Source organism: Muntiacus reevesi, chromosome 4, assembly GCF_963930625.1.
Source record: "Muntiacus reevesi chromosome 4, mMunRee1.1, whole genome shotgun sequence".
NCBI classification, from domain to species: Eukaryota; Metazoa; Chordata; class Mammalia; order Artiodactyla; family Cervidae; genus Muntiacus; species Muntiacus reevesi.
In genome coordinates, this window is record NC_089252.1 from 121,774,975 (window position 1) to 121,847,063 (window position 72,089).

Below are 72,089 nucleotides of genomic sequence, written 5' to 3' on the forward strand. Positions count from 1 at the left end.
TTTTCTTTTTACCGTCAGTTCAGTTCAGTCACTCAATTGGGTCTGACTCTTTGTGACTCCATGGACTGCAGCATGTCAAGAGGCTCTTTAGTTCTTCTTCACTTTCTCCATAAGGGAGGTGTCATCTGTATATCTGAGGTTATTGATATTTCTCCCAGCAGTCTTGATTCCAGCTTGTGCTTCCTCCAGCCCAGCATTTCTCATGATGTACTCTGCATATAAGTTAAATAAGCAGGGTGACAATATACAGCCTTGACGTACTCCTTTTCCTATTTGGAATCTGTCTGTTGGTCCATGTCTAGTTCTAACTGTTGCTTCCTGACCTGCATACAGGTTTCTCAAGGTCAGGTGGCCTGGTATTCCCATTTCTTTAAGAATTTTCCACAGTTTGTTGTGATCCACACAGTCAAAGGCTTTGGCATAGTCCATAAAGCAGAAATAGATGTTTTTCTGGAACTCTCTTGCTTTTTCGATGACCTTCTTACCATACCAAATGCTAAAAAGGGCTCTGCCTATATAACCCCAGTGGCTCAGTTCTGAAGAATCTTCCAGCACTGGTGGAGACACAGGAGATGTGGGTTCAATCCCTGGGTCAGGAAGATCTCCTCCAGGAAGGCAAGACAACTCTCTCCAGTAATCTTGCCTGCAGAATCCCATGGACAGTGGAGCCTGGCGGCCTACAGTCCATAGCATCGCAGATAGTCAGACATGACTGAAGCGACTGAGCACTCATAACATCTTACTCACTTTTTCCATGAGTTCTTAGTTTTGAAATGTTCATTGAATTGACATAACATACGATACAACTAATAGTACCCCCCCCGCAGACTTCAAGTGGACTGTTTTGTCATTCAGGCACAAAGACACCCACACACTCATAAATGGCAGCCCTGTTCTAACACAGGACAAAAGCAGACGCTGGTGTGTAAGGAAAAAGCATTTGATACATTACATCATAGTGGGTTTGCTCCATAAACTCTTGCTAGTTTATGGAGACAAATATGGTATATAGTGTACCCAACATTAATGGAACAGTTACATACACAAATATGAAAGAATATTTAGCTGTTCATCTTCACTATCTTGTAGCAAGCTGTCAAGTCTCATGAATAGAGATTTTATTGACTTATAATCAATATAAATGTACAACATTTATATTGTATGACATTATAATATAAATGTATAACATTTTCATCTAAAAGATGAAAAAGTCCTTATATTTCACTATTAGCTATATTCATCTCATATATTTATGTCTTAAATCTAAATATAAAACACTTTTTTTTAAAGAGATCCTAAAACAAACTAATTGGTACGTGCTTAAATGTAAAATGAAGCCAAAATAAATGATAAACTTAACTTTATATTAAAGAAGTTTAAATTTCCCACTAGATAGCTTAAAAAACTTTGTAAGTTGTTTTCTATACACATTTTAGAATACTTAAAAAATATTATATGCACTTATACCAATTTAATTTTCCAGGTAAACTCCGGGAGCTGGTGATAGACAGGGAGGCCTGGCATACTGCGATTCATGGGGTCACAAAGAGTCGGACATGACTGAAATGAACTGAACTGAATTTTCCAGGAATTCCTCAAGAAAGCAAAATAATTTTATAGATATAGTTTTATTACTATAAATCATTTGCTAAATTTATGATGTTGAAAGTAAACAAAATTGTCATCTCAATAAAAGTACTGAACTCTATTAGACTCAGATTTATGTACTGAGAAACAACACTCCCCTTTCCATGACTTGCACTTTCAATCTGACTTTTTATAAAAAGCCAGGTTTTAATAGAAAACTCAAAGAGAGAACACATTGCCTTGTGTTTCGTAAGTAATTCAAATTTTCACACTTTACATTTTTGCATCTTGTGAACTTTCAGATTCCAAATATAAGCCCCTTCATAATGTTTTATAACATCCCTAAAACTACTGACAATGTAAAAGCATTAATCATTTACATGTTGTGAAATTTGTTACCTTCTTTTAGCCTTTTTGCATCAGGAAATTTTGTGGCCCACTGTTTCTAATTTTCTAAGTAATCAATATATGTTTTTAGTTTTAAACACTGCCGCCCTGTTCTCATTTTTAACTTATTCTTATGACCAAAACAAAGCAGAGTTTTCCACATCTCTTTAACTGCCTTGAAAATGTGCTTGAAAATGCAATGCATATGTCTTTTTCCTCCCTAAGATGTTTCTTCAGAATAACATAGCATAGAATGAAGTTGACTTTTCCTATAGAGCTACACTGTCCAATAGGGTAAGCTACATTTACTAAATTTATTTTAAATTTATTAAAATTAAATGAAAGTTAAAATTTAGTTCCTCAGGGCTCTTAGGAATACTTTAAGGGCTCAATACCAATATATGGCTCATGGTTACCATATTATGCAGGAAGATTTTAACTACATTAAAATGACAAAAAAAGAGAACCATGTAAATATATATTTATATTATTAAATATATGTAAAATATTAAATGTATATTTCTTTTCTTCCTAAGGGAATTATTATTGTGTGTGCCATATGAAATTTTGAGACTGTGCCCCCAAGAGAAAAATGAGGAAAAACCTAGAAAGCTTGAAATTATCATAATCAACAAAAGCCACCAATAGGGAGATTAAAGAATCAAAAGGTTCTTCAAAAACTGCAGACTTCTGAGCATCAGAGCACAAAGATGCTTCAGTCTGTGTCATCCACAGAAGCTAAGTGTATTCCAAAAATGGAATGACTGAAGAGAAACATAGGAGATTTTACATTTTAGAACATTTGTTGTTGTTTAGTCACTAAGTCCTGTCTGAAACTTTGTGACCCCATGGACTGCAACTTGCCGGGCTTCCCTGTCCTTTGCTATCTTCTGGAGTTCACTCCAATTCATGTCCATTGAGTTGGTGATGCTATCCAACCATCTCACCCTCTGCTTCCCTCTTTTCTTTTTGTCTTTTATCTTTTCCAGTATCAGAGTCTTTTCCAGTCAATCAGCTCTTTCACATCAGGTGGCCAAATACTAGAGCTTCAGTTTCAGCATCAGTCTTTCCAATGAATATTCAGTGTTGATTTCCTTTAGAATTGACTGATTTGATCTTGCTGTCCAAGGGACTCTCAAGAGTCTTCTCCAGCATCACAGTTTGAAAGCATCAGTTCTTTGGCACTCAGCCTTTTTATGGTCCAACTTTCACATCCATATATGACTATTGGAAAAACCATAACTTTGACTATACGGACCTTTGTTGGCAAAGTAATGTTTCTGCTTTTTAATATGCTGTCTAGGTTTGTCATAGCTTTCTCTCCAAGGATTAAGCATCTTTTAATTCCATGACTGCAGTCACTGTCCACAATGCTTTTGGAACCCAAGAAAATAAAATCTGTCACTGCTTCTAATTTTTCTGCTGCTTTTTCCCATGAAGTGATGGGACTGGATGCCATGATCTTAGTTTTCTGAATGCTGAGTTTTAAACCAGCTTTTTCACTCCTCTTTCACCCTCATCAAGAGACTCTTTATATCCTCTTCACTATCTGCCATTAGAGTGGTATCATCTTCATATCTGAGGTCATCAATATTTCTCCTGGCAATCTTGATTCCAGCTTGTGATTCAAGAAGCCCAGCATTTCACATGATGTACTCTACATATAAGTTAAATAAACAGGCTGACAATATGCAGCCTTGTTGTATTCCTTTTCCAGTTCTGAACCACATTATATTTATATCCTGCCTGTCAACTTCTCCATCACCCAGAAACACCCAAAAGACTTTCCTTTGCCTCCTTACCCAGAAAGTTAAGAAATCTGGAATTAAAGGCACAAAAGCAGAGTTTCCTACTACAAATAGGGCACAAAACAGAATAATATTTTAACCATTTTTTTTTTTTTTTGCTATGGAAAAAGAAAACTGTACCATTAATTTCTTAATGGGTTATTCTGTACATATTAAATTATTTTAAAAAAATTACTCTGACACCTTATATAATAATTTTTGTTTTAACTCTACACTGAAACCACACAGGTGTTTGCTTGGTGAAGGACAGGGAAAATGAATGTGAAATTGTTTACTGTTCAGTGAAATATATATTAATAGACATTCCCATGGCTACCACAAAATAAAGTGTGTTGTTCATAAAAGCCTAGAATCAGTGAGTTTTTATTCACAGCTAATATGATGACTATCAAAGCTTAGAGTTTATCCACACAGTCACACAAAATTGATCCTCAATTTTATGTTTATATTAGCACATCACTTTGTGGCTGTATATTCATAAGATAGAAACTTTTATACACCTTTGAGGAATTTTTTGTTTGTTTGTTTTTGACTGCATTACACAGCTTGCAGGATTTTAATTCCCAGGCCTCTGGCAGTGGAAGCACAGAATCCTAACCACTGGTTCCCTAGGGAATTCCCTAGAGGATTGGTTTTGTTCTTTTGTAATTTCCATAGTTTTTCTTCACAGCTCCCACCCTCTTTCACTCTTGTATTATAGGAAAGTTCTAATTTTGTGAGTAGACTAGCTGAGATCCATTACAGTACATAAAATGGCCCTTATTCTTTTTCTTTTTTTTAATTTTGAGAACTACAGACAAGGCTATCTACATTATAGAACAATTATGAAGCTGCCAGAGCTCCACCCCTCCCCTCTCCTATGCAGGACTTCACATATTTGTTAATGGTGTGTGCTCAGTCATGAGCAACTCTTTGCGACCCCATGGACTGTAGCCCACCAGGCTCCTCGGTCCATGGGGTTCTCCAGGCAAGAGTACTGGAGTGGGTTGCCATGCTCTTTTCTGGGGGATCTTCCCAACTCCAGTACTGAACTCTAGTCTCCTAGGTCTCCTGAATTGGCAGGCAGATTCTTTACCACTGAGCCACTGGGCCCTGTTAAAAGTTAAAGGTAGCCAAACTAGCATCTCACCATTCCTCACACTAGCCAAGCCATATAAGCAGAAAAGGAGAGCTTTGGAGAGAGAAACTGAGTTTGTTAGTGCTGAGTGTGGCTCACTGGAATAACTGAGGGGAGCTCAGTCTCAGAGAGCTTGGGGTATTTACCAAAGGGGGACTTGACATTGATCATTTCTGATTGACTATTTCAAAAGCTGCAGAGACCCTTAGACTCACCCCAGAACAGCCACTGGAGGGTGTTCGGTTCTTGAAAAATCAACGTTTGTCCTCAGTACTTCAGGAATATATACAGATATACATGTATATAAATGCATATACATGTATATAAATGCACTCAGACTTTGGTGCCTCTTTTATTTCTCATGAATGTTGAAGACTGGTGGTTTATGAGATAGGCCATAATAAGTATGGTAAGGAGAGAGGAAAATGGAAAAGCAGGCCTAGGGGCATAAATTCCACTAGGTTAAACAGATGCCATATTAAGTGGCTCTATCAAGTCAGGATATAGATTGTCAACATGTATATCATGAGGACAGTGGTTTCAAAGAGAGGTCCCCCACAGACCCCATGAGAAAATCAACATTCTGATGCCAGTTGAAATAGAATGCTGATGGGCAAATATTAGCATCTTCCTTTTGCCTACACCTAAAGGATCTCATCTGAGTGGCCATGCCTCCCTTGAAATTGTTTTACAATACAGTGTAATTTCTAAGGCAGGATAAAATAGCAAGAAAACCATGACATTCCAAACATTCTCAGAAATCTAACTTTAAAGTTTGTTGTTGTTTAGTTATTTCCGACTCTTTGTGATCCCATGAACTGCATCATGCCAGGGTTCCCTGTCCTTCACTATTTCCCAGAGCTTGCTCAAACTCACATCCATTGAGCCAATGATGCCATCCAACTATCTAATCCTCTATGGCCCCCTCTTTTTCCCACTTTCAATCTTTCCCAGCATCATGGTCTTTTCCAGTGAGTCGTCTCTTGGCATCAAGCGGGCAAAATTCTGGAGCTTGAGGTTCAGCATCAGTCCTTCTAATGAATATTCAGGGTTGACTTCCTTTAGGGTTGATCTCCTTGCAGTCCAAGAGACTCTCAAAAGTCTTCTCCAACACCACAGTTTGAAAGCATCAATTCTTTGGTGCTCTACCTTCTTTATGGTCCAGTTCTTATATGCATGCATGACCACTGGAAAACCATAGCTTTGACTATATGGACCTTTGCCAGCCAAATGATGTGTCTGCTTTTGAATATGCTGTCCAAGTTTGTCATAGCTTTTTTTTCCAAGGAGCAAACATCTTTTAATTTCATGGCAGCAGTCACTGTCTGCAGTGAGTTTGGAGCCGAAAAGCCTTTATAATATTTCTGTAGTTTTGCCTTTTAGTGAGGTTTTCATTAAATACCTATTTAAAAAATAAATTATTTCCTTTAGTTAGTACTTAGGATCTGTGCATGTTTTAAGCATCTTGAAAAATAGAAAGATTTTAAGTTATTCAATACCTATATAATTTTGTATATATATATACTAAATACCATATATTCATATGCACTACATAAACTCCTTGAATTAAACACAATTTATAGTGGGTATTTAAGAGTGTTACTCAGGGATAATACTCATACAACACAGGAAGAAATAAACTATAGAGCCAGAGAATATGAGCTTCTTGAAAGTTAAAATGTTTCAGGGAACATAAATGTCAGTCCAACTTAAAATATCTTTACAGGTTTGTAGAGTCTGTATAACAATGAAGATTTTGTCTGACATTTCGGAGTGTTTCCAGGTTCAGCAGTCACGCATTTTGACAAGGCTTCCTGGTGTAACTAATAACACAACGGCCATGGTGGGTCTCTGGCATCTGTAGGGAATCATTCCTACATTCAGATTTGCTGCAAGGTCTGTTGAGTTCTGAAGTATTATTTAGGAGTGATAATGTATATCTACTATTACTGGAAATTTTATTTTTAGTGTTTATTGAGCTAAACTATAGGAGTGAAGGGAAGAGACTTCCTAGCAGAAAACTTTAGATTGATTACTACTGTTGAATAAATTGTTTAAATTAAATATTCTTGGGGAACAATAAGTATACTAAAGTTATTTGTTAAACTAGATGAGTTTAAAAATGGTTTTCCTAGATAGAGCTTTTTGCTGTCTTTAAGAAAAACATGCAAACATGGTGATTAATTATTTATGCCTAAATGGGGGGAGATATTGCTTTCTGATACACAGCATGAGGAAATATTTGCTGACAAAATTAAAATAAATTAGATGTACATAGAATTTTTATCAAAGGAACTTAAAAACTTTCTCTCTTAACATGTCTCCAAAATAATATGGGTGTTTTGGAAGTATTGCTTTGAGAATCCTCTAAATTAGAATAAAAGTTGAAATCTATATCTTTGGGTTATTTTCTATGGAAGCTGGCTAAGTTATCACTTTTTGATTGGGTGCTGAGCTTTTATACCACTATACTTCCGTAGCTTGAGTCTTTCATTTTTTTGGTTAATTACACCATTTATGTTCTTTTTTTTCCTATTTTATTTCACTTTATTGATTGGGAAACACCATTTTTAAGTGTACATGGTACACATGAACATATAATCCTCATTTTATAAGTGAGAATTTCAAATTTTAGGACTGACTTAGCCCCAGAATACACTGTAAAACTGAATCACCACCTCTTCTTAATCTCTTCTGCTTCTGTTAGGTCCTTACTGTTTCTGTCCTTTATCAGGTCCATCCTTGCAGGAAATGTTCCCTTGATATCTCCAGTTTTCTTGAAGAGATCTCTAGTCTTTTCCATTCTATTGTTTTCTTCTATTTCTTTGCATTGTTCATTTAAAAAGGCCTTTTTATCTCTCCTTGCTATTCTCTGGAACTCTGCATTCAGTTGGATGTATCTTTCCCTTTCTCCCTTGCTTTTCACTTCTCTTCTTTCCTCTGATACTTGTAATCCCTCCTCTGACAAACACTTTGCCTTCTTGTACACTTTACACACTTGAAATCTAATATCACATGAATCTCATTTGTGTCTAAGTCCTGCACGCCTTACTTTGTAAATTCAAAGTCACTACACTCTCCTTAGCAGAGAGGGATATATCCCTACCTCAGGAATTTCTATGAGGATCTAATGTGGTAAGATATGTAAACAGTTTAGAATTATTATGTGTTCTACTATAATATTCTCACATTTTAATATAAATGCTGCTACTTTTCAATCTTTATCCTCTGATTTTTTTTTCTTTTCCTTAAGCAACTCCAATGACATTGTTCTACATCCAAACCACAGAAACTCTCCTTGCCCAGGCCACCTATGACCACCATGGGATTAAACCCAATATTTCTCAATTCTTAACAGATTGCAGCCCTACTGAACATGGATGATCTCCTATATGGGAGTCAAGAAGCAACCGTTAGAACTGGACATGGAACAACAGTCTGGTTTAACATTAGAACAGAGTATAACAAGGCTGCATGTTGTCACCCTGTTTATTAACTGATATGCAGAATACATCATGTGAAAGTTGAGGCTGATGAATTACAAGCTGGAAACAATATTGCTGGGAGAAATATCCACAATCTTAGATGTTCAGAATATGAAGAGGAACTAAAGAGCCTATTGATGAGGGTGAAAGAGAAGAATGATAAATCTGACTTAAAATGCAACATTCAAAAAACTAAGATCATGGCATCCAGCTCCATAATTTCATGGCAAGTAGAAGGGGAAAAACTAGAAGCAGTGACTGGTTTTATTTTCTTGGGCTCCAAAATCACTGAGGATGATGAATGCATCCATGGAATTAAAAGACGCTTGCTGTTTGAAAGGAACTATGACAAACTGAGACAGCATATTAAAAAGTAGAGACATCACTTTGCCAACAAAGCTTCGTATAGTCAAAGCTTTGGTTTTTCCAGTTGTCAATTACAGATTTGAGAGCTGGACCATAAAAAAGGCTGAGGGCCAAAGAATTGAAGCTTTTGAATTGTGATGCTGGAAGAGACTCTTGAGAAGTCCCTTGGACTGCAAGGAAATCAAACCAGTCACTCCTAAAAGAAATCAACCCTAAATATTCATTGGAAGAACAGATGCTGAAGCGAAAGCTCTAATACTTTGGTTACCTGATGGGAAGATCTGACTCATTGGAAAAGATCTTGATGCTGGGAAAGATTGAAGGCAGAAGAAGGGGACGACAGAGGATGAGAAGGTTAGATAAGCATCACTGACTCAATGGACATGAATTTGAGGAAACTCTAGGAGATAATGGAGGTCAGAGGCTACTACATGGCATGCTACAGTCCATAGGTTTGCAAAGAGTCCAACACAACTTAGCAACTGAACAACCAAAACAGCAACCTGATTCTACCTCAGTCTGGAAGAAAAGAGACAGATATCTGAGTTCAATTTCAAAGAGCAAAAAGACAAATATATTAACTATAGATAGTGATGATATGGAAAGACCAATGCAAGCAGCTCATTATAAGCATCATCTTGCTTGCTATTGTTACTTTCTTTTCTGCTTCCTTTTCATTAGCTTTGTTCAGTTTCCTATAGATTTGTGACTATGCGCTTATAATAATTTATACAGCCTGTGCCGCCATTCCATGACATGTAAGAAAAGAGCAAAATGTCAAAGAGGAAGTATTTGATTACACCAAGAAAGAAAAGACCTGTAGAAAATACGCTAAACAAAAAGATACTTTTTAAAAAAATTATGATGACTTAAAAACAGATAATTTTAACTCCTTAACTATTGAATTATTTTACTTGTGTGTTTAGGAATGTAATATTAACATTGGTTGCAAGGCAAGCATGAGCCTGAAATAAGTAAAAGATCTCTAAAATCATACTTATTCTCAGATTTCATATTCACATGCAGCATACATTGCACTGTAAATATGTCAAAAACCTTTGTGTCTATTAATTTACTGAGTGTGATTGCAAGCGTGCTCAGTCCTGTCCAACTCTTTGTGACCCCATGGACTGTAGTGCTACAGACTCCTTTCTCCCTGGAATGTTTCAGGTAAGAATACTAGAAGGCATTGCCATTTCCTACTCCAAATAATTTACTAACCAAAACTTTTTGAAGTACAAAAATGTTTAAAGCTAATCTATGTGTTAAAGCTAGTGGAGGTGATGGAATTTCAGCTGAGTGATTTCAAATCCTAAAAGATGATTCTGTGAAAGTGCTTAACTCAATATGCCAGCAGATTTGAAAAACTCAGCAGTGACCACACAACTGGAAAAGGGCAGTTTTCATTCCAATCCCAAAGAAAGGCAATGCCAAAGAATGCTTAAACTACCGCACAGTTGCACTCATCCCACGTGTTAGTAGGAGAAGGCAATGGCAGCCCACTCCAGTTCTCTTGCCTGGAAAATCCCATGGATGAAGAAGCCTGGTGGGCTGCAGTCCAAGGGGTTGCAAAGAGTCGTATACGACTGAGAGGCTTCACTTTCACTCTTCACTTTCATGCATTGGAGAAGGTAATGGCAGTTCACTCCAGTGTTCTTGCCTGGAGAATCCCAGGGACAGAGGAGCCTGGTGGGCTGCCGTCTATGGGGTTGCACAGAGTCGGACACAACTGAAGCGACTTAGCAGCAGCAGCAGCAGCACCACATGCTAGTAAACTAATGCTCAAAAATCTCCAACCCAGGCTTCAGCAATACATGAACCATGAACTTCCAGATGTTCAAGCCAGGTTTAGAAAAGGCAGAGGAATTAGAGGTCAAATTGCCAATATCCACTGGATCATCAAAAAAGCAAGAGAGTTCCAGAAAAACATCTGTTTCTGCTTTATTGACTATGCCAAAGCCTTTGACTGTATGGATCACAACAAACTGTGGAAAATTCTTCAAGAGATGGAAACGCCAGACCACCTGGCCTGCCTCCTGAGAAATCTGTATGCAGGTCAGGAAGCAACAGTTAGAACTGGACATGGAACAACAGACTGGTTCCAATAGGAAAAGGAGTACGTCAAGGCTGTATATTGTCATCCTGCTTATTTAGTTTATGTGCAGAGTAATTCTTGAGAAATGCTGGGCTGGAGGAAGCACAGGTTGGAATCAAGATTGCTGGGAGAAATATCAATAATCTCAGATATGCAGATGACACCACCCTTATGGCAGGAAGCGAAGAAGAACCAAAAAGCCTCTTGATGAAAGTGAAAGAGGAGAGTGAAAGTGGCTTAAAACTCAACATTCAGAAAACTAAGATCATGGCATCCAGTCCCATCACTTCATGGCAAATAGATGGGGAGACAGTGAAAACAGTGACAGACTTTATGTTTTGGGGTTCCAAAATCACTGAAGATGGTGACTGCAGCCATGAAATTAAAAGACGCTTGCTCCTTGAAAGAAAAGTTATGACCAACCTAGACAGCTTATTAAAAAGCAGAGACATTACTTTGCTAACAAAAGTCCATCTAGTCGAGGGTATGTTTTTTCCAGTAGTCATGTATGGATGTGAGAGTTGAACTATAAAGAAAGCTGAGTGCCGAAGAATTGATGCTTTTGAACTGTGGTATTGGAGAAGACTCTTGAGAAGTCCCTTGGACTGCAAGGAAAGTCAACCAGTCCATCCTAAAGGAAATCAGTCCTGAATATTCATTGGGAAGATTGATGTTGAAGCTGAAACTCTGATATATTGGCCACCTGATGCAAAGAGCTGACTCATTGGAAAAGATCTGATGCTGGGAAAGTTTGAAGGCAGGAGGAGAAGGGGACAACAGAGGATGAGATGGTTGGATGGCATCACCAACTTAATGGACATGAGTTTGAGTAAACTCCGGGAGTTGATGGACAAGGAGGCCTGGTGTGCTGCAATCCATGGGGTCGAAAAGAGTCAGACATGACTGAGCGACTCAACTGAACTGAAGTGATGTGTTAAATCTATTGTATATTGACCAAACTGAAGCTACGTTGGTAAATTTTCATATCTTGTAGGTAAAAGAACATTTTAGGAATTCCCCTTAATTAAATAATTACTTAATTAAAGTAATTAATTTTTAATTACTTAATTAAATAATTAATAATTACTCTACAGTTAATTAGCATTGACTTGCACCCATGCCTTAAATCATATTTTAAAGTAATCACTGTTTATGGAGAAAATTAAATATAAAGTTTTCAGTTTGCTTCCTTTGTTGTTGATTTCCCTACTTTGTATCTTTCCTTATGGGATATTGTAGAATCATCAGATCCAGTGCTGAAGCAATCTTACTTTAAAATGAACAATTTGTTTCAATATCAGTTACAACCTTATTCTTAAAGATAAGCTAAGTGAGAGTTCATTTTTTTCCATTTAAACAATTTTAAATTATTGGCTTGTACTTGTAAAGAATGATTACCCATTAGTGACAGTGAGATGATATATAAATTTAAAGGCCCATCCAGTTTGGTCTGATGTAGGGGTCCTGCTGAGCCACCCAAAGCTCCACCTGATACACCTGGTTCTCTCAGGTACGAGATGCAAATACCTTTCTTATTCCAGTCAGTGTACCTGTCTTGCTGGTCATTGTGAACCACCTAATCATTTTTCTCCTGTGTTTCCTTGTTCAAATCCCAATTACCATATAAGGCTGAATTCTATAGTCACTCCTTCCTCAGGTATCCCTGATCTTTTGCTATGAAAAGAATTTTCAATACCATATTACAAATTGAACTTATATATTTGTACATCATTTCTCAGGGGACATTTATTTGTGTATTTTATTTTAATTGCTTCTGTGCATGCCTTACTTGTCTTAACTTTCTGTTTTACTGACTTCATTTCTCACCATCATTTCTCTAACACCATGGCTTCCAAATCTGGATTTTGGCTCATATGGGAAAGTGTCTGCACGAAATGCAGGAGACCCAGGTTCGATCCCCAGGTTGGGAAGAGACCCTGGAGAAGGAAATGGCAACCCACTCCAGTACTCTTGCCAAGAAAACTCCATAGATGGAGGAGCCTGGTAGGCTACAGTCCATGGGGTCGCAAAGAGTTGGACAAGACTGGGTGATTTCACTTCACCTCCTGATCACTTAGATTACACCTGATTGCATTTTCAGTGAGGGATCATGGATTTCTATTCTTCCCCAAACACTTCAATAACTGAAAACATCTTTTCTGTTGATATCACCTATAACAAGAGCACCATAGAAAAGCTAATGATATCTAGTCCTTAACATATATTTTAGTGAAAATTCATAATTAATTAATCATTGTATCCATTACATAACAACCAACATAATGACTGTCTTTTACTTTGCACATTCTCAGCTTTTAAAAATGACCATTTCATAAATGAATGAAATGATTTATATTTTTCATTCTAAGATATATTTCTGAGCTCTGAACTTCTAGGTATGAATGCCTATTTAACAGCTTTTCATGTAACAACTGTCACAAGAAATTTTCCACCAATACTACTCCTTCATAGTCATTCCATCTTGGGTAAAGACACCATCTCCATGCAGTTTCTCTAGGTATACACATGGAAGTCATTTTTTGACACTCCCCTACATCTTTCATAGGTCAAAAATATATTTTAAATAGAATGATTTATCACTTCCATAGTCAAAGATAACATTTGTCTTTTATTGTTTTTACTATAACAACCTCTTAATGAATCGCCTTAATTATCCCCTTCTAATTCTTTTCATGACTTAAAATATTCTTAAATTATCTTTCAAAAATAGTATCATATTACATAACTCACCTGAATAAACTCTGTGATTTTTCACTGCATTTTAAATGAATGTTTTAACAGTTGTCTTGATATATGAATATTATTATCCACTGATGGTGGTGGTTTAATCATATCCAACTCTTGCAAACCAATGAACCATAGCCTACTAGGCTCCTCTGTCCATGGGATTTCCCAGGCAAGAATATGGGAGAGATTGCTATTTCTTTCTCCAGGGAATGTTCCTGAACCAGGGATCAAACCCTCATCTTCTATTTTTCAGATGGTCTCCTACATTGCAGACAGATTCTTTACCACTGAGCCACCAGGCATGCCTAATCAATAAATGCAAAAATCAGCAACCTTATATCTAAATTTCTGTTGTATAACTTATAAATACAGACAAAATTTACATAAATTCTTAATAATCTCTGGCTCTTTCATTGAACCCAATCTGACAAACTACTCAATGAATAACTTTATAATTTGTCCAAATAATTTCTACTTAACTATAACTCATAAACATGTCTTAAATTTAGAATTAACAATATCACTTGGACATCTTGATGATATTATTTAGAAACACTTTATATAAAAAAGCTTTTGTATCATATCACTTAGTTAATACCTTTAAAGTTCTGGACAAAGTATTGATGTGAAGTAAGAGAATGTCTGTGGCCAAAAGGGGACATATTTTCATCACCGGGACTTTCTTCATGGAGACAGCTCAAAGGAGAAGACGTTCCATTGCTGAGACTAAATCACAGAACACTTGCCAAGAAGGGCTATCTTGATATCTGCTCCCGTTTCAAAGATATCAACAACCATTGTTAGGTAGATAAAGAATGGCAAAGCTCTAAGATCTGGTAGCAAGCCCACCAGAGTCTACAATCAGAGAATAAAGACAACACGTCCTTAAATGATGTCCTAATATTTACATAAACAAAATAAATCAAAGCATTGACACCAAAACTAAATGCACCCTTTTTCCTCTTCCCTTAGTACGCCCTGACCTTTGTAAGGCAAATGCTAGAAGGAGATGTTTTGTGGAGGCAGAGTTTCCTTTAGGCCCTAAAATATACACATTAACCGAAACAAAGGAGACCACAGCCTAACTACCTTTTCAGATATTGCAGTAGTGAGGAAATGTCAATGTCAAAAGTAGCTTGAATCCTTTCTGATTATGTTGTAACAAATAAAACTAACACACACATATAAACTTTAGCATATCAAGAAAATATATGTACAAACAGTACATAAGACTCTTTGTGGATTGCAAACATTCCTTCATTACCCATTATTCTCCTCTTACTTTCTATATTTCAAGGACTTTGGCCTCTTAAACTACACCATAGTGGTTACAGTATGTGGGACTTTGACTCTTCTTCCTGTTCTGAAAATTGAAATATTCTCATTAAGTCAGTGCTTTCAAACTTCTATTTGAAAATGTATATCTAAACAACCATTATTATTATTAAAGCAAATAGATTCAGTCTGCTAATTTAAGTATAAATTGTAATTATTTTCAACAAATAATGGAATACATCAAACACAAAGAAATCTTTCCTGCACTTATGTTTTATTCCTTAGAAAAAGCTGAACAAGTTAATATTTTTGTTGCAAAGATAATAGGGAGTTTGGTAAAAGGGCTATTTTCAAATGTTAATAAAATATTAATCTACAAATGAGTGCATGCTTATATAAAAGAAATCAGAACATTTTGAAAATAATATAGTTTGTTACTATAAAATGAAGCTGCAATATAAATTCAGACATCCATTTTTAAGATTGCTAGCCTTTAAAAATAATTAGATTTAGTAATTTGATATAGTATTCTTTTTTGTACATAAATTTGTTTAAAGCCACTATAGAGTACTGAAGAATGAGCTTATTCTACTATGGCACCATTGATAAAGGAACTTCATCCTAAACATATATTCACTTCATTTACAAACAAAGAAGTGAAGGAAGAAAAGGGAGTGAATCATATGAAGCGCTATGGGAAAGATGTTAGATATTGGAAAAACAATGATCTATTTTGGACAAGTGAAATTTGTAATGCTTTTTATGTTTAAAATTTTATGACTATACACAAAGCAGAATAAAAGTTGGTTTGTATTTATTGTATCATTCAATTATCATAGCAACCTCATAAATTTAGGATTAGCATTATTATTCTCACTCTTGTGAAAGGAAGCTGAGGCACATATGGGATAAGTGAGTTTTCAAGGTCAGCTATCTGGTATACAGAAAAAGGAAATTGAAGACAGGTCTGTAGGCCTCAAAACACATGTGTTCTCCTGTGCAGTATAAACTTTGTAAACTATATTAGTTCAAATAATAAAATCCAGTAGACAATAATACATTTTTAGGTATGTGTAAAAACTGATGAAAATCTTATCTAACTAGGATTTCCTAGAAAGTTTATCAAATCCAAATAGGAACAGTTTTGCACTCTATGCTAAATTTTTAAAAAACTGCTTAAGAGTTGAAATTTTCAAACTAGAGGATTACATCATATACAGTTTCCTCTTAGGCAATAGCCTGGAGTTAAATAAATCTAGGGGGCTTCCTAGACAGCTCAGTGGTAAAGAATCTGCCTGCCAATGCAGGAGACACAGGTTCGATCCCTGGGTCAAGAAGATCCCCTGGAGGAGGAAATGGCAACCCACTCTGCTATTCTTGCCTGGAGAACCCCATGGACAGAGGAGCCTGGTGGGCTACAGTCCATGGGGTCACAAAGGGTCAGACACAACTGAGTGACGGAGCACAATAAATGTAACCGTAGTTAATACAATATGATTTTATAAGCAGTGGAATAAACTTGTGCAAAATACTCCACATTTTTACATCCCCAAAGACAAACTGTTTGACAGAAGCAGTGAAGCCAAAGGGTGTGGATGTCAGGAATAATTGCAGACTGATTTCTCAGCTAATGTTTAGTAATTAAAAAAAAAAAAATGATATGAAACTGCATTAGACAAAAATGATTTGACTATCCCAACTAATTTGTTGCTGAAAAGAAATCACAGGCTTTGGCTCTCCAAATGAAGCTAAACAGACCAACACTGAATAACTGTCAGTCTTGTTTATAGCCATTTGCCTACAGGGCAGACTTTTGTGGGAAGAGCCAAAAGATACTTGCCTGGAGTTAACACAATTTTTGGTGCACTGTGTTTAGCCCTGGTTTATGATTTAACTTTAATTGGTTGGTATAGGTTCTGCTAAATTGTATTGCATTTTACACATAAAATGCAGTTATAGTATATTTCTGATACCTTGAAATATGAACATCAAAAGGAGAGGAAGTTATTTGTATTTAAGGACACATTCCTCCATTATGAAAAATCTGTTTCAATGTAAGAACAAGGGACTCTGGGGAAATGACAGGAGCATAATATTTAATCTCCTCAAATACCTTTATAAAAGCAAATTGACCAATTAAATAGTAAGCTAAAATCAATGAACCCCATTTACAACAAAATTAAATTACAAGGTATCTCCACCAATCCCAGAGACAAGGGGTTGGGAGAAAACTTGGCTGCAAGCCCTGTGCTGTCTCAGCCTTTTTACAGATAGAAGGGTAAACTTTAAAAAAGCACACAGTGAGAGAGTTGGGGGTTAAGTTTTATTGGGGGTAAAATGAGAACTGCAGCCTAAGAGATAGCATCTAAGAGAGTTCTAAAAGGTTGCTTCAAAGAGGTAGCAGAAAAGGAGAGTATACATGTGATTTTGGTAAAGGGGGAGTACATGCAATCAAGCACTTTTTTTTTTTTTTGGTAGAAAATTTCTGCTGGCCTTGTGATGCTATTGCTAGTCACAAGAAGCAGTCATCACCATGAAGGCTTTTAGTACTTTTCTAGATATGAGGAGATACAAGAATTGAGCTCATAAAATGAGCTCCTGAGAATACCTATCTGAAGACCTGTCCTGCCAGTTTTCCTGAAGCACAGAGCGCCTCATTTCAACTGGCCACCCCGACCCCCTTTGGGGTGTTGAGGGTCTGCAGCAGCAGCAACACGTGACTTAATCCCCGTGGAGGCAGCGGGCATGCGCCCAAGGCAGGTACTCAGTTTCTACTTGGCAGAAGCACGAAGAGACCGTCAGACATTTTAAGATCTGAAAACAGGATATTCACCAGGAACCATTTTGGAAACAGCAACTAAAATCAGGAGGGATTTTGCTTAATCCTGACCACGGTTGGTCAATGTAACTGTTTGTGAGAAGGTTTGGCAGGGCTGGAACCGTTTAGCTCCTTTGAATTTTTAAATTGATTAAGCAAGACCAACACCCAGAACTAAGTTCCACCCTAAGGAGAAACAAACAAACAGAAACCTGAGAACTGAATTACTGAACTCAAGCTTTTCAGGACAAGTCCAGGACAAGAGAAGAAGTCAGATAGAAGTGAGGGAGTGAAACTAAACTGGAAGAAACTTGTATTTTCAAATACTAATAACAATTAAAAAAAAAAAAAAAAACAGTTGTGAGAGCTCTGTGAAGTTACAAAAGATATTCTGAAAGAAACTGGCTTTTAAAGTTTCAAGAAATTTATAAAATTTCATTCCAAATTTTCATATGAAGATAAGCCTTGGATTATAGCTAACTGTATAGAACTAAGATTAAATGAGGAGAGGATATAGAATATAATTACCTTTTGCTAAGACAGGGTAGATTCAGTAATATTAAAATTAACTGAGGACAAAAAGAATGCACTTGCAAATCTTTTAAATGTGTTCAACAATCATATTATTTTTGGAAGTATTTATATTGTTACGTGGAAACTGATGTGAATATGATGTGGAATAAGGCAAATGGATAATTATTGAAAACTGTAACTTTACCACTCCTTCTTTACCTGAAAATAGAATTTTAAAGGTGAAAGAGGAGTAGATATAAAGTTGAAGAGGCTGAGAGGTCCTACACTCTTGAGCTGGAAAATTAGTATACCTCATTAGGCATTTTATTCATCCATTGGTCAAGTCATTGTTCTAACAATGCTTATTTCCTATAAATTCATCTACAAAACCATATAGAAAGAAATCAGGTAAAAATGACCATCCCTAGTCCATCCTAAAGGAGATCAGTCCTGGGTGTTCATCAGCAAGACTCATGCCGAAGCTGAAACCCAGTTCTTTGTCCACCACATGTGAAGAGCTGACTCACTGGAAAAGACCCTGATGCTGGGAGGGATTGGGGGCAGGAGGAGAAGGGGACGACAGAGGATGAGATGGCTGGATGGCATCACCGACTCGATGGACATGAGTTTGAGTAAACTCTGGTAGCTGGTGATGGACAGGAAGGCCTGCCGTGCTATGGTTCATGGGGTTGCAGAGTCGGACACAACCCAGCGACTGAACTGAACTGAACATCCAGATTGTAGATTTAAAATACCTTTTCCACTAAAGACAAGGAGGATCTCTTGGAGGAGTGACTGATTCCAGTTCCGACACTGATAATGACATGAAATAAGTCCAGAATATCTTATCTTAGATCACATAAGACAGGATGCAAGAAGAGGTGCTATAACTAAAAATTCGATAATTTGAGCTTCAAAATGAGTTGAATTTATATTAAAGAAGTGAAATCCATCAAGATAGCATGAGTTCCTAATTATACTTAATCTCATAGTTATTTTAGAGGATGAGAAGAAACAAATTAAGTGTAAGTCTATAAAATAAAGGGAAAAATCAGGGATTTATCTTATTTTTTTCTATTTTGAGTGTTACTTTTAAAATATTTTAATATTAAGTAATAAGTAAAAAAGGAGAACTAATACTTTATTAATATAACAAGTAGCAAGCAATAATAATTTACAGATGGGAGAAAGTGAAACTTTGTAGAACTACACTTGGTAATAACTAAAAAAAAAATGATAATTCAACTCTCAATGGATTAATAGACAGAGGAATTAAGCAAAAAGAGAAAGACAAGCTAGAAAACCCAAATCATGTGTAATCTTGCTAAAAAAAAAAATCTAAGCTAAGTCTATTTTCTTCCAAGTTGCAGAAAATTCCAGAGGGCAGTGAAAAATATGAATTGCAAAATGGGCATGTAATCAGCAAATCCAGACAAGGAAAATTTGCAATTTAAATGGGTGGTGATTTTCAATTTGGTATGGTGTAAAGGGAAAAAAAAAGAAGTTGCACCTGTAAATTAAAAATCTTAAGAGACACACCAAATTTTAAGAAAATAGGTAATACTAAATTACCATGTATACATATTTAGATAATGAAAAAATAAAAACACACAAGAAAATAACTGCACAAAAGGCAGGATTGTGGGGGGAATTTTGAAGGCTCTGATTGAGATATGGCAGATGGAAGGATTGCTGGGCTTCCAAGCTATAGAATTTCTATAATTCTATAAATATCATGCTTAAGATAGCTATATACATAGTATTATAGATAAATATATATTTATATCTAGTATGGATATATGCAAATCTATACTTTTATAAAATAAAATAGAGTTTTACATTTAATATGTCACATGGTTTTTATTAGGGCTTCCTTGGTGGCTAATAATTTGCCTGCAACACAGGAGATGCAGGGTTGATCCTTGATCTAGGTCAGGAAGATCCCTTGGAAAAGAAAATGGCAATCCACTCCAGTACCCTTGCTTGGAAAGTCCCATGGACAGAGGAGACTGGCAGGCTACAGTCCATGGGTATGCAAGAGCCAGACACAGCTTAGTGACTAAACCACCATCACCATGGTTTTTACTTAAACATTATATTAAATACCTTTTACACTAATAAATATGTAACTAAAAGATATTTAAAATACATGTAGCAATATTTTAAGTGGCAATAGTTATCTTAAATTATATTCATTTATTTCTTTTAGACATTCATTTTTAACAGTGTAAACTATGCTATAATTACTGTAGCTAAAATTTGAAAAATAGTTAAATATATGTATATATATGGGCTTCCGTGGTGGCACTAGTGGTAAAGAATCCTCCTTCCAGTGCAGAAGATGTAAGAGACAAGGGTTCAATCCCTGGGTCAGGAAGATCCCCTGGAGGACACAGCAACCCACTCCAGTATACTTGCTGGGAGAATCCCATGCATAGAGGAGCCTGGCACATGCACGCATATATATACATATATATATATGTGTGTGTGTGTGTGTATGCATGTGAAAAAAATAAAGACCTGGTATGTACTGATAAATTGTTTCTCTAGAAATGTGCCCATTTATACTTTATGCTATTTTCTATTTTCTGCAGTTTTTCAAAATCTTATAATCTTTAAATTTTTCATAAATATTTTTAATCTTAAAATTTTTCACAGACCTTTAATAGTTTTCAGTCCTTTTAAAATTTATATTTAATATAGTCCCATTGCTAAAAAACTTAAAGAAAATTTTACAATTAGGTTTTAAAACCAAATCTGTGCAGTGGGTTGCTGAGACATGTTCTGAACTTTTATCACCATACAGCATTATGGCTCGTGTCAAATGTTGGTTATCTGATGTCCTAAGTTATGTGTGTGACATGCTCAGTGTGTTCAGCTCTCTGTGACCCTGTGACCTGTACCTGCCAGACTGCTTCATCCATGTAATTTTCAGGTGAAAATACTGGGGAGGGTTGCCAGGTCTATTCCAGGTGATCTTCCCGATCCTGGGATTGAAAGAGTGTCTCTTGAGTCTCCTACATTGGCAGGTGGATTCTTCACTACTGTGCCACTTGGGAAGGCAGTCCTAAATATCTTCCTGTTATCTGATTATTAGGGTAAAGCTTGATACTTTTCAAAAACAATTATCGTGGGAAAACACTTAACATGAGGTCTCCCCTTGTACCGACTTTTTATGTGCACTATGTATTTTTTTGTTGACTAGAGATACAATGTGGTATAGCAGATATCTAGAGTTCATTCAGATGACTGAATCTATATGCCTATTTATCAGTATCTCCTCATTTTCTCTTTATCATTTCCACCCTATCACTCTGAGTTTCACTATAGTAGATATAAGTGGAACATATAAGTGGAACCATGCAGTATTTCTGCAGTTTCTGTGGGACTGGCTCATTTCACTAAGCATAATGCTCTCAAATTTTATCCATCTGTCACATATTACAGATTTTCCTTCTTATTATTTAAAGACTCAATAAAATCTCATTTATATATATGCACATATATACATACACCACATTTTCTTTATCCATTTATCTGTCAATGGAAATACAGATTGTTTCCACATTAAAGCTTGATTTTCACATATTCTATATTGTTAAATTTGTTTTCTTGTTTAGCTTATTTTTCTATTAAGCATTTCATCTTTATCTTATTTATTTAAAAAATTCCTTATCTATTTAATTTAGTGTAAAGCTCCTTTATCCATCTTGTAGAACTTCCAAATGGTTACCCTATCACTTTAAGCCTTGTTTTCCGCATGTAGTCTATGAACGTGTGGTCAGCGTTGTTTCACACCACAGTCTCATGTTTCTTCTGCTGGGTACTGTGCTTTTCTCTTGTATTTACTACTGGGAATTTAATTGTACTTATTTTTATATTCAAACATTAAGACCTCTGGGAATTTGCTTTTATGCATGCTGTAAGGTGGGAAAATCATATAAGCAAAATTAAAATTCTTCCAAATTTCAAATTTTTTATGAAATAAAGTTAGAATAAACTTAGGAATATTTAGATATTCACAGTGAAATATAAAGTATTTAATGATAGATAGAAGCATGTTAATTATAGGATGTCTAAAATTCAGTGAGAAAGTTTTCTAGAACATATAGCGTTTCTATACCATGATGTTAATAACTTGGTATCTTGTCAATTAATTGATGGTATGCTAATTTAAATAACATTTTTGTGCTAATTGATAGAAGGGTTTTGTAATTTTGCAAGTATATCTTTCATATATATATATATATATGCATATATATATATATATATGCATATATATATATATATATAAGCAACTTGACCATATTAATTCTGTCAGTTCTCCCAATAACCTAGCTAATATATTTTCTGTTGATTAATCTATCATTTTACTGGATGATTAAGCTAACAACTTTTTTTTTGTACAGACACAATCTAGGCATATGTTGATACAACCATTTGAGATTTATTTCTTATAGAAAGCCTAATGTGTAAATAAATGAACAGAAGTCTATAGAATGTAAAGCATGACATTTGAATTAGTCATTACATGTCTAATTCTGTGAAATCTAAATATATTTTCAAGTTGAACAAAAGAGTGGCATTGCATCAGTTGTGGTCTCCTACAGAGCTCTTAAAGTACAACAATATATACTAGCATCCTACATGTGTCCTTAAATTTTATTCTTTTGCCCATTACAGTTCACACAGAGACAGTCAGATAAGTCTGGTGATATTGAACTGAAAGTAAAGAGTTGCTTCATTCCACATTCTTAATGAATTCCACCTTTGTCACAATTGCATTATGTTTATGAGATATCTTTGCATGACTGGTTAAACTTTTCATTTACTAGTAATTTATATAAATTAAGATAAAACTCAAAAAAATCTTATTAATTGCACAAACACTACTTTATAAAGAAAGATGGCATTGCAATAAGTGACATTTTGCTCATTGACAGCATGGTCAAAGAGTAAAAGTCCAAATTTTCAAACAAAACATGGTTTAGGAGACACTCAGTCATATCTGACTCTCTGTGACCCCATGGTCACAAAGTTCCACCAGGCTCCTCTGTCCATGGGATTCTCCAGGCAAGAATACTGGAGTGGCTTGCCATGTCCTTCTCTGGGGGATCTTCCCAACCTAGGGATCAAACCAAGTCTTCCACATTGCAAGCAGATTCTTTACTTTCTGAGCCACCAGGGAAGCTCAATTGACATGAATGAGTCAGATCAAACTCCAGGAGATAGATAGATAGTGTAAAAATCAAACATATAAAAGGCAAGAGTTAGAAATAAAAATTTTATTCCAAGGGTGATGGCATATTAATTTTAAGAATCTAGTAGAAAATACAAAGCAAGTCTTTCATTGAATGCTATATAGTTGTCTATGAATTATTAAACTATAATTGAAGAGAAAGATAAAATCCATCATCCTTTCTATCTTAATGTACTTCTCCTGACTTTCTCTATCTTAAGAAATTATAGAGAATTTCCTAATGGTCCAGTAGTTAGGCCTTGGTGCTTTCACTGTGATGGCTTGGGGTTCAATCCCTGGATGGGGAACAAAGATCCTGCAAGCCACCTTGTATAGACAAAAAATACATAATTAAAAAAAAGAAAAAAGAAATTACATTATTGTTCTTTCAGATGCTCAAGATAAAACCTTTTACTTTTGATTCCCGACTTTTTCACACACCACACCCAGTAAAACTGTAAATTTTATCATTTTTACTTTGAAAGGTACCCAGAATCTCGCCACATTCCACTGTTTCCTGTTACCCTTCTTGTCTCGACAACTCTTTTATTTCTTCATCGACTATGTCTATTGACCACCCAAATGGTTTCCAGCCTTTGTTCTCGTTTTTATACACAAACGTCCAAGGTTAACATAGCAACTAAATTGATCCTTTTAAAACATAATAAATATCTTTTTACTTCTCTGCCTAAAATTTTCCAATGGACTGCTATTTTATTTAGAGTAATATACAAATTATTTATAATGGCCCACAGTTCTGTATAGAGCCTTCCTTGCGATGTGTCTCTGACCTGATCTCTTACCTGTATCTTTGCTGACTCTGCTCTGTCAACACTGGCCTCCCTTCTGATCCTTGAACATGTTGACTATGCTTCCACACACGTTTGCTGTGCTTAGCCACTCAGGCGTGTCTGACTCCTCGCAAGCCAGTGGACTGTAGCCCGCCAGGCTCCTCTGTCGATGGGGATTCTCCAGGAAAGAATACTGGAGTGCGTTGCCATGCCCTCCTCCAGGAGATCTTCCCAAACCGGGGAATGACGGGGACTGAGGCCTCCCACATTGCAGGCGAATTCTTTACCAGCTGAGCTACCAGGGAAGCCCTTCCACATACATAGTTACTGTTTATTCAGCTTGGAGCTATCTTTCTTCAGATATATGAATGGCTTGCTTTCTCTCTATCTTCAGGCTTTTATTAAAATGTCTACCTTTTCATGATGTCTCCCAAAGCAACCTATTTGAAATAACAATACCACCTTTTCGACCCTCCTTCTCACATAATATTGCCACTATCTGACATACTATTTTGCTCACTTATTTGTGCTATTTCCACAAGAATCTAAGCTCCACAAAAACAACAACAACAACAGATATTTTTCTATTTTGTTCACTGTTGTAGCAGCCCAACACCTAAGTTAGTGTTTGTGACATACTATATTCCCCATCGATATTTATGGACTAAATTGAGGAGTGTAAATTTGAATTACAGCTTGTTCATTTGGCAACTGTTCATTGGGTAATGCCTGCCAGGACCCCCTGACAGAGCTGTATCACATGATTTCCCACTTCCCACAGAGGTGCATACTCAAACCCTGCAGCTCACATGCGCCCTGCAGAGTTGCTTCCTGCTTACCTGCTGACGGTGAACCACGGACAGTCCAGGAAAACCAGCAGCTTCTCTTCTCTCCCGCTGGATGGCTGCAAGTACACATTATCCCCGGAAGTGTTAACAGAAGCTTCTAGGCTCAAGATGGAGTCGCGCCTGCCCAGGGTACCCCATTAGCTGACAGAAACTTAGATAGCTCTCATGTCCTTATAGATGCTCTGCTAGACATGAAACTCAGGATATCCTTAAGCCAATCTGCAATCACCAAGCCACCTTTGGGCTCTATATTAATTACTTTGTCCCTTCTTCCCCCAGACAAGATGAATTAGATAGCTCCAGTCAGTCAGATATTTTTGTTTTTCTCTTCTAGATACTTTATCCCATAAAAGCTACCTGCCTTCTGCCCTAATTTGCAGTTTTCTGAAAGGAGATTTTTCAGGAGGTATTAAAAATTTTTCTTTTCATCACTCAATTTGTCTTCTTTAACTCCTGGTGGCTCAGACAGTAAAGAATCCACCTGCAAAGTGGGAGACCCCAGTTCAATCCTTGAATTGGAATGATCCCCTGGAGGAGGACATGGCAAACCACCCCTGTGTTCTTGCCTGGAGAATCCCATGGACAGAGGAGCCTGGTGGGCTACCGTCCATAGGGTCACAAAGAGTTGGACACGACAGCTACTAAGCACACAGTCACTTTCTCACAGGTTCTGTGATGAGGAATGGGCTCCTAAGTTGACTGCTAATGGCCTACGGGACAATGAAATGACCAGATGAGATACCCACTGAACACTCTGAATTCACTGCTCCACTCATCACCACTGAGCGCCTTGGGTAGGTCACTCTCAGATTTAAGCTCCACTCTCTTCTGTATAGCTCTCCAATCCAAATAACCTTTATTTTAAAGAATATGCATATCTCATTCCCAGAAAGTTTCTAGAAACCCAGAACAATTTAAGGGATTATTAAGGTTCTGGGTCCCAGAAAGTTTCCAAGTTTGTTGGAACATCAAACATATGCAAAGATAGTAATAATTAAATATACATATATGTGAAATATCAGTACATTTAAAATGGCAAAATATTGATGAGAAAAACTAAGAAAAATGCTCCTTATTAGGTTGAGGAAGTATTTTTCTATTCCTAGTTAGAGACGGGTTTTATCAGGATGTATCTTTGATATTATCAAAAGATTTTTTATTAAGATAATCATAATTATTTTAATTTCATTTGTTAATCTACTGAATTACATCAGTTGATTTTTAGGTGTTAAATCAACCTCACATTCCTGGGGTAAAACTTACTTGATTATAACATGTTATCTTTATTTGTGGGGATTGATTTTCTAAAATTTTGCTTGTAATTTTTGCATTTATATTCTTATGGTATTTTGGTCTGTAGTTTAACTGTAATATATTTGACTGGTTTTGGTGTCATGATAATTCTGGTACCATAATATAAATTGAAACTTGTTCCCTCCTCTCAAATTATCTCTGAGCTTCTTTAGAATTGTTATTAATTCTTCTGTAAATATTTCATAGAAATTACTAGGACGGGAGTTTCTCTGAGGGTTAATATTTTAATACATAGTCAATTTTATTAATAGATACAGGGCTATTCAGATTTTCTATTACTTCTTTAGTGAGCTATGATAGTTGTGTCTTTAAAGAAAACTGTTTAATTCAAGTTGTCACATGTGTTGGTCAAAACATTAATATCTCCTTTGTGAAAAGTGAAAGTTGCTCAGTCATGTCTGACTCTTTGCAACCCCATGGACTGTAACTTGGTAGGCTCCTCTCCCCATGGAATTCTCCAGGCAAAAATAATGGAGTGGGTAGCCCTTCCATTCTCCAGGGGATCTTCCAAACCCAGGGATCAAACCTAGGTCTCCCACACTGCAGGTGAATTCTTTACCAGCTAAGCCACTAGGGAAGCCCAAGGATACTGGAGTGGGTAACCTATCCATTCTCCAGGGGATCTTCTTGACCCAGGAATTGAACCAGGGTCTCCTGCATTGCAGGTAGATTCTTTACCAGCTGAGCTACCAGGGAAGCCCAATATCTCCTTTACATCCTTTTAATATTTGTAGAATCAAGAGTGATTTAACCCTTTTCACACCAGAAGTTGTTAATCTGTGCCATTTTTTTAAATTATCCATTAGAATTTTATTAATTTTATTGGTCTGCTCAAAGAGTCACCTTTGGGTTTTATAGATTTTCTCTATTGCTTTCATTTCATATTTTCATTGGCTTTCAGTCTGGACTTTATTTTAAAATTTATTCTAATTATTAATACTATGACTCTGATCTTTTCCTTGTTTCTTAAGGTGGAACCCAAAGTCATTTGTTTTGAGATCTTCCTTCTTTTCTTATTTAGGTATTTAGTGCCATAAAAATACCAAGTACTGCTTTAACTGTTACTTATAAACTGAGGCACATTAAAATTTTCAAAATTTGAGTAAACGTCAGTTCTCACGGGACAGCATCCAGCCGAAAGTGGTTAGGAGCTTTGCTTCTACCGGAGCTGGGAAAGGCTTTTATAGAGCAGATGCAGAAGTAATGCAAAGGCATTATTTTATTCCATACAAATTAAGTAGTTGATTGATTTGGGACAGTCTGGTTGTCTGTTCATGACTGGTTGTCCCCGAATTTTATTGAGCATATTTATAAGACTTTACTTTGGCTTAGGTTTTGGTTCACTTATATAGTCTCAGAGCCCTCAATCTAATGGCCTCCTTGTCTAATCTAACAACTATATGGACAGCTTTTGACGTGTATTTTTGCTTTCCCTCAGTTCAAAGTATTTTATAAGGTCACTTTTGATTTCTTCTCTTGATCTGTAGATCACCTGTAATTGTCTTATTTAGGCTGTAGATGTTTGGGGAACTTCCATATATTTGGAAACATTGTTTTCATCATTATGAAATTTGAAATATCTTCTATGTTTGCTAGAGATTTTTCTTTTTCACTCTTATACTATCTAGAAGTTAGTGCAGTCCTTTGAAATGTGTTGAGACTCATTTTATGGATATGTGTATGGTCTATATTGGCTAATGCACTATGTGGGATTTGCAAATTTTCATGCTGCAGATGTAGTAATTAGTGTTCTATAAATATCAATTGGGTCAATATGTTGATAGTGTTCTTCAGATAATTTATGTTGTTACCAATTTTTAAATATATTTATTCTATTATATTTTGAAAGATTTAAATGCCTAAAACTATGATCTTAACATTTATTTTCATTAATTCAATCAAGTTGTGCTTCATGCATGAGTATACACACATATTTATAATTGTTATGCCTTCCTGATGTATTGAATCTTTAAACATTACCTTTTTCTCTCTCTTTCTTTATTTTCTTCCTTCCTTCCTATCTTCTCTTTCTTCATTTCTCTCTTTCCTTGTGATCAAAGTTACTCATGTTATCATCTCTCTTCAGTCTTAGGAATCTCCTTTCATATCTCTTGTAGTACAGATTTGCTGGTCAAGATTATTTTATGTGAAAATGTCTTAAGTTTGTCTTTATTATTGAGGACTATTTTTACAAGTGGAGGAGATGGCAACCCACTCTAATGTTCTTTCCTAGAAAATTCCATGGATAAAGGAGCCTGGTGGGCTACTGTTCATGGGGTCACAAAGAGTGAGACATGACTGAAGTGACTTAGCATGTATTTTCATAGGATACTTAGATACTTAGATAAGAATACTTAGTTGACTTTTTCTCTAGCATTTTAGAAAATTCTGGTCTTCATATTTCCTGATTAGATGTCAATAGTCAAACAAGTTATTGTTCCCCTATATGTTTTCTGTTATTTTTGTCTGGTTGTTTTGAAGATTTTCCCTTTATATTAAATATTTAGTTTTGCCACTTTATTTTGTGCATATCACAAATTTTTTCATATGCATACTGTTTAGAAGAAGCTTCTTGAACCAACGCATTTTTTTAATCTTTGGAAAAATTGTAGCTTTTCCATTTTTATACTCTAAAATATATGCTCTACCTATTTTATCTCTCTACCTTCCAACACTCCTCTTTAAAATGGTATAATTTGTGTTATATTCACTGGAGTTTCTTAGGTTTAAATAATTTATCTCAATTTTTTTTGCTCTCTTTTTTTCATATTAGTTTATTGGTATTGATTTACCTTTAATGTCTTCTCTGATAGCTCAGTCAGTAAAGAATCTGCCTGCAATGCAGGCAGGGAAGATCTGCTGGAGAAGGAATAGCCTACCCACTCCAGTATTCTTGGTCTTCCCTTGTGGTTCAGCTGATAAAGAATTCACCTGCAATGCAGAAGACCTGGGTTTGATCCCTGGGCTAGAAAGATCCCCTGGAGGAGGAAAAGGCTACCCACTCCAGTATTCTGGCCTAGAGAATTCCATGGGCTGTACAGTCCATGGGGTCATAAAAAGTCAGACACAACTGAGCGACTTTCACTTTCACGTCCCTCACTACTTTTTCTGTCTTAAAACCATTATTCTGTTAACAGCATCCAGGTTTTTTTTGGGATTTTGGTTTTTTGTTGGTTTGGTTTTTTTTTTTTTTTTTTTTTTTAGTTTTAGAAGTTGTGGTCTATTTTTGGTTCCTGAATTTCCATTTTATACTTTTCTCTGTTGGGAAAAGAGAAAATTTGAAAATATTTCAAATATTTTCACATTGTGAAACACATTTTTCTCTACTTCACTGAGTTTAATTATAATAACTATATTAAAATCTTTGTATGCAAATTTCTGTGTGCTCTCAAATCAAAATTGGTCACAATTGATAGACTTTTCTACTGAGAATTGGGTACATTTTCATGATTTATAGTGTGTTAAGTAATGTTTTATTTTACTCTGAACATTGTTAATATTTTCTAGTGGACAGTCTGGGAGTCCTCCAAGAAGTATTTATATTTAAGGGCTGCTTGTTTGTTAATGTAGTTGGACTAAAATTTCAACTCTGGTCTTTGGTGGCAACTCATATTTTTAGATTTTATTTTATTTTTTATTCTAGCTGTAATATATCATATCCATATGTGATTCAAGGGTCAACCTAAGGCTTCTTTAGAGTTTAGATGTAGAACTTGGGGTTCTGTTTTCATGCTCTCTCACTCTGCCTTTACTTTCTAAATGGCTGTATTTGGCCCAAATCTTTCTCTTTTTCTTGATGTCAGATAGGCTTTGGGTTTTTATCAAGATTTCAATCACCCTACATGGAAGTTAGTTCAATCTACCATCCTGCTAACAGCTTGTTTAAATTTCCTTGTTTAAAAGGAAATTCTTGTTTTGACTCTCCTCTCAGAATCTTCCTATTTGAATTCACTTACCAATGCCTACAGGTCATAATTTTCTCCAAAGATTATAGTTGTAATCTGTGAGAAGGCAAGAAACGGTGGAAGTTTACTTAGTTTTACTGAAAATAGAAATTTTGTAAATCAATTTTTAAAATTTGTGCTAATGTAGTTCACATGGAGAAATTATACTTTCACTTGAATGAATAGAAATTCATAAGGAGTTAATGATACTTCAACTCCTATCATATTATACAAAAAAAAAAAAAAAAAAATAGCTTGAAACAGGTAATTATCCTGAACAGAAATGCCAGAAAACTTAAAACTTATGTAAGGAAACAAAGGAGGGAATCCTTATGACATTAGGTTAGATAAAGTTCACATAGGTAGGATACAAGAAGGAGGACCATAAAATAAAGTGCTTATAAATATGTATGAGAGCTAGTTTCCAAGCTGGGTCCTGGTCATCCCCTAGTACTTCCTGGCATTCACACCCTTGTGTTATTCCTCTCACACTGTATAGAGTCGGCGTGTTTGACCAATGGGCTATGTCAGAAGTGATCACATGTCATCCTCTGAAATTACTGGATCAGATGCTGTGGTTCCCATCTTCGTTTCTTACTCTTGCTCTATCTCTGCTTCTCTCCCTCCTTTGGATGACGCCTGTTAAAGAAATTGAACTCTCTTACCATAAGCAACCCTACGGAGATGTCTAGGTTGGAGGAACTGGGGACTAGATAATAACTATGTGAACGAGAATAGAAACAGATCTCAAGCTCCAGTCCAACCAACAATCTTCCTGCAAACTCTTGAGAGATTCTGAGCCAGAAATATCTATCTAGCTGCTCCTAGACTACTGACCCACACAGTTATGTAAAATAATAAGTGTTGTTGATCCAAGCTACTAAATTTGGAATAAATCTAGTACGTAACAATAGATAACTAACAAAGTGGGTTTTATAAACAATGAAAAATTATATTCTTTAAAGACACTGCTAAACGTGAAATCTTAAGACACATTATAAAAAAAGTTATAAAAATTTCAGGTATGTGACAAAACTTTTGTAACTAAAATATTAAAAAGTCTCTTATGACAAAAGCCAAATTTTTTAAATGGATCAGAAAGATTAAGACACTTTAACAAAAAGATATTCAAATAGTCAGTAAGGACATGAAGAGATACTGGTTATTAATCTTCAGAAAAAGAAAAACAAAATCACGATGAGATACCCACTATACATCCACCCACTAGAATAGCTAAGTTTAAGTGGCTGGCAACACCATTTATTGGGTAAGATATTGAGCAATTAGAACTCTTCTTTACTGCCAATGGGATTAAAATGGAAAATTGTCAGTCTCTTAAAAAATTAAATATACACTTAAAAATGATAAAAAATATATATATATAGGCAATTATCATAGCTGCTGTTGTTCAGTCACCCAGTCGTGTCCAACTCTTTGCAACCCCATGGACTGCAGCACCCCAGGCCTCAAAATACTGGAGGTCCAACTTCAGCATGAGTCCATCTGAATATTCAGATTTGATTTCCCATTTGATTTCCCTTAAATCAAACTGGTTTAAGATTTAAGTTTGATTTAATTTAAGTTTGATTGACTGGTTTGATCTCCTTGCTGTCCAAGGGACCCCCAAGAGTCTTCTCCAGCACCAGTTTGAAAGCAGCAATTCTTCAGCACTCCACCCTCTTTATGGTCCAACTCACATCTATACATGACCACTTGAAAGACCATAGCCTTGACTATATGGACCTTTGTTGGCAGAATAATGTCTCTGCTTTTTAGCACACTGTCTAGGTTTGTCATAGCTTTCCTGCCAAGAAGCAAATGTCTGATTTCATGGCTGCAGTCACCATATCCACAGTTATTTTAGAGCCCGAGAAGAGGAAATCTGTCACTACTTCCACCTTTTCCTATCTATTTGCCATGAAGTAAGGGGGCCAGATGCCATAATCTTAGTTTTTTTCAGTATTTAAACACTTATCGTATGGCCCAGCAATTTATCTACCAGATATTTACACGAAGTAATTGAAAACATTTGTCTAAAAAGGGTGTATATGTGAATGTGTTCACTAGTTCTCTTCATAAAAGTATACATATAATAGAACACTACTCATTAAAAAAAACATATAACATGATAAATTTTAAAAACTTGTTGAACAAAAGAAAGTAGATGCAAAAGACTAAATACTATATGATTTCATTTATATGAAATTCTCAAATATGCAAAACAGTTGAATAGTGACAGAAAGAGATCAGTGGGTGCTGGGCAGGGGAGGGAGGATATGATGGAACTGTTTTGAGATAATAGGGCCTTTGAGGTGCTGTTTCATGACTACATGAATTTGTGAAAATTAATTAAACTGTTCATTTTATATCTGTGGTTTTATTGCATATAAATTAATCTTAAGTTGATTTAAGAGGAGAATAAATTTTGTAGAGCACATGAAGCTATACATCATTATTTTTATTTTTAAAGTTGAACTTAAATACCAGAGATAAACATCAAATACATACCTAAATGCTTGTTCTAAGACTAATACTGATTATTAAGCTTAGGTCTAGAATCTTTTTTATAGGTTTTAGATTTGATATCTAAAAATATTTCCCACATTTAAATAAGTCATAAAGATAAATCAACCATGCTTTGCTTTTGCAAAGGGCTTCTATGTATATGTGTGTGTGAGTGTGTTAAATGTAGATGTGTTTGTGTGCCTGTGTGCTCAGCCATGTCTGACTCTGTGACACCATGGACTATAGCCCTCCAGGCTCATCCATCTATGGAATTTTCCAGGCAAGAATATTGGAGTGGGTTACCATTTCCCCCTCCAGGGGATCTTCCCAACCCAGGAATCTTCCAAACCCACATTCCTGTGGCTACTGCATTGGCAGGCAGATTCTTTACCACTGAGCCACCTTGGAAGCCCGTATATTTGTGTATGTATTAATATATGGGAGCGAGGACTAGAAGAGGTGATCAAAGGAGACTAATAATTTAAGAAAAACAAAAAATAATTGTTCTATACTAAGTTAGAACTAGAATTTATCCACTTTCACTTCAATACAAAAATATTCAAAAGTTGAATTTTTTAAATACCTAAAGAAATATATAAATTATTCCAAGTACTGGTGTGAACCTAAGCTACAAAGTTAAATAGCACAATACTGCTGTTAAATTGACTATTTATATACCTTGTATTTTATTATTATCTTGTCAACTTTTTCTGGTGCTGCCTCTGATGGTGTTTATTTCATATTTAGAGAAAGAACACTAAGCTTGGATACTGGAGAATAAAATCTCTGCCACTTGCACTTATACATTGACTTTGGCTCCAGAGCCTATTATGCAGAGTGAAGTAAGTCAGAAAGAGACAAACAAATACTGTATGTTAGTGCATATATATGGAACCTAGAAAGATGGCACTGAAGAACCCATCTGCAGGGCAGCAGTGGACACACAGACGTAGAGAACAGACTGTGGACAGAGGAGAAGGAGAGGTTGGAAAGAATTGAGAGTCGCACGGGAACATGTACACGACCATATGTAAATCAGAAATCCAGTGGAAATGTGCTGCATAAAGCAGGGAGCTCTGTGACCAGCAGAGTGGCATGGGGTGGGAGTGGGAAGGAGGTTCAAGAGGGAGGGGAGATACTTATACCCATGGCTGATTCATGTTGATATATGGCAAAAACCACACAGTATTGTGAAGCAATCATTGTCCAATTAAAAATAAATAAATTTAAATATTAAAAGAGGACTTTGGGCAAATAACTTAGAATCTGTGAGTCTTAGTTTAATTATCTGTGAAATGAGGATTCACTTAGGAAGGTGACTGAATGATCACAAATGTGACTTTACTTCTGAAGTTTCAGATTTATGTTAAAGTTCAAAAGTCATATTTTATATAAATGCATGCATGCAAATGTATATATAATGCAGACAGATATAACTTATATTGAATTTGATTTTGATGTGTATTTTATATATAAAAATATGAAAGAATTGATTTTGACTATTTATAAAGCTAATTAAATAAATGGTTCATTCCACTTAATTCCAGTTGCATGTTAAGTGTTATGATGATTAGTTTTCTCCCTCCATGAATCTTCCAGTGTAGGTTATATAATATGAAGTAAAAAATATTTTTATAACCCCTCAAAAATTATGCAACTAGGTTCTTAAAAAGATGATTTATTGAGCTTTTGTTATTAGTATTATCATTGTTGTACAGATATACCCACTGCATATATTCTTTCATATTTTATTTAAAAATGGCATTAAACAGAGGTTTGAATTACAGGTCACTCACTAATTGTTGCATTTCAGGCATAACAGATGTAGCCCCTATACATTTATAATGATGCATTCTCTAGCTTGCCATCCTCAAGTCACTGACAAATAAAGGCGCCGATTGGCAAAGGCAGTTTTCAAAATATACAGCTGTTGATTTTTTCTTTATTTGAGTTTTACATGGGATTTTGTGAACTCATCACATTTTTGTGAATTATTTTTCTATTCAAAGAGCAAGAAAGCAAACATGAAAGTGAAGGCTTCCAAACTCTAAAGCCACTGTTGCCATTCAAGAAAATTAGGAGAAGCTAAGCTACTTGGTGTTTATAAAAGCATCAGTTACAGGAGCTTTTTGAAAATCAATATGTCAAATTTGCCATTTAAAGTCAAGGTCAAAATTGTCATATTAGTCAGAATTGTTGTAAGTCCTTTAAAGCATATAGGGTCTTAAATGATGTCAAATGAGATACAGGGGGAAAATGTCTGAAAAAGAAAAAGATTCTTAAAAGATACAGACCCTACACACAGCTTCATGTTAATGCATATCATGCTTTCCCTCTATTTCTAGGATTTCTTTCCTTCTTTCTTTCTGCTTTTGTTTTTTGTTGTTGTGGAAGTTCATGTAGCCACTGTTGTAAATTAAAACTCACATTTTTCATTGATATGAAAGATGAAACTGACTCACGATAAACAACCTTTAATACACCGTGTTTCCCAGGTGATTTACTAATATAGTTCTCGCAAACTACTGATAGGAGAATAGTCATGCATTTTAGATATAGATCTTCTTTTGAAATTGTCATATCACACAAATGTCAACTAGGAGAGGCCTGAGGAAGTAAAACAAAACAAAATCTACACAATACTGATCAACATTCTTATGTAAATTTTTACTTCATGTGTAAAAGCTCTTTGTCATAGTAGTTATGAACTGAATTATATCATCAGCCTTCATAAGTTTAAATTCCAGCTTTAACACCTTGACTGTATGCAACATACATAACCACTGTATACCTAATTTACCCTTTCTGTAGGATAAGAAAATATTAGGGCATATCTCATATATTTTCTAGGAGGTAGGAAGTAAATGCTATTACCTCCAGTGCCAGGTATACCTGGAATAAATTGAGGACTAAAATGTTAACTTTCCCTAGTTTGTTCTGGCTGCTATAACAAAATACCATAGACTGGGTGACTTATAAACAGAACACGTTTCTCTTATTTCTGGAGGTTAGAAGTCCCAGATCAGGGTGCCAACCTGATTTGGGTAAGTGCCATCGTCTCCATTTCACTTCTGGTACACTCACATATGGAAGAGGCTAAGGAGCTCTGCGGAATTTATTTTCTCATGGCACTAATCCCATTGATGAGAGACCCACACTCATGACCTAATTGCCTCCCAAAGGCGTTACCTCTTAAAATGACCACAATGGGTGTTAGGATTCCAAAATGTGAACTGGGGTTGAGGGGAAACACAAACACTCATGCCATAACACTTATATTGCTATTTTTATTCTTGTTATGTCATTGTAATGAGAAATATATTCTTCATCAACTACACTGCTAAATACAGAGATAGATTTATGTCACCTTTATTAAGAAAGCAATAGTAGTAGTATTTAACAGGCATTGTATTTCCAAAACATTCAACACTAACTTAATTTGCATAATTTGTAAGTTTGTGATGTAATCCTCAACAAAACATTCTTAAGTCAATATATATACTTTTATGAAGTTAAATAAAAATTTCTTTTTTTTTTTCCTTAAAGGCTTTATTGAATTTATTACAATATTGCTTTTGTTTTAGGTTTTGGTTTTCTGGTGACCAGGTATGTGGGATCTTAGCTTCCCAACCAGGCATCAACCTGCACCGCCTGCATTGGAAGGCAAATTTCCCCTGAATGAAAATTATCCAGTTAAATCTTAATATCTTTACTAATGGAACACAGTAGCTTTTAGGGACAGAATTATTGTTCTAATCTTAACAGAAGAAAAGTGAGGAAAGGTAACTGAGGACACACTAAAATGATGCCTAGAAGCCAGCCAGAATCAGGGATACTTAAGAGCAGTTTAGTCACAGTTTAGTCAGGTTACTGATGGCATAAGAAGCAGAGTTCACAAAAGACTTTTAGAATCAGCTGGAATCACTGTCAAGACAAGGTCATTCTGGGTTCCTCTCTTTCAATGTTAAGTATAAGTGAAAAATAAAATGATTGTCTTGCTAATTTTGAATGAAAAATTCAACGTGTCTAGCACAGAACTCCAAGATTAACTTATAAACACAACTACCAAATTTACCAGCTATTTTATTGTCCTGTGTTTATGGATTTGTTGAGGCAGTTTTATATATTCACTCTAAGTACAACAGTTGTTCTGAAGTGATTCTCAAGATGGTCTTAACAATTAAATTGAAAATCCTTTAAAACTAGAAGTTATGTTAGATAAGAGATGCCTTGGTGAATTATAAAGCATAAACTTCAAAGGGAGGTAGAAGAGTAATCCTTACATCTGACTATTTTCACCTACTGAAATCACAAATGGAACCCGTGAGGGTGAAACGAGCTTTGCGATATTTAAAGGTGGCGTATGGGTGTACCATAGGACCCATTCCTTTGATGGAATGAGTAATTTCATAAATACGCTTTCCTCTGATACCTCAAAGAGGCAGGCACAGGGAAATTAGACACTGGCTGCAGTAGATGCACTGGATTGGATCTATCAGAGGATAAGCTCCTGTTTGAGCCACTGATTAAATTGTCCAGGAGAACTGTTTTCTAGTTTTGGCATTGCAGTATGTGTCAGCATCTCTCATACCCTCCATACTTTTTAAGACCCGATAAATTATTAAAACCAGTTAAAGTCTATGGTTAATAAACGAACCATTTCCTTTGCAGACTCTCTCAATTCTCTTCCCTTCTTTGCCTCAGTTATACTTTCTAAATTCTTACCGATTTCTGCAGTGCATTCAGCTTTCTGGCACTTATGCTAACAGTTCTTTAAGGGAGGATTTCAGTACTCCCTAACAGAGTTGCCTTTCAACTCATGCGTCACTCTCCAAAAGGACTATTTTACACTTTTTTCACGTTTCTCACTATATCAGCCATTTCTCCTGCTCACATCACTCTCTGCTCATGACTGTATTATCTATTCATTCCACTTGAAAAATAGAAGGACTTAGAAGAGCATTTCTGTGTTAGTTCACCACGAGGTCCATGAAGTATCCTGCCTCGGTAACTATGTGCAGAATCTTTCCTCCCGTTGTTGTGGATGGGCTATCAATGTGCCTCGCAATGGCCAACTCTTTTACCTCTGCACTGGATCTCACAGCCTCTGGGCTATCTGAATTTTGTTTTCTTAATGATCCTCTTTCTTCTGAATTGTAATTATTCTCTCTGTACTAGATTAAACACACTAAATATTTCTCATCTTAAAGAAATATACACATCATAGACAAAACTCCCTAGGCTATAATTTGTGCTTTCAAAGAAACTTTAAAGAAATGTATTACTTTATCACTTCCTTCCCTCATCCTCTTGAACTTATTTCAAACCTTGAGTGAACTGAAATCCTTCCACTTCATAAAACCAAAACATGTGAAGGTCAGCAATGGTCTCCATGGTATAACATCCAGTAATCAATTACAAGTCCTCATTTTACTCAAACTATAGGCTGAAATCTTAATGCAATTGAATACTGCTTCTTAAAATATACTGTTTATGTGAAATCCTCTACATGTGACCTGTACATACAGTTTTCTTGATTATTTTAATAATTATTTTTGGACTAATACTCTTTTTCCTAAATTCACCAATGTTGCAATATTGGTATATCTTAGGGATCAATGTTTGGGCCTTCAGTATCTACAGTAAATCCAAGCTTGTCTCATTTTGTCCATGGTTTTCAAGGTCATTTACATGTTATCTAATCCCAATAATGATATTAAATTATCTTTCCTACCTCTAGAGTGAAAGTTCTATGAGAACACGGAGTTTGTTTGGTTTATTGCCATATCTTCACTGCTTAGAACAATGTATGCAAGTTGTTGAATGATTACATGAATAAATGAATAAAAAAAAGCAAACAAGCTCACGGTCAAACTCTCAGCACTTGGAAGGATTTAATCTACTATTCTGTTTTACTCAGAAGAGATTTTCTGAATATTGAGACTTGTTCCTTATTCCTCTTGACAGAATACAGATAAATTCGGAATAACATATATTAACAAACTATCTTCCTCTCTACCACTTTGGATGAAATAATGTATTTATATGTTACCAATGTATTCCTCCAACTACCAGATACACTTCTGAGGACCCCTGAGGTTCCAGGTAGAAGATAGGCCATAGTGATACAACTGTGTTAGCAAAATTATAAGTCAGATGACACTGTTTTAGGGTTCATTCCCTTGCTGTCTGCCCAAGCATTTTCTGAGAAGCAGAGACTACATAAATGTTAAAGGAGGGAAGAGTGATGAAAATAGAGTGTAGAATTCTAGAAACCTTAAAAAGTACCTCCATAATGACCTATGGAATGATAAAAGATAAAGAAATAAGTGACATACAACTGGAGAAGAGGAGGGAAACTCTTTTTCTTTGATAGACTATGTGATTATGTATTTAGGGAAAAAATAAGATGGAAAATAGGTGTGAAAAAATTATCAGGTAGTAAAGTTAGTAACATGCTTGATTACAAACTACTTAGACAAATAAGTAGAAATGCAAATTATGCTAGTAATAAGTAGTGAGGAAGCAAATTAAAATATTGTCTTCACAATTGGCAATATAAAAATATGAAATGCCTAATAATGAACTTTTCTAGAATATAAACAATGCAAAAAATGCAGAAATAACTCATTAAATAGAAAGAAATACCTAATCTGTCCTTAGATAAGAAGATTACATGTTTTCAAAATGCCATTTTCCTAAATTAATATTTTAGATAATAACAGCTTTCATTTTGAATTAGAGAAACAGCTTCTAAAGTTGATATTAAAAGAGAAATATCTTAGAATAATCAGAAAATTTATGTAAAAAAGGAGGATTACGATGGTGGCAAAGGAAGTATTTCAGTTAGATATCAAAGGATAAAGCTCTAACTAATAAAATAAATTATTTGTGTATAAGTAGACTAATAGATCAATGGAGCATAATAGAAAATCCAGAAATAGCCCCCAAAACATAAGCTAATTTAATCTATGAAAATTGGTAGGGAAAACGGGATTAGTAAAGAGACTATGGTAGGGAATTGACTAGCTATTTGAATAAATCTGGATTTGTGCTATATGCCTTATTACAAAATTAATCCCAGAAGTGTCCAATTTAAAAACATAAAAATGAGTTCAAAAAAGTACTAGAATAAGCATACATTTTTCACATCTTTAACTGGATGCCTAAGGATGAGTAGAATCTATAAGTCATAAAAGCAAAGATTGAGAAAAATAAAAGAAAAACCTTTCCAAATCCATAAAACAAAATCATCTTGAAACATATTTGTAATGCATAACAGATAATTTACTTCATGTATAAACAGCCATGTCAAATCTGTAGGAATAAAAATACCTTGTTGGAGAAAATAGACAAGGATATAAGTTTACTGTTTAAAAAAAATTGACATAGTCACTCAGGTATGAAAATATACTTATTACTGATTAATTTAAAAAGTATTAGGAAACACCCTCTTTCTAAAATGAGACACAGTAGGTCCTTGGTCATTGAGTGGTTAGAATTTGTGGCTTGGGTTCAATCCTTCGTCAGAGAACTGATATCCTGCCAGAGGTGCTACACAGCCAAGAATAAAAATAAGAGAAAATTGAAAAACCTTAAAAAAAAAAAGTGAGCTCAAACTCTGTATTGAGGAGAATGAGGAAAAATGTGTACCCTAATAGAACAGCAGTTGTTGATGACTGTAATCACACTAACATTGGGCTGTACTGGGCTTAGTCACTCAGTCGCGTTTGACTCTTTGCACCCCATGACGCAGTTCACCAGGCTTCTCTGTTTATGGGGATTCTCCGGCAGGAATGCTGGAGTGGGTGGCCATGCCTTTCTCCAGGGGAACTTCCCAACCCAGGAATCAAACCAGGGTCTCCTGCACTGCAGCTGATTCTTTACTCGCTGAGCTACCCAGGAAACCCAGCATTAAAATTACCACACAACTAAAATATTTTAGAATTTTAGTAAAACTAAAATCTTGCATATTTTGAAGACCTTAGAATATGATATAAGGGACAGGAAAACAGGGAGTTAAAAGCAAGTGCTGTGCTAAGTCACTTTAGTCATGTCCAACACATTCTGACCCTACAGAATGTAGCCCACTGGGCTCATCTGTCCATAGGATTCTCCAGGCAAGATTACTGGAGTGGGTTGCCATACCCTCCTTCAGGAGATCTTGCTGACCCAGGGATTGAACCTGTGGTTCTTAAGTATCTCCTGCACTGGCAGACAGATTCTTAACCACTCAGTTCAGTTTAGTTGCTCAGTCATGTCCGACTCTTTGCAACTTCATGGACTGCAGCACACCAGGTCTCCCTGTCCATCACCAGCTCCTGGAGCTTACTCAAACTCATGTCCATCAAGTCAGTGATGCCATCCAACCATCTCATCCTCTATTGTCCCCTGCTTCTCCTGCCTTCAATCTTTCCCAGCATCAGGGTCTTTTCCAATGACTCGGTTCTTTGCACCAGGTGGACAAAGTATTGGAGTTTCAGTTTCAGCATTAGCCTTTCCAATGAATAATCAGGATGGATTACCTATAGGATTGACTGGTTTGATGTCCTTGCAGTCCAAGGGACTCTCAAGAATCTTCTCCAACACCACAGTTCAAAAGTATCAATTCTTCTGTGCTCAACTTTCGTCCAACTCTCACATCCATACATGACTAGTGGAAAAACCATAGCTTTGATTAGATGGACCTTTGTTGGCAAACTAATGTCTCTGCTCTTTACTATGCTGTCTAGGTTGGTCATAGCTTTTCTTCTAAAGAGCAAGCATCTTTTAACTTCATGGTTGCAGTCGCCATCTGCAGTGATTTTGGAGCCCCCAAAAATAATGTCTCTCGATATTTCCATTATTTCCCCATTTATTTGCCAAGAAGTGATGGGACTGGGAGCCATGATCTTAGTTTTGTGAATGTTGAGCTTTAAGCCAACTTTTTCACTCTCCTCTTTCACTCTCATCAAGAGGCTCATTAGTTCTTCTTCACTTTCTGCCATAAGGGTGGTGTCATTTGCCTATCTGAGGTTATTGCTATTTCTCCCAGCAATCTTGATTCCAGCTTGTGCTTCATCCAGCCTCGCATTTCACATGATGTACTCTGCATAAAAGTTAAATAAGCAGAGTGACAGTATAAAGACCTGACATACTCCTTTCCTGATTTGGAACCAGTCTGTTATTCCATGTCCAGTTCTAACTGTTGCTTCTTGACCTCCATACAGATTTCTCAGGAGGCAGGTCAGGTGGTCTTGTATTCCCATCTTATTAAGAATTTTCCACAGTTTGTTGTGATCTACACAGTCAAAGTCTTTGGCATAGTCAAGAAAGCAAAAGTAGATTTTTTTCTGGAACTCTCTTGCTTTTTTCAATGTTCCAACAGATGGCAATTTGATCTCTGGTTCTTCTGCCTTTTCTAAACCCAGTTTGAATATCTGGAAGTTCAAGGTTCACGTACTGTTGAAGCCTGGCTTGGAGAATTTTGAGCATTACTTTACTAGTGTGTGAGATGAGTGCAATTGTGTTGTAGTTTGAACATTCTTTGGCATTGCCTTTCTTTGGGATTGGAATGAAAACTGAACTTTTCCAGTCCTGCGGCCACTGCTGAGTTTTCCAAATTTGCTGGCACATTGAGTGCAGCACTTTTACAGCATCATCTTTTAGGGTTTGTAAAAGCCCAACTGGAATTCCATCACCTCCACTAGCTTTGTTCATAGTGATGCTTCCTAAGGCCCACTTGACTTTGCATTCCAGGATGTCTGTCTCTAGGTGAGTGATCACACCATCATGGTTATCTGGGTCATGAAGCTCTTTTTTGTATATTTCTTCTGTGTATTCTTCCCACCTCTTTTTAAAATCTTCTGCTTCTGTTAGGTACATACCATTTCTTTCCTTTATTGTGCCCTTCTTTGCACAAAATGGTCCCTTGGTATCTAATTTTCTTGAAGAGATCTCTAGTCTTTCCCATTCTGTTGCTTTCCTCTATTTCTTTGCATTGATCACTGAGGAAGGCTTTATTATTTCTCCTTGCTATTCTTTGGAACTCTGCATTCAAATGAGTATATCTTTCCTTTTCTCCTTTGCCTTTCACTTCTCTTCTATTCACAGCTATTTGTAAAGCCTCTTCAGACAACCATTTTGCCCTTCTTTTCTTTTGGGGATGGTCTTGATCCCTGCCTCCTGTACAATGTCACAAACCTCCATCCATAGCTCTTCAGGCACTCTGTCTATCAGATATAATCTCCTAAATCTATTTGTCACTTCCACTGTATGATCATAAGGGATTTGATTTGGGTCACACCTGTATGATCTACTGGTTTTCCCTAGTTTCTTCAATTTAGGTCTGAATTTGGCAATAGGGAGTTCATGAACTCTCTGAGCCACAGTCTGTTCCTGGTCCTGTTTTTGCTGACTTTATAGAGCATCTCCATCTTTGGCTGAAAAGAATATAATCAATCTGATTTCTGTGTTGGTCATCTAGTGATGCCCATGTGTAGAGTCTTCTCTTGTGTTGTTGGAAGAGGGTGTTTGTTATGACCAGTGCATCCTTTGGCAAAACTTTGTTAGCCTTTGACCTGCTTCATTTTATATTCCAAGGCCAAATTTACCTGTTACTCCAGGTATCTCTTGACTTCCTACTTTTGCCCTCCAGTCCCATCTAAGACACAAACAAAAATCCTTAAGATAAAATTTTAAGAAGTGCACTTGAGAACTGTTATCTATTTATATAGATAAAATAACAGCCAAAAAGAATCTCACAGGAATATGAAAATTCAGTCTGATTTTGAAAGATAGTAGAAAAAATTTCAGATTGATGGATCATTAAAAACATGGAAGGCAGTGTAAACTTCAGTTCAAAGCAGGAAACAGTAAGAAATCTTGTATGTTAAGAGAACTATTACAGTAGGAAAGTGATTAACATGGTTAGAAATGTTGGCATTAAGACTATAATGAATATCTGGTATAGTTAAGGAATTTGAAATTTATCTTGAATATAATGGGATTCTTTTTTTTTTTTCCCAGTGGGTTTTGTCATACATTGATATGAATCAGGCATAGAGTTACACATATTCCCCATCCCAATCCCCCCTCCCATATAATGGGATTCTAATAAAATGTTTCTGAAAGATCACTTTGAGATCACCTGAGAAATGAATTTGAGGTAGAAAAAAGATGAATTACTATATTATAGAGCAAATGGAGAGAAGTGGTATGCTAGTGGTACTGAAGACAGAGAATGAAGAAGAATTCAGATTTATAGGAATTGTGATGAAAAAGTCTTGGTTGAATGATTAAAATGAGAAATGGGAAAAAGGCTTTTTAAAGACTCTTAAGGATCCTGACACTTCCTAAGGATCTCTTAAACACTGAAACAATCACAGATATAGAAAATTCAAGATAAATACCATTTTGGCAGAGACAGAATGAAGCTGGGGAAATTACCTAATTAATTATGGATCTAATGATACTCAAGTTCTTGTGAAACACTCTGGTGCAGGTGTCCACTCAGCAGATGAAACTAAGAATCTTTAGCTTGGAAACTGATTTTAGACTTGTGAGAAAGATATGGAAGCCTCCAATCTACAGTACAACCTGAAAACATGGGAAAGAAATCACTGAAGGAAAGTGTGCCGAGTGAGAAGAGTGGATGACAATAGACAGAAACTTGGTCCTACACCACTTCAGGGATTGTACAATGGAAAGGAGCTGGTAATGACAGGCAGGGCATAATAGGCAAATGCTTGAGCTGAGTCAGTCATATCTTCTGGATTTAGTTTGCATCTTCATTTCTCACTAACATTGTTTTGTGGCAGGTTAGTTTCCTCTCTGCAAAAAAATACTTACCCAATAGTGTTATTCAGAACATTAAGGAAGAAAATGCATTTGGAGTACTCACTGCTGCTGCTAAGTCATTTCAGTCATGTCTGGCTCCTAGCGACCCCATGGACTGCAGTCCACCAGGATCCCCCATCCATGGGATTCTTCAGGCAAGAGTACTGGCGTGGGGTGCCATTGCCTTCTCTGGAGGAGTACTCATTAGTGAATACTAAAATCATTAGTACCTAATGGTTAGTAACTATGATGATATAAAGTGAAAAAGTGGAAAAGATTAGAGAGTAGGATAGTGTAGTGTCAAGGAAATCAAGAAAGCACACTATTTTAAAAATGTAGTTTTCCAGTTTCTTTAAAATGTGATCACCAGGTTGATGGTGGAAAGAAAACATGAAATGCATTTTATTTAGCCACTGTCTCTCAGGAACAGCCTATTGTTCCACTCCAAAGACAGATGATTGCAAAGAAAATAAGACAGCTTCTAATAACAGTGATTATTGCACTATTAACAAATATTCTGCTATAGGTTAAAATTCTTTCTTTCCTTGTGAAGGCAGATAGCCTGCTTTATTTCTGATGTATTTTTTTTTTAAACAACCGAGTGAACATTTGTGAAATTATGGGCATTCATCCAGAAAATATTTAAGGACATTTGTCATAACTATGCATTGTAAAATCATGATTAACTCTTGAAATAAAGACATAGTTATTATTGTTAACAAATACACTAACAATAGATGAACCCACACTGGAGGAGATAAACTTTATGGTCAAATTAGTAATGCAAAGGAGACTTTCATCTAAAGACAGGTGGGAATATTATCTTGCCAGATTTGCCACTAGTTATTATGATAGCAAATGCAATTGCTATACAAAGAAATTATCCATATGTTTTAATTGTGAAACGTAACAAGTGACACAATCAAAATGGTAATTGACAATCAGTGAAATGCATTGTAATGTGTTTTTAAGTTTCATGATGAAATATATAATTGTAAACATCAGGTACAAAAGATGAGCAAATAGTTAAATAATCTAAAAAATATTGTAATTACTATAATTTAAATGCCTAAAGAAAGCATTTTTATAAGGAAATCTCAATGTTCATCTTAACAAAGATATAGGTGAAGAAAAGTCAAGATTTTCTAATATTTAACAGAGCTTAGCATGGATTTAGAAAGAAAACAAGAAACAAATGATAGATACATAATGCTGAAATTTTTAATTTTAATAAATTTTAATGCTCTGTAGCATTTAGCCATTTAATGAACTTCCTGAAATCTTATTAACTGTTAATATAATATTTTAAAAGAACAAAGTTTGAATTTAATTTTTAGGACTATTTTTTCTTTACTACTCAAAGAATATTAAGAATGCTGGTAATTACTAATTCATTATTTCACTTCTAGTAGTTTATTCTACAGAAATAATCTAAATGGTCATATCTTTCTGTTTGAAGATGCCCACCATAACATTATACAAAGTAACCAAAAGCAACAGAAAACATCTTTTTGAAGTTAGAAGCTTTCTGAATGTGCGATTGGTTCTCTTGAATGTCTACTGAGGGAAAATGAAAAAGTTACCCACATTTTCTTGCACTCTATATGCTGGAATATTATGAAATAATAAAACAATATTTGTAAAGAAATTTAAACAAGAGAAGTCTTAACATTAGACTTTATACCCAGGTGATGCTAGTGGTAAAGAACCTGCCTGCCAGTGCAGGAGACCTAAGAGACCCGGGCTTGATTCCTGGTTTGGGAGATCCGTGGAGAAGGGCATGGCAACCCACTCCAATATTCTTGCCTGGATAATCCCAGGGACAGTGGAGCCTAGCGGGCTATAGTCCATGGAGTTGCAAAAAGTTGGACATGGCTGAAGTAACTTAGCACACAATTTTAGAATGTTAACCAAAAAAGAATTATAAAATGTATATCCTTCAGGCACCCAAACGTTTATTTAGGTAATAACAGAGCACTTACCAAGAACACATAATGTTCAACATGAATTCCTGATATTAAATTATTTAATCTTGACTGTGACCTATGAATGGATACCATTATTATTTTATTTTTCAGTGACCCTATGAGTCTAGTTTTTGTATTGGCATTTTAAAAAGAAGAATCTGCGACAAAGAGATTCTTGCTCTTTTTCACACAACTATTAAGTAATAGGGTTGAGATTTAAAGTTGATTGGTCCTGGTATGTGCTGTAAACCACTAAATTCCATCAGAAATAAATAACAAAAGAAAGACCAAAAAGAAACAATGTAGACCTTGAGCATTAATAGCAACTCATCTTATTTTCTCAAGGGTTTCCTTAGTTCTGTTCTTTTTTTCGCTCTCATTCTTCATTAATCTCTCTGTTTTTGCTGAGCCATTCTCCATTACCTACCACATTGTAGAACTAAATTGCTCCGTTATCAACCATCTTGTAAAAAAGAAATAAATCAAAAGCCAAAAGCTAAATAAAAATTTACACTTTAATTATGTCTGTTTCAGTAAAACCCTTGGAAGAAAAGAGCGGTAGTAGGTATTTACTCACCTCCCATTCACTCTTCCACTCTCAGGAGAATTTGTACTGTGCCAGTTAACTCAACAGGAATTAGTTTTCCTGAATTTCCTTCCCCGCATAGCTCTATTTTGCATGGGTCACAAGAGCCACCTCCATGAGCAAGATTTAGACGGGGTAGAAGCGATGTTGGTTTTTCCTGTGGGAAATATAGAGAACGGGATAAGGTGTTGCTACAGCTCAGGGAGGTTGGTTCCCTAGATTGGTATGGGCTGCAGCTGAGTCCACTGCAACTTCAGGGCTGCCTCATCTCCTCCGCAAGGATCATGGACTCCTGTCTCTTGCATTCTTAGCGTATTGAAAAAAGCCACCAGCTGCTCCTGTAGGACATCCCTGCTCCTGAAGCTAGAGGCTTAGAAATGATAAGGGATCAATGTCAGCTCTTTTCTTTGCTCCTAGGGCCCACGTTTCCCAACTTCACATCAGTGTCAATCTTCCCTTAGCAGCTTTCACACTGACTTCTGGCTACAACTCCACCAAGCATAGCATAATGAGCTCCCACAGTTGTTAAGGTTGAATCTTCATAATAAACTGCTTATTTATCAATATAAGTGATTCTGTTTCTCTGATCAAATTCTGACTGATAGGATCCCTCCAAAAGTGAATTTTATTCCACTCAGGCCAGGGAAAGTACCACTTATTTCATTTCATTTCTCTCCAGAAATTCAGCAAGCTTGAAACACATTTTTCTACTGTTCATAGTCAAACTCAGAGTTTTCCTCGTACCACCCAACTTTTTCTTATTCTCCTTTGCTGACTTCTCTTTCCCACCCAGTTTCTAAATGTTGGAGTGTTTCAAGGCCAAACTGTCATTCCTATTGAAACCATGTCTAAGTGGACTCATATATCTACTTCTATATGCTCATGATTTCCATGTATATAGATTTTATCAGATCCCTTGAGATCTATACTTGTGTAACCAAACTGCTTCCTAAATATTTGAACATCCATCTTGAGTTGTCTTCTCAAATACAATATGTGAGAACTAGAATTCTTGACTCCCTCACTTCTCCAAAGACTATCCTGATCGTGTCACTGTCTCACTGAATGGCACAGATCACCCAGGTGATTAAGCCACTTACCTCGGAGTTATTCTCAATCATGTTAATATATAACTTTAGCTGTAATTCCATTAGATATGGAATGCCTTTGGATGAAAACAGAGTAGATGCCTGAAAGCTATTACTTGAAGTCAGTAAACCTGAGTAAATATGCCACTAAAGTTGATTTGCTAAGAAAGATATTTGATGTATATATATAATAAACAAATTGACAAGTTGCTAGAATTTTGTTTATAATTGTTTATTTTATCAATTGATATGTAAAGCTGAAATACCTAAACACTAAGAAATTTTGTTTAGAGGGAAAAGATATGACCTCTTGCTTTAAATCTGCTACTTACATATGGATGAAATCTAGTAAGTCATCTTACCTCTAAAATCCAGTTATGTCATCTGTAAAATGAAGAAAAGAATATTTTCTCTAGTTACATCACTGATCGCTTGTGAAGATTATATGGGCATACTTCCTGATCTCAACACCGCCTTTCTCTCCCAATTGCGAACAAATGTTACAGCACAAAAGCTACTTTAGATCTGATGTTCTGATGATCTGCTAATAGCCTTAACAATCATAATATCGATGAACACACTCCCCCCGTGCTTGCTTTTATTATGTGTCAGGAAATCATACACATTATCTAATTTCATGTCTACAAAATCTTCTGGGGCAGGTGCCCTCCTCAATCTCATCATTCAGGAAACAAAACAGAGGCAGACGAAATAACTATAAACACATGAAAGTGGAGGTCCTACATCTTTTTTCAAGTTACGTGATTTTATCTGTCTATCTATATCTAACTATGTATATAAATATACATACATATAGATGTCATTTTCTATTCAGTTTTTATCAGTCATTAGAATCACTGAGCTTAAACAAATTATATGCTTTTATTATGGGTTTTTCTAATACAGAGAAGGAAAAAACAGAACAAGGGCACCATGTTAGATTTATAAAGAAATAATGTCCAAATGGTTAATGTCATTCACCACTTCAATAAACTGGATTACATTTTAGTAGGACAAAAGATCAGCAAAAGTCTGTTTATATTCATTGACTGAAGGCTGAAACAGCAACCAGGTAATTCTCTTCCTATCTTTAGGCTCATTAGCTGTGGCTATCATATTTGTTGGGTACCATAACATCAGATGTTTCTAGACAGCTCAGCTGATTTTTTTTCTCTTATGTGCAGATTAAATAGTAACAGGGAGCAGGTGAGAAATTCAATCACCAGTCAAAGTTCAAGGCTTTTTTAATTCATTGCTACCTTTGTCTCTCTGTTTTTCAAAAACTGATGTCTTCCTAAGACAAACCTTGAAGACACGGGGCACCTCTCTCAAGGATGAATATGGCACAAGGATTAGAATGCTATATACTTTTTATTTGCATAATGTCCTCATTCACTCTACAGACTTGAGTGATGTAGTTTTATGCTCTCTCCCTGTGATTATACCTTAAGCAAATCCAAAAGTAAGCACTCTAATAATGCTATTTTCTCACTAACTTGCCTTGTCTTGGTTCTACAATAGTCAGTATCACTTTCCTGAAGAGACTATTGTAGGTGTTCTACAGAGGATGTAAGTAATTCATTTATAGTAGAAGATTGAGTTATGATATTACATTTTGTATGTCATATAATTGAATAATAAACACCAATATTTGTTTTCCTTTTTTAGGAAGAAGTCACACATGTTACATATATGTACATATACACTATTAATAAAAATACATATAATAGAAATAAAACTAAGATATATTTCCAAAATATAATTATATCATCATACCACTATAATGGATATTCAACAGGATGTCATTCCTTTTTGATAGTGTTAGTAATTTACAGTGTTACATTCTTTTTTTATTTTTTTTTCCACTTATTTTTATTAGTTGGAGGCTAATTTCTTTACAATATTGCAGTGGTTTTGCCATACATTTACATGAATCAGCCATGGATTTACATGTGTTCCCCATCCCGATCCCCCCTCCCACCTCCCTCTCCACCCGATTCCTCTGGGTCCTCCCAGTGCACCAGCCCCCGAGCACTTGTCTCATGCATCCAGCCTGAGCTGGTGATCTGTTTCACCCTAGATAATATATATGTTTTGATGCTGTTCTCTCGAAACATCGCACCCTCGCCTTCTCCCACAGAGTCCAAAATTCTGTTCTGTACATCTATGTCTCTTTTTCTGTTTTGCATGTAGGGTTATTATTACTATCTTTCTAAATTTCATATATATGTGTTAGTATACTGTATTGGTCTTTATCTTTCTGGCTTACTTCACTCTGTATAATGGGCTCCAGTTTCATCCACCTCATTAGAACTGATTCAAATGAATTCCTTTTAATGGCTGAGTAATATTCCATGGTGTATATGTACCACAGCTTCCTTATCCATTCGTCTGCTGATGGGCATCTAGGTTGCTTCCATGTCCTGGCTATTATAAACAGTGCTGCGATGAACATTGGGGTACATATGTCTCTTTCAGATCTGGTTTCCTCAGTGTGTATGCCCAGGAGTGGGATTGCTGGGTCATATGGCAGTTCTAATTATATCATCATACCACTATAACGGATATTCAACAGGATGTCATTCCTTTTTGATAGTGGTAGTAAGTTACAGTGTTACATTCTTTTTTTAATTATTAAAAGCATAATGGTAGTCTTAATAGATCTTGGAGGTATGATAAATGTGTTACTAAATACCCTTTTTATTGTGTGTGCATGTATGTGTATTTGAAATGGAAGACATTGTCTATCTTCTCTTTTTACACTTACACTTCAACCAAAATGTGGATTTATCATAGTTATCCTTATCCTGACATAAGTTCTGATTAACTGGCTGATTGTAAATGCCACTTTGGTGGCTACTGAACAATGACAATTGATTGTAAGTAGCTTACCCCCTAGGAGGTTGCAGGTTATTCAGACACCTCTCTCTGGAAAGATATGTCAAAGTAACGTGGAGAGTTAGAACAAAAACATCATATCATGGACAACTTGTGAAGTTTCTCCAGAACGGAGCAGTCAACGGCACATGAACATCAGTACATTTTGCAGTCAAGTATCAAGACAAGCACATAATTAAGGTGAGGATCAAGGAGAGTAGTTGTGGGAGCTGGATGCCCTGACTAGGCGATGATTTACTAACTTAATTATTTCAGAATGTTCCCAGATACACAGGAGTGTCTGCCCTGTAATGGATATTACTCTCAGATGTGCCACTGGGTATTTGCTGACATACACAAATAACTATATCTTACTCAGTTTAGAAACATGTCAGGATACTTGATGGTAGGTTCCCCAGTAAGTGCCTTTGGATTTCCTTTGCTTAATTAGAAAATTTGCATGAATTGCCTTTTTTTGGTTTTTCACAGCTCTGGTAGTCAGAGAGGCAAACTCGCTAGACTGAGGAATACTGACTTTCTCTAAGATATTTAATGTCAGAAGAATGGAAAAATATAGACTTGAAAAATGTTGTTACTTTTCATGGGCTTCTACCTAGGTTTTAAAGACAAAGAGTAGCAGGAAATACATAAAAATGATTATTTTGTGTTTGATTAGAAAAAGAATATAATTGTAAGCTTTTATAAGTATATATACATGTGTATAAACATCTCTGTTCTGCAACCTTTAGCACACTGAAGATTGTTGTTTTCCATCTCAGATTTGCACTTCTGGGAATCATATTTTTGTTTTATAAATAAATGAACAGGAAAATTAAAACATTCAAAGCTTCTCAACAAAAATTAGTTTCGTCTGAAAGAAATTAATAATTTCTTATCATTCTCGTTTTACCCTCTAATTCTACTTTTACTTCCTTTCAGAGCCTGTGATGCTAGTTATTTATTTGGGGCTGTTCCGGGACTTTGTTGCTGGGTGCGGTTTTTCTCTAGCTGCAGTAAGCAAAGGCTGCTCTCCAGTGATGGTGCACAGATTCCAAGGTACACAGGCTTCAGGGGTCTGGCGCATGGGTTCCGGAGTGCAGGCTCAGGAGTGGTGGTGCATGGGCCTAATTGCTCTCCTACATGTGGAATCTCCGCAGCCCGGGGATAGAAGCCGTTTACCCTGCACTGGCAGCAGATTCCTAACCTCTGGGCCACCAGGAACGTCCATGTGATGCTATGCTTTCCTCGTCTCTCACTGCCTCTGTCTCTCTTTCTTAGAAAAAACAAAACACCTGTTATCAAAATAGAGAGGCTTTATTTCAGAACAGCTATTACAGACATGAAAATAATATTATCTCCATGTTGAGTTAAATAAACCTATGTTGTTTTAAATACCAGTTGACTTTACCTGTACTATTTCAGTGATCACCTCAATAATATTTGAGAGAATAGTTCTTTCAAAACATTGTCCCCTCTAAAATAGCAGACTTCTTTTCTCTCAAATTCTTTTTTTTCTTTTTAATAATTTTTATCAGGAATCTAGAACCACAGCCCTAGATTAAAGTACACTGGAAACTAATTAAATTGGTGTGTTCATCTACAACATTTTAATAATTTCTTTGTTTCTACTAAAGAACACAGTCTTAGCATTGGGATAACAGAAATACTGATGGACAGGGTAACTTTACGAGGCCAGCTGGCAGTTCTGGCTTAGTTCTTACTCCTTCTATAGTCGTGAGCGAGCTCCATAATGCGTCCCTTCTGGTAACGGTAGGAACAGTGCCCACTGTGACTTCTTGAAATGGAAGAACAGCTAGTGCTAAAGACATCTAGGAGGAAATACATGGACATAATTACATCCTAAATATTATATATGATATCTCACATTGTATATTAGCTGTTAATGTCCTCTGTGCCTGAATGAAGAATTAGATCTGTGACCTTTCCTCCACAAGATGATTCTGATGGATGATATTGAAAGCAAATTCTCAAGATTTGGGGAGGAAGAAAACTAATGAAGCCAATAAAACCTTTTAATTTTATTCATGATGGAACTTGAGAGTTTAAAGCTTTCTTTAAAAATCCTGTCTTACTTCTGCTCCTTCTAATACATCTATTGGTGGAAGGAAACTCACATAGAGGCTTTTGATTCTGTAAACTGGGCCTCCATTTTGGAACTCTTTTACTATTCCATAAGGAACAGTAGATATCTTGAAACTAATGTGTTAGACAAATTAGTTTATAATAAGTATTCTGCCTATTATTATGTAATTTATTAATATTTAAGTTAAATTTTAAGAATTTACCATTTGTCTCCTATGTATTTATTCTGTATATTAAATGACACACTCTTTTATAAAAAATATTAAGATAATTAACTTTGTAGCTTTAAAGAAATTTATATTTAATAGAGTTTTATGATAGTAAATTCTTAACTATGTCATTACTTAGTCAAGTTTTATAAATTAATGTGGACCATCAAGGTATCTACCTTCAGAATCTGGAAGCAAATTTTCTTTCTTATCATATAGTTTTCATAACATTGTTTAATGGATATAGTGTAAATTAGCAATCTCTGTATTTTAAAAATATAAAATAATGTGATACACTAAGTGATATGGTATAAGCTTTTGTTGATTAACCCAACAATGTAAAAGTCACAACCTCTACAAATTATCAAATATTAATTTAACTAAAAATTTTTAAAAAATTTACTCTAGAAAATAAAAAATATGTGAATGATTATATCTAACTGATCAGAATGTTATAAGTTTGTGTAACAGGGTTTCCTGCTTTGGTAGAATGATACAGTCCTGTTCCTGGTATTCCAACTTTGGTCTTCACAGAACAGGTGATCAGGAAGTGCATTACCTTTCTGACACTGCTGTCTTTCTTCCTGATATAACCTTGATATAGTACTGTTGCCTATTGTTAAAAGAGTAAGTGCATATTTCTGTTTAAATACAAAGATTTAGGTGTCCCTAAGGAGGATGTAAATCATCAAGGAGGCTCTAAAATTGTCAGCAGAATCTTCTTACTCCAAAAGAAGCCACTTGCTTACAATGCCCCCGAAGACAGGGAGAGGTAAAATAGTGGACCCTTCTCTCCATAGAACAGGCGGTGGGGTTGGGAGTCAGGCTAATGACTAAAGCTCTGTTTCCAAGCAGGACGCTGTCCCGTGAGCTTTGATGAGTGGCATATAAGGATATCATCAACCAGTGACACCATCCAGGCAAGTTGATTAATGGATATATTTTAATATTAAAGGGTTTTTTGTATCAACACCTATGCATTTCCAGAACGCAAACCTGTTGGTCAAGTGCACACCGTCCATCTGAAAAAAGTATCCATCTTTTAAAATTAGCAAGATTTTTTAGTTATAATAACCTAGACATACCCGAAAAGTGTAGAGCCAACTTATTCTACCCAGTTTTTCTACATACAGGTTGCCCTTATTCCTTCTTTCCCTGCAGATCTTAATTAGAATCTTCTTGATTATTACAAAAACTGAAACTCTGTTAGAAGTGGTTGAGATATGGTTCTATAGGGTAAATAGAAAACCATGCTTTTCTCCACAAGAAAATCCCCAAAAAACACTTTGCATCAATAAAGAAGAGGGAGACAATAATTGTGTATGTACTAGTATGTCAGATCACACGCAGGAGGACACTCCATGGAAGACTGCAAAGTATCGACTAAAATAAAGGATAATTAGAACTTCCATGGGATAATTATTTCCACGAGAGATGAATGTTTATAACTTGTCATAGTTTCCTGGACCCTTCATAAGAGTCTCCTGGGTGAATTTTGGAGATATGTGTTTCAAACCCCAAGAGTCGGAAAGCCTTCAATTTTATGTTGTAAAATCAAAAGTTTGGCTGTATTGTTTCCAAGGAAACGACCTGACGTGAGGAGACAGAAGCTGAAACCTTATTCCCTGAAGTAAAGGAAACCTCATCTGTTTACTCTAGCAATTCTTTCCCCAACAGAATACTTCACACCCCACGTTCAGATGTCTTCCTCTGGCAATCTCCAGTTTAATACATATCAGTACATATGTGAAGATAAATAATAATATAATAACAAACTGCAATTCACTAGATTCCTTAAAAGTAATATCAGTAAAAGTGATACTGAGAATCTTGGAGTCTGGGTTATTGCACATGAAGGCTACATTCTTCAAGCCTTACCTCGGGAGACAGGTAATGCCAGATTATAGGTAACTATTATAATGACTGGGGATACATTTGATATCAGACAGCAGTGGCATCGCTCCCACTGCCATTACTTGGGATGAACTTTATGCTTGCAATATTCATAACAATGTCTTGCCTGTTTTCATATCTTATCTCCAAATTTGAAAAACTTGTCTGAGATCACATACTTTTAAAATGGTGAAATTTTGGCTTGTTCGTCCTCACCAAGTATTTAGTCTCTGTGCTCTTTACTCGAAACCCACTTAGGAATAAGCTGTATGATTGAGTTCTAGCTCTTTCTTTATTCTGAATTTAACTGTGAACTAGTCAGACATTCACGAGGTTTTGAAGTTGTTCACCTTCTCTATCCCCTCATACCTGCATGCTAGCTCCTTTTTCCTCTGGTGAAGCTGGGGAAAAGACAAAGGTGCATCCATATTTGCAGGTGTCTATGGTAGCAACATCAGTTACAGTATCAGACAAGTGCACATTCCATAGTCCTGAGAAATGAAAGATTCCCTGAGGAACTGTGGGCTGGGGCAAGGGGAGTGGGAGTGGTGCTGAATAGAGAATGTTTTTCTGCTTTTTGTCATTTGGCATGTGTTGAAGGCTAGTAATGACCCTTAGGCAAAATCTAATGTTTGTTCTGCATTGTTGTTATTGTTGTTGTTTTTTGAACTTGAAATTGATACAAGTTTAATCTACTTTCATGTGATTGCCTCAACTTTTTCTTCATCATTACTCAGAATTACTTATAGTTTCACTGTTTCATTTTCATATGTTCAATAAGGCATACTGATGCTAATTATTAATGTTTATTAATGCTATCATATTAGTAAAAAGGCAATTCTACTTTCTTTGCATGGTCCTTTATAATATTAAAGCTTTTTCACTTGAATTATTTTTAAATTGTCTAATTTTCAGAACAATTCTTTGAAAAAGAGATAAATTATTATCATTATTTTTACATGGGGAAAATTAGGCAAGATCCCATCATCAAAGGGAAGGAAGAATAACAATTTTCTTTCTCTTTTTTCTGTCTCTATTGATCCACTGAATATTGATAAAACATCAAAAAATTTACAAATAACACATGAACATAAAGTAAGTGAACTGTTTTGAATATTGATGCATATACAACCTACACAAAAACCAATAAAATCAAAGATAAAGTAATCACAATTCTTGAAAATTTTATTTTTCAGAATGCTTAAACTGTGTGTCAATTACTATGAGGTCATCATTTTAATAATGTGATATTGTTAGAGAAAAAGATAACGTAAAGATCAATGAAGATCAATGGTTTAGCCACAATGGCTTAATAGCTAGCTTTGTTTTTCTTCTCTCTGTGAGACCTTCCTAAAACAGATTTTTCAGAAGCTCTGAGAACAAAGCTTTGCCTGTATCATTACCTTGTCATTTCTTCCCTTCTGACTACCTTTGTGCATAAACTTCAAGTATTATTGCATTTGTTTATTTTGTTGTGTGGTTGAATTGCTTTTAACTAGAAACTGGGGATTTCTAATCTTCTTAAGCCAAATTATTTTCTTTCTCCACCATGCACTAATGCGCTCATGATTTCTTGTTGATAATACAGCATGTCTTTAATTGGCACTTTCCCTAATACAGTAGGGCTTATCTGGTTTCAGACTTCTCCTGCGTTGCTTGTTCTTTCCCCTAGGTATGAATTATGAGGGCCATCAATGTGTGGCAGAGTGGAAAGTTAGACTAGCTTACATCCCCTTATTTTAAATTCTAATTTTTCTCCCTGCTGAGCAAAAAGTTTCACCTTACATATATTATAGAATTCACCAGTGACATATTTGCATCTGGATTAGAGATACTTACAGCACCAGATGTACTTCTTAGTCCATTTCAAACCCATGTTCACTTATGATTTATTTTACACATTAGCCTAAATTTTTATTTTGCACAAAAAAGTGGAGGGGAAAGATCATGATGTTTAACAAATGTTTAGTTGGATTCACAAAAGAATAATTTTTAGTAAATAAATGTCTTTCTAAAATGTTTGAGCCAGAATTGCCTATTTTTTTAAATTATTGCATGCATATTTTTCTATATTTTCATGATCTTGGTCTTATTATATATGATATGTTGTTATATATGATATATTTGATATTTGATACCAAATATGATATCATATGGTATTATATATATATGATACATTAACATATGATATTATATATGATACACTTTATCATGTATGAATTTACAACATACTTTATTGCATTGATATACATGTGAAGTTAATAAAGTTATCTATCTGTATATATTATTTTAAATGTTCATAAAAATTAAGGCAACAAAGCTCTACTCTGTATGAATAAAAAATTTAGTTGTTTTTATCAAGGAGTCTTTTTTACAGCCAGGATAATCATGCGCTGACTTTGGCCAAAAAACAAGGAAATGTTCACCTTTGAGCAAAGCAACTTCCTGGTGAATCTGTTAAAATTGTATGTTCTAATTGTACATGTTAATTAAATGAGTTAACTTGCTTTGATGGATTGTTGTTTACAGTTCTTAGAACAAGTAGTACAAATAAAAGACTTTGGCTTTAGAATAGTTAATCAAAAAAAATAATTATTTATTATTTAGAATAGTTAGTTATTGGCCTTCAGACTTGTACCTGATCAGTAATCACAAACCAGGTAGTATATACATATAGAATTCCAAGTTACTAGCTTTAAATCATATCAACCCAACTAGAATATGTATTCCATGAGGATGGGAGGCATTGTCTGCTCCTCTGAGAACACAGGATAATAAGAGTTTGCCACATGGGAGGTGGTCAGTGGATATTTGGTGAAGGAAGAAAGAGAGGTAACAACTCAGAAGATACACAACAGAGACTACTTTCCCACCCGCTGAGAAGGCTTTGCCTCTTAACATTACACTAATCCTGGTTAACAGTCGAAGATGCAGGGGCAGGTCTGGCATAAGAGCGTTCCTTTTTCTCTCCGTTATTATTGATTCAGTTTCAGACTCCTTTCACCTGATCATACCAATGACACTCTGGTCATTCCTTCTTATCACAATCTTTACATTTTTCTGCAACTATTATTTCAATTCTTCTCTACCTACAAGAGAGAAAGAAATGTCATGCTTCATAAAAATACTATCTAGATGTCTTAAAAGAAAGAGGGCACCCTAAAAGAACTATCTAATCTCTCTACTGATGCTGGATAATCTAATACAATAATCAGTATCTAAAGCATTATAAGCTCTGCTGAATGTTTGTGCAATAAATTTATAATTATATAGCAAACATTTCCACTTATGAAAATTTTAAGTAGAGCTAATACAGTCATACCATCTTTTATTGAAATATACCTGACATAATATTATATATCAGTTTCAAGTACACAATATAGTGTATTGAAATATTCTTTGTCTTTTGTATTCTAGAGCATACTAGCATGCATCTACTTGACCTAGGATGTTCCTATTCAGTCGCTAAGTTATGTCTGACCTTTGGCGACCCCATGGACTGCAGCACACCAGACTTTCCTGTCCTTCACTATCTCTGGAATTTGCTCAAATTCATGTACATTATGATGCTATCTAACCATCTGGCCCTCTGTTGCACTCTTCTCCTTTTGCCTTCATTTTTTCCCCAACATCAGAGTCTTTTCCAATGAGTTGGCTCTCCACATCAGGCAGCCAGAGCACTGGAGCTTCAGATTCAGCATCAGTCCTTCCAATGAATATTCAGAGTTGATTTCTTTTAGGATTGATTGGTTTGATCTCCTTGCAGTCCAAGGGAATCTCAAGAGTCCTCTCCAGTACTACAATTCAAAAACATCAATTCTTTGGTGCTCAGCCTACGTTATGGTCCATCTGTCACATCCAAACTTGACTACGGGAAAAATTGTAGCTTTGACAAAACAGATCTTGGTCTGCAAATTAAATGTCCTTGCTTTTTATATGCTGCCTAGGTTTTCCATAGTTTTCTTTCCTATGAGCAAGTGTATTTTAACTTCAAAGATGCAATCACTGTCTGCAGTGATTTTTATAGCCCAAGAAAATAAAGTCTATCACTTTTTTCCATTGTTTCCCCACTTATTTGCCATGAAGTGATGAGACCAGATGCCATGATTTAAGTTTTTGAATACTGAGTCTTAAACCAGCTTTTTCAATCTCCTTTTTCACCCTCATCAAGAGGCTCTTTAGTTCCTCCTCACTTTCTGCCATTAGCGTGGTTTCATTTGCATATTTGAAGTAGTTGATACTTCTCCTGGCAATATGATTCAGGCTTGTGATTCATCCAGCCCTACATTTGGCATGATGTATTCTGCACAAAAGTTAAATAAGTAGGGTGACAATCAATATACAGCTCCTATTGTACTCATTTCCCAATTTTGAACCAGTCATTTATTTCATACAAGACTCTAACTATTGCTTTTTGACCCACATATAAATTTCTCAGGAGACAGGAAAGGTGATCTGGTATTCCCATCTCTAAGTATTTTCCACAGTTTGTTGTGATATAATAGTCAAAGGATTTCACATAGTCAGTGAAGCAGAAGATACATTTTTCTGGAACTCTCTTGCTTTTTCAAAGATCCAGCAGATGTTGGCAATTTGTTCTCTGGTTACTCTGCCTTTTCTAAACCCAGCTTGTACATCTGGAAGTTCTTGGTTCACATGCTGCTGAAGACTAGCTTGAAAGATTTTGAGCATAACCTTCCAGTTCAGTCGCTCAGTTGTGTCCGACTTTTTGCAACCCCATGGACTGCAGCACGCCAGGCCTCCCTGTCCATCACCAACTCCCGGAGATCACCCAAACCCATGTCCATTGAGTCAGTGTTGCCATCCAACCATCTCATCCTTTGTCGTCCCCTTCTCCTCCTGCCCTCAATCTTTCCCAGCATCAGTGTTTTTTCCAATGAATCAGCTCTTCACATCAGGTGGCCAAAGTATTGGAGTTTCAGCTTCAACATCAGTCCTTCCGTGAATATTCAGGACTGATCTCCTTTAGGATGGACTGGTTGGATCTCCTTGCAGTCCAAGGGACTCTCAAGAGTCTTCTCCAACACCACAGTTCAAAGCATCAATTCTTTGGTGCTCAGCTTTCTTTATCGTCCAACCCTCACATCCATACATGATCACTGGAAAAACCATAGCCTTGACTAGACAGACCTCTGTTGACAAAGTAATGTCTCTGCTTTTCAATGTGCTGTCTAGGTTGGTCATAACTTTCTTTCCAAGGAGTAAGTGTCTTTTTAAATTTCATGGCTGTAGTCATTATCTGAAGTGATTTTGGAGCCCAGAAAAATAAAGTCAGCCCCTGTTTCGACTGTTTCCCCATCTATTTGCCATGAAGTGATGGGACCAGATGCCATGATCTTAGAATGTTGAGCTTTAAGCCAACTTTTTTCACTCTCCTCTTTCACTTTCATCAAGAGGCTCTTTAGTTCTTCACTTTCTGCCATAAGGGTGATATTATCTGCACATCTGAGGTTATTAATATTTCTCCCAACAATCTTGATTCCAGCCTGTGCTTCCTCCAGCCCAGCGTTTCTCATGATGTACTCTGCATATAGGTTAAATAAGCAGGTGACAATATACAGCCTTGACGTACTCCTTTTCCTATTTGGAACCAGTCTGCTGTTCCATGTCCAGTTCTAACTATTCCTTCCTGACCTGCATATAGGTTTCTCAAGAGGCAGGTCAGATGGTCAGATGGTCAGATGGTCAGATGGTCTGGTATGCCCATTGCTTTCAGAGTTTTCCACAGTTGATTGTGATCCACACAGTTAAAGGCTTGGCATACTCAATAAAGTAGAAATAGATGTTTTTCTGGAACTCTCTTGCTTTTTTGATGATCCAGCATATGTTGGCAATTTGATCTCTGGTTCCTCTGCCTTTTCTAAACCCAGCTTGAATATCTGGAAGTTCTCGGTTCATGTACTATTGAAGCCTTGCTTGGAGAATTTTAAGCATTACTTTACTATCATGTGAGATGAGTACAGTTGTGTGGTAATTTGAGCATTCTTTGGCACTGCCTTTCTTTGAGATTTGAATGAAAACTGACCTTTTCCAGTCCTGTGGCCACTGCTGAGTTTTCCAAATTTGCTGGAATATTGAGTGCAGCACTTTCAGAGCATCCTCTTTCAGCATAACATTACTAGCATGCAAAATGAGTGCAAATGTCCCATAGTTTGAACATTCTTTGGCATTGCCCTTCCTTGGTATTGAAATGAAAACTGATTTTGGGATTGAAATGAAAACAATCCTATGGCCACTGCTGAGTTGCCCAAATTTGTTGATATACTGAATGCAGCACTTTAACAGCATCATCTTTGAGGATTTGAAACAGCTCAGGTGGAATTCCATCACTTCCACTAGTTTTGTTTATAGTTATGTTTCCTAAGGCCCACTTGACTTCAGACTCCAGGATGTCTGACTCTGGTTTAGTGACCACACCACCGTGGCTATGTGAGTCATTCCACTTTTGTATAGTTCTGTGTATTCTCTCCACCTCTTCTTAAGTTCTTCTGCCTTTGTTAGGTCCTTACCGTTTCTTTTCTTTATTATGCACATCTTTGCATGAAATATCCCCGTGGCATCTCTAATTTTCTTGAAGAGATCGCTAGTCTTTCCCATTCTATCGTTTTCTTCTACTTTTATATTGTTCATTGAAGAAGGCCTTCTTTTTTTTTTTTTTTTTAAATATTATTTTATTAGTTGGAGGCCAATCACTTTACAACATTTCAGTGGGTTTTGTCATACATTGACATGAATCAGCCATATAGTTACACGTATTCCCCATCCCGATCCCCCCTCCCACCTCCCTCCCCACCCGACTCCTCAGGGTCCTCCCAGTGCACCAGGCCCGAGCACCTGACTCATGTATCCCACCTGGGCTGGTGGTCCGTTTCACCATAGATAATATACATGCTGTTCTTTCAAAACATCCCACCCTCACGTTCTCCCCCAGAGTTCAAAAGTCTGTTCTGTACTTCTGTGTCTCTTTTTCTGTTTTGCATATAGGGTTATCGCCACCATCTATCTAAATTCCGTATATATGTGTTAGTATACTGTAATGATCTTTATCTTTCTGGCTTACTTCACTCTGTATAATGGGCTCCAGTTTCATCCATCTCATTAGAACTGATTCAAATGAATTCTTTTTAACGGCTGAGTAATATTCCATGGTGTATATGTACCACAGCTTCCTTATCCATTCATCTGCTGATGGGCATCTGGGTTGCTTCCATGTCCTGGCTATTATAAACAGTGCTGCAATGAACATTGGGGTGCACGTGTCTCTTTCAGATCTGGATTCCTCAGTGTGTATGCCTAGAAGTGGTATTGCTGGGTCATATGGAAGAAGGCCTTCTTATCGCTCCTTGCTATTTCCTGGAATGCTGCATTCAGTTAGATATAGCTTTTCCTTTTCTCCCTTGCTTTTCACTGGTCCTTTTTCCTCAGCTATTTGTAAAGCCTCCTCAGCCAACCACTTTGGTTTCTTTCATTTATTTTTCTTTGGGATGGTTTTGTTCACTTCCTCCTGTACAATGTTATGAACCTCTGTCCATAGTTCTTCCGTCACTCTACCTACCAGATTTAATCCCTTGAATCTATTCAACACCTCCACTGTGTAATCAAAATGAATTTACTTTAGGCCATACCTGAACGGTCTAGTGGTTTTCCCCACTTTCTTCAATTTAAGTCTGAATTTTGCAATAAGGAGTTCATGATCTGAGCCACACTCAGCTCCAGGTCTTGTTTTTGCTCACTGTACACAGCTTCTCCATCCTCAGCTGCAAAGTATATAATCAGTCTGATTTTGGTATTGATTTGGTGATGGCCATGTGTAGCATTGTCACTTACGTTGTTGTTGGAAAAGACTGCTTGCTGTTACCAACATGTTCTCTTGACAAAACTCTGCTAGCAGCTACCTTGCTTCATTCCATACTCCAAAGCCAAACTTGCCTGTTACTCCAGATATCTTTTGACTTCCTACTTTTGCATTCCAATCCTCTGATGAAAAGAACATCTTTTTGGTATTAGTTCTAGACAGTCATGTAAGTCTTCATAGAACTGGTCAGTTACAGCATCTTCAGCATCAGTGCCTGGATCAGTGTTTTTGTTATTCAGTTGCCAAGTCATGTCTGACTCTTTGTGACCCCAAGGACTGCAGCACACCAGTTTTCTCTGTCCGTCACTATCTCCCCAAGTTTGCACAAACTCATGTCCACTGAGTCAGTGATGCCATCCAACCATCTCACACCCTTCTCCTCTTGCCCTCAATTTTTCCCAAACACAGAGTCTTTTCAAGTGAGTTAGCTCTTCACATCAGGTGGCCAAAGTATTGGAGCTTCAGCGGCAGCATCACTCCTTCCAATGAATGGTCAGAGTTGATTTCCTTTAGGAGGGATTGATTTGATCTCCTTGTTATCCAAGGGACTCTAAGAGTTTTCTCCAGCACCACAGTTTGAAAGCATCAATTATTCGGCACTCAGCCTTTATTATGGCCCAACTCTCACATTCATACATGACTACTGGAAAAACCGTAACTTTGACTATACGTACCCTAGTTGGCAAAGTGATGTCTCTGCTCTTTAAAACACTATCTAGGTCTGACATAGCTATTCTTCCAAGGAGCAAGCGTGTGTGTGTGTGTGTGTGTGTGTGTGGCTGCAATCACCATCAGCATTGATTTTGAAGTTCAAGAAAATGAAATCTGACACTGTTTCCACATTTTTCCCATCTGTTTGTCATAAAGTGATAGGACCGTGAGGTGATAGGTTGGGGCATAGACTTGGATTACTGTGATCTTCAATGGTTTGCCTTGGAAATGCACTGAGACCATTCTGTTATCTTTGAGATTGCACCCAAGTACTGCATTTTAGACTCTTGTTGACTATGAGGGCTACTCCATTTCTTCTAACATTCTTTCCCATAGTAGTAAATATAACAGTCATCTTAATTAAACTTGCCCATTCCCATCCATTTTAATTCACTGATTCCTAAGATGTTGATGTTCACTCTTGCCTTCTCCTGCTTGACCACGTCCAATTTACCTTGATTCATGGACCTAACATTCCAGGTTCCTATGCATTGTTGTTCTTTACAGCGTCAGACTTTACTTTCACCAACAGACACATCCACAGCTGAGTTTTGTTTCCACTTTGGCTCAGATTCATTCTTTCTGGAGCTATTAGTAATTGCCCTCCACTCTTCCCCAGTACCGTATTGGACACCTTCCAGCCTGGGGGCTCATCTTCTTCTTGGCTTTTCATGTTGTTCATGGGTTTCTCACCCCAAGAATACTGGATTGGTTTGGCATTCTCTCCTCCAGTACTATAGTACTATTAGATTAATAACAATAGAGATTTTTTAAAAGGGAATAAGAAATATATTCCTGTGTTGTTTCCAAAGATGTTTGACTGCTTCATCAGGAAACTAACCCTCATAATTTTAATTCTCTCTATAATTTTGTGCCATGGATTCTTCAGAAAGAATTACTATATGAAACATTAAGATAGATCATGCTATCTAGAGCAAATTGATTTATATCAAGATTCAAAAGACAAGAAAAGGAAAATATAAGCTGAATGTTTTCTAGAATAACTTTCCTGAGCCTAGCAATTTTGCCTTACCACCAGATGAATCCATAATACTAATGAAAAGAGCATTGTTTCTAAAGACAGTTTCAAAAGAAGTATTCTATCACTTTTCCCTCAATAGAAATGTCTTCAGTATAAATATTTTCATAATATACCAAAATATTAATAGAACAAGATCTGTGTAATGAAATGCTCCAATCTATTTTTTAAAATACCAATCATCTTAATAATTCTTCAAGCTTATTAATTACTACTGCATTTCCAAGAATGGTTGGCATTCAATATTCTTTATTCAACTCAAGAATAGTTCTTGGTTGCATGTTGTCTATGTTAGTCCTGAGAGTCATCTCTATTTATTGAAAATATACTTTTTTATTTATTAAGAAGAGAGGGGAAAGCATGACTTCCTTTGAATCTTTGGTGTTATTAATACATCAACAGGAATTTAGAGACATTTTGCGATTAAAGAATTAGGAAAACAAAGCCAAATGAATTAGGTTATGTGCATATGCATGTGTAAGGAGAGGCAGGTATACAATTAAGACAACATGGATGAAATTTCAGCACATAGATACAATGGGACAAGGATATTTAAATGTTGTGTACAATAATCTAAGTCTGATCCCAAAGAAGCTTGCATTATTTATTTTTTTAACCAAATTATAAAAGTTAAATTGTGGTAAAATATTTCTTGCAAGAAAGCAATGATTGTAATGTGTTCATGATATTTCTTCTTTGACTCTCTGGGCAGTATCTTTTTTACTAATTTTGCACATATTGATACTTGGAAAATGCATGAAAAATAAACTGTCATTTATTTAGAACTTTTTCCAATGTCCTTAGAAAAAAACTAGTTGGAGAAATACATTCTTAACCAATATATATACTTCCACCACCTGATATGAAGAACTGACTCATTAGAAAGACCCTGATACTTGAAAAAATTGAAGGCAGGAAGAGATGAAAAGGACAAAATGGTTGGGTGGCATCACCAAATGAATGGACATGAGTTTAAGCAAACTCTGGGAGATCATGAAGGACAGGCTGCAATCCATGGGGTCACAAAGACTCAGACACGACTGAGCAGCTGAACAATAACAACTTGAATTTTACAGAATATTTAATCTTAGAAATCTCTCCTCATAAGGAGAAAGATAAAAAATAAAAACAAAATAGGGTTTAAGAATATCACAACATAGTTGAGAATCTATGGAACAATGCCCTGAAATAGGTAGATAGGACTGTGGAGACCATGGTATTGGTTTCAAACTGCTCAACATGCTGAATTTTGGTGAATATATTATTATAGCAAATATTCCTCTGAAGCTCAATGAAACTGGGTCACAGCATGTGGTTGTGAACTATCCTGTCTGCAAGGTTTTCTAAGGAAAAAAAAAATTTAATTGTTTTCTGTTGTTCAGTTCAGTCACTCATTCATATCCAAGTCTTTGTAACCCCATGGACTGAAGCACGCCAGGCCTCCCTATCCATCACCGACTCCTGGAGTTTACTCAAACTCATGTCCATCAAGTCAGTGGTACCATCCAACCATCTCCTCCTCTGACGTCCCCTTCTCCTCCCACCTTCAATCTTTCCCAGCATCAGGGTCTTTTCCAATGAACCAGTTCTTCGCGTCAGGTGGCCAAAGTACTGGAGTTTCACCTTCAGAATCAGTCCTTCCAATGAACACCCAGGACTGATCTCCTTTAGGATGGACTGGTGGGATCTCCTTGCAGTCCAAGGGACTCTCAAGAGTCTTCTCCAACATCACAGTTCAAAAGCATCAATTCTTCAACACTCAGACTTTTTTATAGTCCAACTCTCACATCTACACATGACTACTGGCAAAACCATAGCTTTGACTAGATAGACCTTTGTTGGCAAATTAATGTTTCTGCCTTTTAGTATGCTATCTAGGTTGGTCATAACTTTTCTTCCAGGGAGCAAGTGTCACAAAAGAACCTGTCACAAAATTGGAGTCACAGAGTAAACCACCATTCTGAAACTTGAAAGATAAGACAAGACAAGTAGGTGAATACAGAGAATCACAGTAGTTATTTGTTTACCTGGATTTGAAACTACTAGAGCCATAAACTGGTAATAAAACCCCACCCGTAATTTTGCAAATTACTGGAGGCTTCAGTTTGGCCTAGCAGGAGAATGATAACTCCTGAGATCTGCAGTTTTAGGAGGATCCCTAAACTTTTGTGCATTTTACCTCCAGGAATCTCACTAGTTCTCAGTGAGGAGATAACAGAGATCCCCTGAGGCCTTGGCAGAAATGGGAAAGGTAACCATTTTTCAAATCTGCCTGAAGCTCTTTCCCTAACAAAGGACTAAGAGAAGGCAGATCATTATCTGACCCACAGGAGGGTAATTAATTACCTAGCTCCAACTCCCTCTAACCTTCCTGTTTTACATCAGGGAAGGAAAATAGGTAAGAAACATTTGAGAAGGTCAAAGTTCAAGGTAAAATGGATCAACTATGTATTGACAAAAAGAAGCTAAACTTTTGGTGGTGAGCATACTGTACTGCAAACAGAAGGTAAAATCTAATGTTATACACATGAAACATTTAATGTTATAGACTTCTCTGGTGGTTCGGATGTTAAAGAATCCATCTGCAATGCAGGAGACATGGGTAAATCCCTGAATCAGGACGATCCCCTGGAGAAGGGAATGGCTAGTCCACTCCAATATCTTTGCCTGGAGAATTCTATGAGAAGCCTGGTGGGCTACATTCCACGGGGGTCACAAAGAGTCCAACACGACTGAGTGACTAACACAATACACGGTTATCTTGATTTATTTTCTTTTAAAGTGTAAAACACTGGGGAGGGGGAAGTAGGTAGTATTAAATATTATAATTTATTTGTATGTTAGTGAACATTTATTAAGGCTTCCCTCGTGGCTGAGCAGCAAAGAATCTGCCTGCCAACGCAGGAGATGCAGTTTTCACCTCTGGGTTGGGAACACCCCTTGGAGAAGGAAGTGACAACTCACTCCAGTATTCTTGCATGAAAAATCCCATGGACAGAGGAGCCTGGTGGGCTAAAGTCAATGGGGTCCTAAAGAGTCAGACAGTTAGATGAATTTCAGTTTTTTTAAACTTTTAGAATTTAAATTTAGTAAACATACAGTAAAGTGTAGAGATTTAATAAATAAAGTATAATGATAAACACAATTTTAAGGGGGACTTCCCTAATGGTCCAGTGGTTATGACCAGGCTTCCAATGAAGGAAGCACAGGTTCAATTGCTGGTCAGGGAACTAAAATCCTACATTCCATATGTGATGCAGCTAATAATAATAATACAATCACAGAAAACTCCCTTACTCAACATCTTATCACTATCTTATCAGAAGAGTTTAGCTGAAATTACTTGAAAGACAAAGACTCAATTGAAAAAGTTCTTACAAAGACTCAAGGAAAACATAGGAGATATAAAACAAAGACACCAGATCAACTGGAAACATCTGGCAACTATAATTACTATAAACACTAAACACAGCCCAGCTCCTAGGAAGTTTAGCATTTTTAAAAAAAAAAGAAATCATGCTATGTGACCGCTATAGTAGGAGACTTCACCATACCTCTTTCAGTAATTAATAGACTCAGCAGGTAGAAAATTAGGAAGGATATAGTAGAACTGAACAATATCACCATTAAGCAATCAGATCTAATGGAAATATTTATAGAATGCTTTGTTCAGCAACAGCAAAATACACATTCTTCTCAAGCTCATATAGAAATATATCAGGATAAATATATACTGACAAATGTAACAAATAGAAATTATACAAATATGTTTTCAGACTACAATGGAATTAAACTAGACATTAATAACTGGCTACAAGTAGTTGAACGTTTCAGAAATATTGGGGATTAAACAATATATGTAGATATCATATGTATCAAAATGATGATATTTCTAGAGAAATTTAACCATTTTGAACTAAATGAACATAAAGTCAAAGCATAAAAATTTCTGAGATGTAGTGATAACAGTGCTTAAAGGTATACTTCCCTTTCAAAGATCAAGCCTTGTGGCCAAAGGGCTTGCATAACTCATTGAAGCTATGAGCTTCGCCATTCAGGGCCATCCGAGATAGATGGGTCATAGTGAAGAGTTCTAACAAAACAAGGTCCACTGAAGAAGGAAATGGCAACTCACTCCAATATTCTTGCCTAGGAAATCCCATGTAGCCTGGTAAGACACATTCCATGGGGTTACAAAAATTGGACATGACTTAGTGACTAAACCACCACCACACCAGAAAGAATGAAGCAGTTGGACCAAAGTGGAAACAGTGCTCAGTTGTGGATATGTCCAGTGGTGATAGTAAAGTCTGATGCTATAAAGAACAATACTGCATAGGGGTATCTCATACATGAAATGACAGGGTAGATGAATCACAAGCTGGAATCAAGATGCTAGGAGAAATATCAACAGCCTCAGATATGCAGATGATACCACTCTGATGGCAGAAAGTGAAGAGAAACTAAAGAACCTCTTGATGGGCATAAAAGAGGAGAGTGAAAACATTGGCTTATAAGTCAGCATTCAGAAAACTGAGATCATAGCATCAGGTCCCATCCCTTCATTCACTGATAAAGATCCTTATAGTTAATGCTATGGTTTTTCCAGTAGTTGTGTACAGATGTAAGAACTGGATCATGAAAAAGGCTGAGTGCCAAAGAAATTTTGCTTTCAAATTGTGGTGGTGGAGAAGACTCTCAAGAGTCCCTTGGACAGCAAGGAAATCAAACCAGCCAATCCTAAAGGAAATCAGCCCTTAATATTCATTGGAAGGGCTGATGATGAAGCTGAAGCTGCAATTCTTTGAACACCTGATGTGAAGAAATGACTCATTGAAAAAGACCCTGTTGCCAGGAAAGAATGAAGGCAAAATAGAAGTGGATGGCAGAGGATAGGATGGTTAGATAGCATCACTGACTCAGTAGAAATAAATTTGGGCAAACTCTGGGAGACAGTGGAGTACAGAGGAGCCCAGCATGCTGCAGTCCATGGGGTCACAAAGAATCAGGTATGACTTAACAACTGAACAACAACAATGGAAAATTTACATTAAATACTTATTTTTTAGAAGAAAAATCTAAAAATCTTTCTAACTTAATAGTTTTATCTTATGAAACTAAAGATAGATGCTTATGTCTAAAAAAACTAAAAGAAGTAGCAATTAGTGAAGAAATTAAATTGAAAGTAGGAAATTAATAGAAAAAAATCAATAAAAGCAAAGATGGTTCTTTTAAAAATCAATTAAAATGTATTAATCTCTAGTGTGCTGTGTGCTTAGTCACTCAGTCATGTCCGACTCTTGCAACCCCCAAAACTGTAGCCTGCCAGGTTCCCCTGTCCATGGGATTCTTCAGGCAAGAATACTGGAGTGGGTTGCCATTTTCTTCTCTAGGGCATCTTCCTGACTCGTGAGTCAAACCCGGGTCTCCTGCATTACAGGCAGACTCCTTACCAACTGAGCTATGAGGGAAGCCCCTCAGTTAATCTCTAGACAAGTTAATAAAAGAAGAAATAATAAGATAAAAAATACTAATATCAAAATAAAGGAGTTATCACCACTGATAATACAGATATTTAAAGAAATATAAATAAATTTTAATATTCTGTCAGCTTTTCTAAGTTACTAAAAGGTGGCACACAGAACAGCTTTTATTTGGATGTGCACTTTTAGAATTTTTAAGTATAAATTTTAAGGGGAGGGATAAATCATCTTGATATATAAAATAAAGGAAATAGACATACTGAGGTGCAGAGGATAAAGAGTATCCAGAAAATATAAAAATATGGACAGATGAGCATAGTCTTGGAATAAATCCAGAGATGAACTAAGTGGCAATTTTGGAGCCTGCAAAGGCTTCTGGACTGTGAAAAATCCCAAAAGAGAAGGTGGCCAAAGGACTTACACCAGGAGTCCCTCATATTTTAAATTTGAAACTTCTGCATTGACTATGAACTTAAGTGGAGTGTTCTGCCAACACAGTAACTATTGGAAAAATGCCAGGAAAGAGGTCTGTTTCATTTCTGTGCTTCACAGTGCAGAAAAAAGTTAGTGAATGGACATGAAAGGGACTGGGAATCATTGAAATGACACATCTCAGGCAAGATAGTGGAATTTAGGTCGTGGATCTTTGTATTTGACCAGATAAACAGAATCATTATGGGAGACAAAGTGGATTTATTGTGGAGATGCAACCTTATGTGATTGTGGGAGCTGAGTAACCATTCCACAAGCTTCACTGTCTCTGTGTCAGATGCTGGGCTTGATTAAAATGGAAAGACAGAAGTAAGGGAGGGAGAACAAGGCCAAGCTAGCAGGCTGGAGGAGCCCATAGAACCCATGAGGACAAACTGGAACCTGTCCTGTGAAAAGACTCTGAATCAATCTTTTACCACCTTTAGCCTTCAACTTTGTTTATGCAAGTTACTTGCAGTAGAACTGGGGTATATCTCTATGGTTTTTCATGCAGATGTGGACTAAGGAAGCGTAAGGAAGAGCTCTGCAGGGAGGTGAAGGAGTCTGGGTCTGGCTGTAGGCTTAAGAAGATCTGGCAGAAGCTAAAGTCACTATGGGCTGACGCTGCTTCCTGTCAATGAGGTGAGTCAGCAGATCCATCACAAAACATGGGACATGAAAAAGCATCTGATCTAGTCAGAGCTTGCAAGCATGAAACAAAGCTACTTTTCTTTCTTTCAAATCTTGTTTATATATCTACTGTGGCAATCTGGAACTTAACATCCTTCAAGGAAGGGAATTTTGAAAAGGTAGTTCTAATTTAGAGACTTTAACACAATGCAAAAACCACCAAGGTCTGTAAGTTGTCTGTGCTGTGTGAATGTTAGTGGAAATGCTGACTGAAACCATCCACCCTGGCCAGGCACCACAGGAAACATTTGCATGAGTTATTTCATGACAGAAGGTTCTGGTAAGGAAAATGGAACTACCAAGCCACCACCAATGAGAAGAATTCAGGAAAGGTCAAAAGGACATACCACATATCCTACCATCTCCCAGAATCCTCCTCGCTAGTATCCATCTTGGCTGAGCAACCAGGAAGGACCTTGAGTCAGAATAATTAGCCAGA